At 33.9% G+C, this 72,089-nt stretch overlaps 5 protein-coding genes across 6 annotated transcripts in view; 3 read left to right on the plus strand and 2 right to left on the minus strand.

The window, feature by feature from the left end:
• LOC141695176 (DET1- and DDB1-associated protein 1-like) overlaps window positions 1-3,426 on the plus strand; it is a 4,338-nt gene extending 912 nt beyond the window's left edge. The window contains exons 2-4 of the mRNA XM_074499440.1: window positions 1,418-1,478; window positions 3,023-3,084; window positions 3,164-3,426. Of these exons, the coding sequence (XP_074355541.1) occupies window positions 1,418-1,478; window positions 3,023-3,084; window positions 3,164-3,253 (213 nt within the window). The 3' untranslated portion in view covers window positions 3,254-3,426. The remainder of the gene's footprint in view (window positions 1-1,417; window positions 1,479-3,022; window positions 3,085-3,163) is intronic.
• Window positions 3,427-7,994: 4,568 nt separating this feature from the next.
• LOC141696913 (2-C-methyl-D-erythritol 2,4-cyclodiphosphate synthase, chloroplastic) lies at window positions 7,995-10,532 on the plus strand. Its single transcript, XM_074501062.1, has 3 exons — window positions 7,995-8,402; window positions 8,588-8,718; window positions 10,125-10,532. Exons 1-3 carry the CDS (start codon window positions 8,066-8,068, stop codon window positions 10,356-10,358), a joined length of 702 nt encoding a protein of 233 aa, XP_074357163.1. The 5' UTR covers window positions 7,995-8,065; the 3' UTR covers window positions 10,359-10,532.
• A 177-nt stretch (window positions 10,533-10,709) lies between these two features.
• LOC141696912 (1-aminocyclopropane-1-carboxylate synthase-like) lies at window positions 10,710-14,037 on the plus strand. The gene is made up of 4 exons (XM_074501061.1): window positions 10,710-12,228; window positions 12,316-12,447; window positions 12,580-12,740; window positions 12,880-14,037. The coding sequence occupies exons 1-4, from the start codon at window positions 12,049-12,051 to the stop codon at window positions 13,859-13,861; spliced, it is 1,455 nt and encodes a 484-aa protein (XP_074357162.1). The 5' UTR covers window positions 10,710-12,048; the 3' UTR covers window positions 13,862-14,037.
• Window positions 14,038-14,831: 794 nt separating this feature from the next.
• LOC141696914 (heavy metal-associated isoprenylated plant protein 39-like) lies at window positions 14,832-15,940 on the minus strand. Of its 2 annotated transcripts, none has more exons than XM_074501065.1 (3): window positions 15,794-15,940; window positions 15,430-15,505; window positions 14,832-15,314 (listed from the first exon to the last, which is right to left on the minus strand). In XM_074501065.1, exons 1-3 carry the CDS (start codon window positions 15,797-15,799, stop codon window positions 15,007-15,009), a joined length of 390 nt encoding a protein of 129 aa, XP_074357166.1. In that variant the 5' UTR covers window positions 15,800-15,940; the 3' UTR covers window positions 14,832-15,006. The 2 variants fall into 2 exon arrangements, with proteins under 2 accessions (XP_074357166.1, XP_074357165.1); XM_074501064.1 differs by lacking the exon at window positions 15,794-15,940 and adding an exon at window positions 15,669-15,769.
• A 20,298-nt stretch (window positions 15,941-36,238) lies between these two features.
• LOC141697269 (monodehydroascorbate reductase, chloroplastic/mitochondrial) lies at window positions 36,239-42,110 on the minus strand. The gene is made up of 17 exons (XM_074501557.1): window positions 41,897-42,110; window positions 41,628-41,796; window positions 41,446-41,545; window positions 40,990-41,067; window positions 40,744-40,815; window positions 40,423-40,541; window positions 40,014-40,098; window positions 39,786-39,875; window positions 39,185-39,286; window positions 38,982-39,071; window positions 38,750-38,830; window positions 38,317-38,388; window positions 38,134-38,228; window positions 37,948-38,036; window positions 37,788-37,850; window positions 37,633-37,673; window positions 36,239-36,770 (listed from the first exon to the last, which is right to left on the minus strand). The coding sequence occupies exons 1-17, from the start codon at window positions 41,904-41,906 to the stop codon at window positions 36,645-36,647; spliced, it is 1,482 nt and encodes a 493-aa protein (XP_074357658.1). The 5' UTR covers window positions 41,907-42,110; the 3' UTR covers window positions 36,239-36,644.
• Window positions 42,111-72,089: the final 29,979 nt, after the last annotated feature.

Raw genomic sequence — 72,089 nt, forward strand, 5'->3', positions numbered from 1 at the left:
TTTTGACTGATCTGTCAAGTCTTTTATGGCCTAGAGGCGTGTATGCTAAGTTTTTTTAGTGGGACCATAGAGAGGTTATAAGCGATCACATGTATTTTTCACAACGGTTAACGGCTGCATCACACGTGTATTCTTGTTTTTATGTCCGACGTTAGCATATGGGTTTTTTCACACTGTTTAACGGCTGCATCACACATGGTATTCTTGTTTTTATGTCCGACGTTAGCAGTAATCTTATTATACTTGTTTTATGCACCACTAATAGACTTGAAGCATATCTTACCTCAATACAATAGTTGGAAAGCACATAGTAGCTTGTACAATGGTCACTAGCCATTTTACAAGTGTTCCAATAGTTTGTCCTATTGGCACTAGTCCAGTAGGCAAAAATAGCAAATGTATCTTCCGACATATGTTTTTTTAATCTATCATATAGTTTAAATAGGTAACAAATCTAGTCTCAACTGCTTTATGTCTTTGAGATTCCTACTTCCATTTGATTAACTATACCAACATAGAGGCTTCCTCTCATCCTATGTGCATGACTTGCATGAACTCAGTCTTGTCATTATTTTGTTAGCCAATCAAAAATGTTATTTTACGTCTTGTATAAATCCTAGTGGCTTTATGTTATGCTTTCAGGACTGGTAAGAATGGTTCTAATTTCTATCATAAATTGTATCACATAGTTTATTTTCGATAAAAATGAAAATAACAGTCCTTTATTTGTAATAAGAGTATATTAAGTACACTAATCTTTGTGCTGAAGCAGTTAATACTTGTTAATACTTATGATTATTTGTGAAGCTACAATAGCAATTGTGCAACGTGATCCATTTGTAAATTATAATTGGAAAACTTGAATTAACCACGGTTTGGTCCATCAGTTACCATTAAATGCCTTTACTTTCAAAATATCTTACCTTATGCCTAAAACTATAAATTCAGAATAAATTAATTAATTAAATCTGCAAGGGTTAACCTAGCCAAGAATTGCAGTAGTCCTTAATCTGTACCATGGCATTTTTTCTGTAGAGAACTGATACGTTTACTGTGTTTTGATTTGCCGTACTATTTGTGAACATATTCATAATAGTTGATGTCCAAAATATTTTGTGAAGTCATTAGAAGCATGTACTGATAACACATTTCTATCAACACGGACTTTATATTTCTTTTTAACAAGAAGATATTTGACCTGCCTTTGATTGATGTCTTAGCCTATTACTTCTAAAAGAAACTACTGTATGCGATTTCTTTTATGTATAAAAGAAGGGCTTCTTGCTTGATTGTTAAGTCTTCTATCACGTTATTGCTTTGTTCTCAGTAAGGACACATAAATTCCAAATATGTTTTGCTGAATCTATGTAGGCACACAAAATTTTATTACTTATTTACTTGTTTACTTTTTTCTCAGAAAATGACGCTTATTACTTACCATCCTACTCATGATCGCACACTTCCCCCACCTGACCAAGGTAATGTCGATAAAATTCCCTTTTCTTCTCCTTTGTTTTGTACTGGATATGTTATGTTAGCCGGCATAGTCTTCTTGGCACCTGAACTTTCATGTTACCAAAAATCCCGGTAAAATTTATTGTTGGTATTGATTTTGCTGTTCTCCTAGAGATTTTATCTCACACTTCTGGTAATATTATGTTGCCCCCTCTTTCTCCATGTGTGTTCAGTTGGTTTATAGTGGATTACGCTGCGTTGGAAAGATTTGAAATGTACCGGCCAACATAAAATGGTTAAGACTTTTCAAGCATGGAACTTAACATCTTAAGTTTTAACTGCTCCATAATGGCAGAATTTGAATGAATTCACAGTCAGGATAGATTTTTATTAATATTCCTTGATACGGGAACAATGTGATTTTTCAAATGAGCATCCTTAGAGCATCTCCAATAGTCTCTTAACTCACTCTTAAATATAATATAAAATATTGACTCTTAGACCTTAGTGATTTAATATGGAATCATCTCCAAAAACGTTTCTTATATTCACTCCTTATTTTGTTCTATATTATTAAAGTAAGTTGTAACCATAAAAGTACAAAGGAAAGTTGATGGATAGAAAATGCTTTCTTATAAATTATTATATAATATTAGTTAAGAGTGACTAAGAGCAACTCCAACAGTTACTTTATACATCTATTTTTGTTATAATTTGAAGAGAATGAGACAAATCTCATCTCCAACAGCAACCTTGAGCCTCCCTAAAGAGTTAGGAGCGTTAAACTCTTCCTTAATATTGAGGAGCGGCTTTCCTTTCTTCTTTTAGTTTTGTATTAGAATATATTGTGATGCAGTGAAGTCCCTGCAGCAGTCAATATAGAAGATTATAGTATTATATTCATATGCAATAGAAAATTGATAAAAAGTCAGAAAAAGATGAAAACTGAGGAGGTCTGTTGGAATGAAAATGCTGATTTGAGTCTTTATTAACTAAGAGCCTATAAAATAATATATTTTATGAGGAGAATTGTAACTTATTCTTGGAGTTGCTCTAATGGCTCTTAAAATTGAGGAGAGAGAATACAATTTTACTAAAGAGCCATTAGGAGTCTCTTGAAGCAAAAAAAGTTACCATCCTCTTCAAATTCTAGTCAAGAGCCACTATAAAGAGGCTCTTGGAGATGCTCTTATATAATTTAGTTGGAGCCTAATTAGATCAAATGTATGTCTTTGGTAGATAATTATTCTATCGTCAAAGTCCACGTTGGTGGAAGTCAATATTCATGGTGACCATGGCAAAAGTTCTACTGGATATATGATTACATGGTTTAATAATTAGTCACACCTTGGATGTGCTAATATCTAAGTTCTATTTGTCAAACAAAACCAAGTTCTAGTTTTTAAGAATTATGTAAAAGGAAAATCCATTTGTTTTAAAAAGGACGGAAGGATTGTAATTTAAGTATAAAAAGCTTACTTCTTGGAAGATAACCAAGTCATTGTACTCTTGATAGTGTTTTTTCCATCATATTATCATACTTACATCATTTGGACCCTGTTGACAGTGATCTATACTGAAGAGAAAAATATACTTCTGAGGCACTTCTATATGCGGGCTGAAGAGAAGGTTAGTCTGAATGTAGCACATCACTGCATCAAATTTATATATTATAATCTGTGAAAATTTTTGATGCTTTTTTTTGCAGCTAAAGTCAAAGAGAGCTGCTTCTGATAGTTTGACACCCGAGCAAGTCCGGAAGCATCCCAGGGCTTCTACATCTGAGGGTCGCCTATAATGTTGGTTTGATCCTTGTAAGATCAGGGCTTTCTCTCATATCCGTTGTACATATTTATCATCATAGTATAGAAGCTGGGCTTGAAAGCTAAAAGTTTACATGTATGTTTGTTATACATTTGTTCTAAACTTAAAGACATGTACATTTCGGGTAATAAAGTGACCTTAAAAATATCTTATGGGACCTGATCGTTTTCTTGAAAATAGAAATGGTACCTTAGCATTTTCTTGTAAAACTATAATTCTCTGAAAAGAAGTGCTATGTTTGTAGTCACAGAGTATAGATATGTTTAGATTGTTGAATGAGTCTTGAGTTGAGCTAATAGTATTATACTACATAATTAGAACTTGCACCGATAAAACTCTTAACTAACCTGGAATGCTGACAAAGAACTCAAATGTGTTGAGTAGGGTATTTCCACTTTAGAATCTTTAATATTTGTAAATTTTGTTGACTTGATGTGGATGCGGCAGGAACTTTGATGATACAGATTCTGCAGTCCATGCAATACATCCCAATACACAATTTTCAAACAGAACACATAAATGTTTTGTTTTCCAGTCATTCTTGTGTCAAGAAATGTTCAAAGATTTCGACACACCTGCATTTTCTTTACTAAATAATCAATAATTTCCATAATATGTTGATCGATTTAGGAAACTAAAATCAGCAAATGTTGCTTATTTCTTGAATCAGTATCCAAATTCAATATTCAGAAAGTTCACTAGATCAGTGTATCTTCGGCTAATTCATCCGAAAATGGAGGGCTTCATTTTACGGAAACTTAAATCAACGAAAGCTCGTGAATTCTTGGGGAGTGCCGGAGACAACATGTTTTAAGCATAAACCAAATTTATGATCGTCTTCATTTCAATTTCCTGCCCAGCGATTATAAATGATAAGTTGATAACAGGGTTACTAGCTGAGATTTTCTTTACATATCGATGGATATAGAGGATTTGCACATACTGATCTAAATAGGAAATTCTCAGCCTAAACATTTTTTCTTAACCATATTATCCTGCATTAAGAAAAAATATTTGTATTAGAACTTATTTTATGCACAGAATCTGCCAAAACTTTTTTATTTACATATGTAAACATTTGGGAAATTCAGTATATTCAATACAAATTGTAAACAATCCATAACAAGATTACTTTAGAATATTTTTTTTAAACAAAGTCATAATGGATGTTTTCTTCTTGTGATCCTCAATATTTTATAGACTTGTTTTGCTGTATGTAGATTTTTATATAAAGAAACCAAACTACGTCAAACCTAACATACATACTATATACAGCTTATAATAGTGTCTGTGAAGTGTAATATGTACGCACAATATGTCCATAATTAGACCTGGCAACGTTCCGTCTCGTGTACAAATGTTTTGTGTACTTTTATATTTTCGTATACCAAACCTTAAATCTGAACCTGACCCGAATTTGCATTTATGTACCAATTTGGTGACACTAACTCAAAACTAATATATTCGTATTTACCCGCTTTAGTACACTAAAATACACAGATTATATATATATATGAAAAATATTAATTTTTAAAAAATGTAATAGAATTAAATGGTTATGTGCTCTGGACCCACGTAGTTAAGCAATAAATAATTAAAGGGTGAGGTGCTCACTCATGTAGTCGATGAATAATAAAATATATTTGGGCTTTTTTGAAAAATACCCAAGGCTAAAAATATTTTTGCAAAAATATTGTCATTGTTTAAAAGAATTTGCAAAAATACTATTTTTAAATTTTTTTTTTGCAAAAATACGGTTTTTGGCAACTGGAATCAACTGGATGCAAACTTTTACGAGTTTCTTCAACTACATGCAACCTCAAATCAACCAACAGAACTTTATTCTACTAGCTGCATATCTGGTTGATTTTAGTTGATTTCGTATTTTTGCAAAAAAAAATCAGAAGATAGTAAAGTTGCAAAAAAACTTAGAAAAGTTAGTATTTTTGGTAAATTGCACATTTGATATTTAGTATATATATATGTATATTATATATTTTTAAAAATTTAATTATTTATTTATTCCGTATACTTTCATTCTGTGTCGTGTACCTGTATTGGAAACCCAAACCCGACACTATTCGTGTTTTTTCATGTTCGTGTACCAAATTTTCGAAACCAAACACTAATTATTCGTGTCGTTTCGTACTGTGTTCACGTGTCATATACCAATATTGCTAGGTATATCCATAATCCAAAAAGCAAAAAACATGTTTTTGTCAACACCCCCGTTTAGTGCAATAAATATAGAAAGTGACACATATATTTATACGAGATTGAGAATATTAATACAATAAACAGAAATTATAAAGCGTGTAAAACAATATCTGAGCTCATAATTATATTCACGTGAGAATTACTCACAAAGAGAATAATAATGAAATAAGTATATATATCGAAATATACTGAAAATCACAAAAACACACCACCCCATATCAGAACAAATAAGAAAAATTCTATAAGTGAAGCATACGTGAATCACTATAAATTGTTTCAACTACTCGAATTGGGCATTTCCAAAAAACCCTATCTAAAGTCATGTCATCTTTGAGATTTACCTATTGCTCCCGGATTTTAAAAAGAAAGGAAAGTAAGTGCATGGTAAGTAAAGTAGTTTTACTTCCCTATGTAATCGTACTCCCGAATTTTTTAAAATGAGCGAAAATAAATGTTAATAAATACAAATTTGATAATTTTTCACTCCAAGACTTTCACTCCAAAAATGGGATGAAAGTATTTTACCTTCTAATCACTTCATTCATTCCCATTAAAAAACTCGGGAGCAAGCGTTAAAGGCCCCAAATCCATACTTTATTGATCGGGCCAAGTCCTATGTATTCTACCTCTTTTTCTCCTTCCCCTTACTAATATGCTTTCAACCCTTCTAACTGTAACCGATGCACGCTGTCTTCTAACATGCCATGCCAACGTAACCGACCCTCCCTTATCTTCTGGAATAGACTCAATACCTAATGCCCGTCTAAAAATATTATTTGGGATATGATCTTCCATTGTATAATAATGAGTAAAGTGCACTTCGTGTATGCGCATTATGTGTGTCAGGCCATTTTGGATATTAAAGTTTAAAAACTCTCACTTTGTGTACTCGGACTTCCACTTTTTTTATAAATTATGTACTTCCGTTAAATATGGTCAACTCTATTAGTAAGTTTAGGGGTATTTTTGTCTATCCACTTTCAAACAAACAAAAACAAACTAATACACACTAATCGATTGTAATCATTTCAATTAACCTGACCCGATAGTATGTAGAAAGCCCAATAATACCATACAAAACCACCGGCCAATTAACTCGAGTTCGTCTCTTCGATCTCTTTCCCAAATAAAATTGGTGAAAATATCACCAAACAAATCTCTCAATAATATCTTCACAAAATCACCAACAATTTCACTAGCCTGAAATCATCCTAGTATTTTCCAACAACGAATTCGCCAACATGCAACCTCCAAATCGTCAGTCCAATCATAAACATATTGTTAATGAAACTGTTTATTATTCCCATCGTCTTGCTTGAGATCCCGATATCAGGATGAACCAGTTTGAGCACCTTGAAGATGTATATCTTGTAAGTCTCCACGCTCCTCTTCACTCTCTTCTTCTTCTTGCCTGCTGAGACGCCGCCGGCTTCTTTCCGGCCTTGGGCTTCTTCTCTGCCGGTGCTTTCTCGGCGGTCGGAATTTTCTCCGCTGGCTTCTTCTCTGCTTTGGGTGCCATTGATTAAAGCTAGGGTTTTAAATTTGGGGGCGATGTTGATGAATTTGAAATTTATTAAAATGGCGAAGTTCGAAGTGGTGGATTATTAGGTAACTTTGGGAGCGAAAAGGGGGAGAATTTAAATTAGGGTTGAATAATATGTACATATATAATTGAAGTGATGATTGAGAGTTAAGATCCGTGTGTTTAAATTAGAGATGAGTATGAATATGTGATGATGATGATGGATTGATAGTGCAATTATAATTACTATTTCGGCCTGGCCCTCTCGGGGGAGGTTTTCTGACGAGCGTGGTGATGATCAGAATTTAAATTTAAATAATGATGAAGCTAAAAAACTATTTAGCTTTAGTAAATTTTATTTATTTTAATAAAATATTATTTTATTATTTTATATCATTAAATCTGATTTAGGCTGCAATTTTAGACTGAAAAGACTGATATGCCCTTGCCAAAGTTAACGGTGTAAGCTTTATTTGACGGAAATACACTAACAATAAAAAAGTTTATACACAAAATGTTAGTTTTTAAAGTATAGTATATAAAGTGGGCTGACACATATAGTACGCATACACATAATGCATTTTACTCTATAATAACCAATAGTAATCATTTTGTTAAAATAATATATATTTTCCAATATCATTATAATGAATTCAATACATATTTATTCCCAATAAAATAATAAACTCGTTAAACTAATATTTTTTGTTAATCTCAAAAAAAGGTTTGAGTGTATGTTCGACTACTTAATAACCCAATAACAAATATGCACCTTCTAATTCCGGCATAAATTCAATTTCGGTGTACTTGAACCGTTGAACATCAAAAGAATAAAAACATAAAATAAAAATAAATTTTATAAGCAACCAAAATTCTTCATACAACATCCAGTCACACAAAAAACAGGCTAATCACATTCAACCACGTGTAAATACTGTGACATTACCCGTTTAAAACAAGCCCGTTAATATTTTCAGAATATGCCAACTCCAACTATATTCCTGTAAATAAAAACACACACACACACACTTCATTTGAGTAGACAAAATGGCTGCGAATTCAATGTTTTTTACAGCTACTAGTTCAATTCTGACAAAACCCATTATCAAAATTCAATCTTTTTCAACCCCTTCATTTGGGTTTTCGAAAAACACTAGTGTGTTAGCACATCGTGTTTGCGCCGGCAAACAGTTTCTGGCGGTGGCAGCAGCTGCTTCTAGCGCCGTTGAAGTTGAGGCGGACACGGCGGTGATAAAGGCGTCGAAAGTGCTACCTTTTCGGGTGGGTCATGGGTTTGATTTGCACCGGTTAGAACCCGGCTATCCTTTGATTATTGGTGGTATTGATATTCCTTTTGAGAAAGGTTGTGAAGCTCATTCTGATGGTATGTCTCATCATTTCATTAATTTATTAGCCTAAAAATATGAATTTTTATATTTATTTTTTTGTGATGTTCAAGTAGCTGAAACTAGTTTGAATTTGTTGTTAATTTTGTTACTTGTATTGAGTTGTAACCGATCATAATTATATTTGGGTTTGTTGATTTATTATTGTTGTTTGGTGGTGTAGGTGATGTCTTACTTCACTGTGTTGTTGATGCGATTTTGGGTGCTTTGGGCCTTCCTGATATCGGCCAGATTTTCCCCGATAATGATCCTAAATGGAAAGGGGCTCGCTCTTCGGTTTTTATCAAGGAAGCTGTGAGTTCTTTTCTTCTTTTCTTTGTCCTTGGTTCAATTTGATTTTGTTTCGGGATACTTAGATTATAGCTTAGTGAATTCGTCAAAACATTTTTAGAGGATATCAACTTAGTAAACTTGCATATTTAATTGAACTGGATTGGTAGAGAATTTTATATTAAATTGGAGCAGAGTCCAGTTTTTGATCCGGATTGGTTAGTGGAAAAAATGGTAGGCGATGGACATAATTTTAGAAGAGGAAAAAATATGAAGTAGGCTCTTTTTTATATTGAGGTAAATTGTGCATAAAGTGCTGAGCCTTCCTACATTCTCAATTGGTGTTAAGAAGAGAAAATATTGAATGCATTTTTATAGGATTGGATGGAAGGTGATGTAGTAATTTCTGTAGTTCGGGAGTCAACTCTCACCTAGCTAGAAGAATTTTGAAGTAAACGTTGATAAAAAAACATAGGTTTTACTTTGGGATGTTCATTAGATCTTTGCCATGTGTCCCTTACATGGATGTTTGTAGTGCAATATAAACAAAATACGAATGTTATGGTCCTTGTTCAGTAGGTTGAATGGAAAGTAAAAAGTGTCACTTATAAGGAGGTTTGTGCTGAAATAACAAATATTTGTATGTTTTTCCTTTTCATGAAAAGATCTGCAATTAAAAAATGGCAGTTAGTGACAAAAGTCCCTGTCTGACCACTACTGAAGCTATATCGATTGTTTTGCTACTATCCGTTCAGTTCAGCTATATAGTATTTGTCAGTTTTAACACCACTTTGATATATTTCAGTTTTTTCCACTTGTGAAGTATTTGCAAAAGTAGAACTCTTACGCCAAAATCTGTTCTCGATAGCATTTGGCTGCACTAGAACTTTTGATGTTGTGTTTGGTTGGAGTCAATGGAATGGATAAATAAAAATAATTTAATGACGATTGGAGCGAAAATTTGAAATAAAACGAGATAGTGCAAATTTTTAATGATAAGAATTGTAAAGAAAATTGATGTGATAAGGATTGGAGCATTCCCTCTCAAGTTCAGATCGGGGTGTTTAAATTACAGTAAGGTGGTTAGGAATGGAATGAGCCAAAGAATGAACATTTTGAACAATTTAATTATTTTTTACTTCAAATCTCATTCCATTCCATTCACCCCAACGAAACACAACATAAAGGTACACTTGTTTGTTTCCTTAAACTCTAAATACCCTTCGGCTGCAATAGGTTTCGACCAGGAAATAAATCTAACTCTAAACATATTGCACAATAAGATTTTTCTTTTTGTTCGTATATTTGGTGTTTAAGACGTGTGGTATCTTTCAACAAAGTTGGCTGCAATTCATATTATACTTGTGATGGCATCTGTGTTGCTTCTTATATTAATATTATTTTGCTATCTATGCGCCATATCATCTCAGGTAAGATTGATGGATGAGGCTGGTTACGAGCTAGGCAATCTAGATGCTACTTTGATTCTTCAAAGACCGAAACTAAGCCCTCACAAGGAGACTATCAGAAATAACTTGTCACTTTTGCTTGGTGCCGACCCTTCTGTTGTGAATTTGAAGGCCAAAACTCACGAGAAGGTAGACAGCCTGGGGGAGAATAGGAGCATAGCAGCTCACACTGTTGTTCTTCTCATGAAAAAGTGAGATGATGGCTGTTGAAGATCATATACTGAATCTAGTGTATCAATCCATGTAAGACTACTTAAATGCATGGAATCACATAATGGCACAATGTCATTATTCAGGTCGTACTTGTTACATTTTCTTCTTGATAGAAAAGTGAAGCTATACTTTGTATCCAACTTTTGATTGATTGAATACTCATCATCAAATACTATAAACTGAAAGTGCCGATGATTCTATAAAGTTAGGAGCCTTTTGATTCTAAGAGAACAGGTTAAGGAGATTTGATATAAGTTAATCCTTAAATGTCGATATACTTGATTGTGGATTAAGTGGGTAGGTTTCCTTCAGTTTTTCAACCTTTCTTCAAAGTATTAGCAAGTATACAGACAAGAAGGCCTTTGTTGAGCCTCAAATTTTCGTACCAAGTAAAAGAGGTATCTACTTCGGTGCTGTAAATTAGTATATGACAATGCATGAAACTGAAACAATTTGAAACATACAAGTAATAGAGCAATAAAAATTCAGCATTGCAGTTTTTTATATCTTGGTCACCAAAGGTTCATAGACAACACCTAGATTGAAGAAGACTTTTGGTTTTGGTTCCCCGACGCTATGTCTCTAACCTCCTGATGGAATAATTCGCACCCCTAGCCCCATCCTCCTGATTTCTGGTTCCGCATCTAGAATGTTAACATGTTCAACAACTTTGCCAAGCCTATAACAAACTGATGATTGCAAGTGAAAGTATAATGAGTTGTCCTCTGTCCTATATCTGGCTCGGCACTTGTATTAAGCTATTTTTTTTTCTGTGATTTATAATAGAGTTTTTCAGCGAGCTGTGTCTTGTTGATTGGAGTGTGGGGAAGCCCTAGATTCACCATGAAGCCGTTTTTTCACTACATAAAAAGCATTTACTAAACCCTAGATTTTTATTGAGGGGATGGGATATATTTTACCTACAGAGTCCTGTTAATGTTGTGTTGCAAACCGGGGGTATCCATGGAGTCATGAGTAGGAACATTGGTAAAAAATGAATGGATACATCATCTAAAATTATAGTACGAGACAGCAGCTTATAACTAACACGGTAACATGTTAGCGAAGTAAAAAAAAAAACATCAAATCACGGATTTGAAAATGTTCCAACATAATTACTCTCCAATTAATTTATGTTTGATCGCAGTGAGAGAGTGGATGTCAGTATGTCCGTTTAGAGTAATTAAGCTTGAATGTCCAGTTCTTATTAATATGGAAATGTTTTTAACATTCATTCTCTTTTCTATTTTCTTATCATGCACTACCCTCCATCCCCTAGCCTACTCACTTTTACTGTCTGCCCCCTTATCTGTACTTGTGTGGATTCAACGTAACTACCTTGTAATTACTTGCTTGTTTCATACATTTATTAACCCTATAATCCGATTACCCGAATTGTCAGGTCCATACAAAAGTAACTTTAAGCACTTACAGTAATAACAATTCATCATTTTCTAATTTTGCAGCTTCATATACTAACACACTCAACTGCGGTCCTTCAACCGAACCTTCACAATCTTCCATCTATATATACTTAACAATCTTGTTTCAAAATTCCATCAACTTATTAAACATAATCTTAGTATCATATACAGAGCATTGCCTGCTCCTTTTCTTGCATTGTCTCAAGTAAGAGCACTCGACACAATATTATTCTATATATCATCAAGACATGGTACTGATCAACAGCAGTTTAAAGGAACAAGTGCAGCTGTTGTCTAAAATAGCCACCAATGACGGCCATAGCGAAAACTCTCCTTATTTCGAGGCGTGGAAGGCTTATGATAGTGATCCCTATCATTCCATTACCAATCCTCAAGGTGTCATCCAAATGGGACTTGCTGAAAACCAGGTATGCATAATTATTGTGCATGGGGCGTAAAGATATGCGTGCAATGTAAATAGAGTGTCTTATGATTACTATCTATACATTTGGCAGCTTTCATTTGATGTGATCAAAGACTGGATTGTGCATAACCAGAGTGCATCAATCTGTACAAGTGAAGGGGTGGATAAATTCACTGATATTGCCATTTATCAAGATTATCATGGATTGCCAAAGTTTAGAAATGTACGGAACTGTACTTCAAGATAATATCTCTTCGAAACATAGTCAATTTTTTATTTGCAATCCTGTTCTACAAAGTTACAGTAATTACATACTAATTGAATGTTTTAATCATATTCATGTATAACTTTTCAGGCCACTGCAAGGTTCATGGAAAAAGTGAGAGGAGATAAGGTCACATTTGATCCGGATCGCATTGTTATGAGTGGTGGAGCTACTGGAGCTCATGAAATGATGGCATTCTGTTTAGCTGATCCTGGTGATGCCTTCTTAGTACCCACCCCATATTATCCAGGGTACCTTTCTTTAAGCTTTTGTTCAGCTGTATAACAAATTCTTGACTTTTTCTTTGGATAAAACTTTTTCTTATCTAAGCTCGATATTTAAAATAGTGCTAGTATAAATTGACCCACTTTCATGAAAATCTTTTTGTAGATTTGATCGAGATTTGAAATGGAGAACAGGAGTTCAACTTGTGCCTGTGATTTGTGAAAGCTACAACAATTTCAGAATCACAAGAACAGCCTTGGAAACTGCATATCAACAAGCTGGATCGTCTAAAACTAAAGTTAAAGGCTTGCTTATAACGAATCCATCAAATCCTTTGGGCACTATTCTAGACAGAGCTACACTTGAGGATTTAGTCAGTTTTATCAATGAGAAGAGTATTCACCTAGTATGCGATGAAATTTATGCTGGCACGGTTTTTAAAATGCCTGAATTCATTAGCATTGCTGAGATAATAGAGGAAGATATTAAATGCAATAGAGATCTTGTTCACATTGTGTACAGTCTCTCTAAAGATATGGGGTTTCCAGGTTTCAGAATTGGAATCGTATACTCATACAATGATAATGTTGTAAATTGTGCTAGAAAAATGTCGAGTTTTGGACTAGTTTCCACACAGACACAACACTTAATTGCTGCAATGTTATCTGATGAAATTTTTGTGGAAAAATTTATAATGGAGAATCGAGAAAGATTAGGTTCAAGGCATGAAATGTTCACTCAAGGTCTAGCACAAGTGGGAATTGGGAATTTGAATGGAAATGGAGGGCTGTTTTTGTGGATGGACCTGCGTAAACTGCTTAAGCAACCAACATTTGAAGCTGAAATGGAGCTCTGGAAGAGTGTAATAAACAATGTTAAACTCAGTATATCACCAGGCTCTTCATTCCATTGCTCGGAGCCTGGATGGTTTAGAGTTTGCTTGGCAAACATGGATGATGAGACGACGAAAGTTGCTTTACAGAGGATTAAGAAGTTTGCGCTTCAAACTCTGGGAGCTCTGGAGGTGAAGCCAAAAAAATTATCATGCCAAAGGAGTCTGAAATTGAGCTTATCATTTCAAACGAGGGATGGAATCATGATGTCACCTCACATGTCCCCTCATTCTCCTAGCTCTACAATCGCGTAAACATGATTATTTAGACCATGCGGATAATTTCTGAACACTGGCCCAGATCAAACCCCTATGCCATTACTGTAATCTATAGGTTATGAGAAGTAGATTTCTATTTTAATTAAACTTTCGTTTCTTATGACAGAGAGATATCAATGAAAGCTATAATACACATATTTAATTGCTTGTGCTTGCGCTGCCTGATTGAATGAATTATTTTATACTAATTCTGAGGATAGATTGTCATTATGTTTTGTTGTGTGGCTTCTCTGCAAGGCAAGAAAATTCAAAATTATGTCAGCTTCATACTGGTAACACGCTAAGTAGAACAATGCGAGGATGATGCAAGAACTGTGAATTAAAGAATGGTTGTGGGCTTAAAGAACAAAAGATTGGTCAGAATTTGGGGGTAAAACAGATTGGCATTACATATTTGACATGGTCCCTCATGTCTTATAGCAAGGCCTGCTTGTCAATGTCACATGATGTTTTAATAATCATCTAAACCATAAATAAATCAACTCTTGAGACTTATCCTTAATTTTCTTCAGACCGTTTTTGCCTTTGCGTTCCTCCTTACAGCCTAGCGGATAACAAATAAGCATTAAGAAGCTCGAGTTATGATTATCATAATTGCAAATACCACTAGGCCAGTACTCACAGCCCTTGTATCTGAATGTTTTACAATACTGCACCAGTAAGGAAAATATTGACTGGAAGAAGGTATTGCCAATTTTCATATAAAGCTCAGAAAAGAGTCCAGAGATTTTTTATCCTTGACTTTGAGTTCATCACAGTTCAACATATGAATCGAAAACATGAAGATGAATAAACTGCATACAGTAAACTGGTTTTTGTTTTCAGAAAACAGATTCTCATAACAAGATTTAGAACACCGCAGTTCTCACGGAAATCTTGATTCGAATACTATTCAAGTATCTTCATCTTTAACTTTGAAATTTACAAAATAGAGCACACTATTAAATCATCAATACAAATGTGCTATTTACCATTTCTCCTCAATTACCAAATGTTATTTATAACCAAGAGTTATCAACAATCAAAACCTATGTACTACAATCATATATCTCATTATTCCAAATTAACGTTTGGGAAATGACTTAATAATCTAATATCTCATATGATTCATAATCTTACCATTAAGATATAACACATGAACCGGGATATTCCTCAGCACTGTGATCAACATACTGGCGCATAACATAAGGATTGTAGTATGGATAGGCCATAATGAGATCTTGAATTTGTTGCTCTTTCTTCTTTTCATCATCTTTCTTATCATCTTCTTTCTTGTCATCCTTCTTCTTTTCGGGTTCTTTTGCTGGACCAACTGTCAATAATTCGGTGTGACATAACTTTTTGAGTTTATTCACCAGAGCAATTGGATCAACATCACCGATCACCGTTAATTTCTTGTCTTTCATCTCAATGGATATGGTTTCGATTCCTGTCAATAGCCATAGAACAACAAATACAATGAGGACTCAACTAGCATAAAGCCTGCTTGTTCTGTTGTGTAAATATATAATCATTGATGATACGGTATCATGCAAAGTCGAAACCTGAGAGTCTGGAAACGGCTTTCATGGCCTTCTTCTTTTCTTTGTCATCATATATCTCCAATTTTACTACCACTTTCTGCAATCGAAAAAGAAGAAAAAACATATCAATCATAGAATTTAAGTTAAAAACTAAAAATAACAAGAGATTTCAGAACAGGTGACATCAAACATAGGAAAATAAACTAAGAACTATCACAGAGACATCACTGTTCATAGAGAGATTAAAACTTGCAACTTACAAGAACATATGCAAATAAATGAAGCTTTTCAAGAAATGCATAAAAACACAGATATTTAAACATGGAAAAGCAGTGCAAGGGAGGAAAATAAAGAAGGTAGAAGAAGAATTGCATGGAAATTGTACCTTCATTTCAGTTGTTGTTAGTTGGACTTGAAAGCAGTGATGTATATAGTCTCCGAATGAGGGTAAATTTGAAAATGATTTGTTGTGCAGGTTGCGTATTTAAGTACTACTACTGTATTAAGTTTTATGGTTTGATTAAAATATTGATAAAGTGATCAACTCTCCTAGTAACGCCAAAATGTTTGAAGCACAGCTACTAAATTCTTTTTCTCTCATTTTTTAATATAATTAAAGACTTGCGTCTGAATATGGGAAACTGATTAATTATATGTATTTGTGCTTTCAAAGGCCGGTTAACAATAAAACTACATTTTCATCTACATTTCTTATTCTCCTATATTTTGAAATATCCCCATCTTGTTATCTGCCAAAAATAATTTTACTCTGAATTAATGATGAGGAATAAATACGGTTAAACTTCTTTAAAATAATATGATTGTTACCAAGAAAAAATATTACTTTAATGAGTTTATTACTTTATCGGGTGTAAATATATATTGTGTTCATTATGTTTGAATCGGAGAAAAATATTATTTTAACAAGATTATTATTTTATTAATTATTATTTCATCGAGGTTCAATAACATTTTTCGTGAATAATAATATTTTTTACGAGAATTTAGAAAAAAAATCAGAATAAAGGAGATTTTCAGCAACATATAAAAGTACAAACTTATTGTGACTATTGACATGCATTGCACATGATTATAATAAAAGTTTATCAAACTGAATCGAAATCGGAATTAAAAAAATAAAAATCGAAACCGAAATCGAATATTGATTTCAGTTATAGGTTGAAATCGAACCGAAAAAATTCAAACCGAGCTGATAATTAAAATAAAAAAAATAAATTTATATTTCTAAATAATTTATATCAATTTTAAAATAAATAAATAAAAATATTTTATAATTCATTTTAAATATATATTTTTTGGGGCCTAAGATATTTGTAACATGTTTTTCCAATTACCTTTTTTTATCGTAGGTAATCCGCAGCCGCTACCCTTCGAGTGCGCACTGGGTAAACCCTACGGGCTCACACAATAGCCTGCAAACCACGTGAACCAATTACCTTTTTTAGTATATACTAGATTAAAACCCGTACAATGCACGGACGACACAATCTTTTTTAATATTACATAATTTTACAAAAAAAACTTGAATTCAGTTCTTAATTTTGTTCATTTAAAATTTTAAATGATGTTACTTCATGATAATTATATAAGTAAACGTATATGTTCATAACTTTTTAGAACATTTAAACTTATTTAAAGTGATAACATTAGTAAGGGGAAATATTATTATAACGAAAATTTTATTTTATCGAGGGTAAAATTATAATGTCTCAATTATGTTCGTACCTTAAAAAACTATTATTTCAGCATGATGATTACTTAATCGATTAACAACAACTCTATAAAAGATATTTGAAAAATGTAATATTACTGATTGAACGATATAGTTTTATTGATAATTATAATGTCTCAATTATGTTGGTACCTTAAAAAACTATTATTTCAGCATGATGATTACTTAATCGATTAACAACAACTCTATAAAAGATATTTGAAAAATATAATATTACTGATTGAACGATATAGTTTTATTGATAATTTTAAGTGTATTTAAAAAAAATATGTTTTAAATAAAATTTGATTTTTTATTTTACATGAATAGGATACGAATTATACTTATTCTAATATTAATTTGATTTATCTTGAATCAGTTATTTATATTATTTTATTTTAACTCGATGCCCAATACACCGACCAAATCAAACTAATTATTTTTTGATTAATGTTTTTTTTTAAACTCCGGATCAATGAGATAATTTTGTCTTAGACTGAATAATTAGTATATATATTTTTTTATTGGTCGAATTGTAAATCAGAATAAAGGAGATTTTCAGCAACATATAAAAGTACAAACTTATTGTGACTATTAACATGCATTGCACATGATTATAATAAAAATTTATCAAACTGAATTTTTGATTAAAATAGAAGCTGCCCAAGACTTTCCTCGCATCATGTTATTCAACATTGGCGTATGATGTTGATTATGGGTGTAAACTGAATAAATCTGAAACTGAAATCGAAATCGCTAAAAATAGCTTAAAATTGATTTTCATAAAACTGAACCGAAATCCGAATTGAAAAAATAAAAATCGAAAACGAAATGGAATATTGATTCCGGTTATAGGTTGAAATCGAACCGAAAAATTCAAACCGAGCCAATAATTAAAATAAAAATAAATAAGTTTATATTTCTAAATAATTTATATCAAAACCAAACCAAACGTATCCAGTATATTCCGCAAAAGCAGGGTCTGGGAGGATATGATGTACGCAACCTTCCCATCATTCAAAAGAACAAAGAGGCTGTTTCCCAAAAGACCCCCGTCTTGTGTATGAACATGTGTAAATATAAAATATAACTATAAAAATATATAATACGCAATACCGGATAGTGATTGTTTGTAGTCACTTTTATCTCACATAAAAACACTTTTGATATCTCCAACCCAATCTTGATTAAGAACACTCGCAGAACTTCTAATGTATAAATCAAATGCCCCATGTTCCAAAAAGAAAAGACATTCTATCTACCAAAAAGTGATTAGTGTAAATAATGTATGAAACCCAGAATATAATAATAATAATAGAATTAAGTACCTTAACATAATGAATAAACTGACACTATATGTTAATAACACTGTATTCTACTAACCCCTCAAAATACAAGATCAATATATCTCATAAGTTAATCAACCACTCTAATTCGACGCCTCAAAGACCTTCTATCTAATGCCATCCCCTCGAAGGTTTAAACAATGCAAATCTAGTGAAAGTAGGTTATCCCACAATCTTCTCGGTCTTCCTTTCCTTCTCACACCCGGCAACACTAAACCTTCAACTCTCCGCACTTGAGCCGTTAGACTCTTCCTCCGAAAACCATCGCAGTCTACCTTCCCTTACTTTTTTTTTATTATAGATGCAACTCTTAATTGCCTTCTGAAAAAACCCATCGGCAATCTATCTAACAAGGTGCGGCCACAAATCCAACGCAACATCCTCATTTCCGCTACCTCTAGGCGTTGTTCTTGGGCCTTCATTACCGCCCAACATTCCGCCCCATACAATAAAGCTGGTCTAATCGCCCTTCGATAAAATCTTCCTTTTAATTTTAAAGGAATCTTTTTATCACACAGTACTCCAGAAGCAGCCCTCCACTTTAACCATCCAGATTGGATACCATGAGTAACATCGTCATCAATCTTACCATCGTTATAAATCATAGATCGCAAATACTTGAAACTTTCTTTCGGAACTAATAAATGCTCGCCAATTCGAATATCAACCCCCTCTTCATCCGATTCGTTACTAAAATTACACCACATGTACTCAGTTTTTGAATTGTTATTCCTAGTGGACTAACAATGAGATTTACAGAAGGGGGGTTGAATATAAATCTCAAAAGTTTTTCAAGTTTTGAGCAGTTTCAAAGGCTATGTGTTTAAGACAAACAAGTGTATGAATTGCTTTAAGCTAATACAGACAGATATATATTCAAACACTAATGTAAAGAACACAACAGTCCTTAAAAACTTTTCTGGTGGATTGTTGTTCCACCAGAGATGGTATTTCAGAAAATCTGTGATTCAAGAAGTTGATCACAGCTGCGTCCTAGTACAAACTAGATAATTTTCCTCTCAAGATTTTTCTAAACAGCTCTGGAAAAATTCTTATCTAATTACTAGCTGCTGCTTGGTTTATATATTACCAAGTTTACAAGTGAAGACAAAGATAAAAGTATAATAATAAAATAAGTTCTCCACTTATTTCTTCTCCATTTTACTCCAGTGTATTGTTGACTATTGCCTCTTTATACTAGAGTAGAGCGGCTGCTTTTTCTGATGTTCCTGAAATAGGCTACCACATCTCAGTTGTCTCTGTCAACCCATATGCCTCTGTTTGTAGGTACAACTACCACTTGTCAACTGCTATTTTAACAGAACATCCGTTGAAGCCTTCATCCGTTGATGGCTTTATCCGTTGATGTGTTAGCAGTTGAGGCTTTATCCGTTGAAGGATGTTATCCGTTGAAGCTTTAGAGACATCCGTTGAAGCTTTGTTTCTCATCCGTTGAAGGTCTTTAAGTTATCCGTTGACACCATTTCATTTATACAAAATTACAAGGCATGAAATATTTACAATTGGCCTTCCTATCTGCATATCCTCTAGTAGTCAACATGACTTATAATTTCCCTCAACATTTAAGAATTATATCTCAAATTCAGAGACTGAAATGTGCTACAACACTAGACTTATTTCTAAGTAAAGCTACACCATCAACGGATAGCCAAATGGTCTTATCCGTTGAGGCTACAAACACTAGTTTTCTACTTAAGTGTTTTGTTAAACATATCATCAAACTAATGCACATATATTCCTAACAATCTCCCCCTATTTATGTCTATAAGAATTGTAGACATAAATTCAAGGTTAACTTGATGATAACAAAACACTTAACAAATATATGAACTGAAACTAAGTAGAAATTTAAAAGTGCTGCAAAAGTGTATGTACTAGAAGGTAATTGAAGATTTATAGTATTTCCAAGGGTTCTCCTCTAGCCTGAGCGAATCATCTTTTTCTTCTTTGTTCCCTGGTTTTCTTTTCTAGCCCCTTGTCATTTTCCTCAATTTGGAGTTGGAGTTGTCTGAAGAATTCAGCTTCATATTCATCACTGATATCCAACTTAGATTGCATTTCTTTGAGAGTTTCATTGCTGGCAATCTTGAGTTGGTCTTCAAGTCTGAAAAATCTTCTGACTCCTTTATCATCTATGAATTCCATCAACCAATGAGGTGATTTGTGAATTGTAGTTCCCCTTTCTTGAATGAGTAAGGTTCTGGGCAAAGCATTGGACTCCCTCCAAGTTTTCCTTATGTTGGCAATCTTGTTGAGAATTTCAGTCTTGGCAGTTCTGGTAAAGCCAGAATCCTTTTGTATGGCTGAAAAGACTCTGATCAAGGTAGAGTAGCCTTCATTCAGAATCCTGTAGAGAGGCCATGTTCTTTCCCCAGCTCCTTTGTATCTGAACACCAATCTCTCTGGTAGCTGTCTGTAGGCAGCAATTCCCCTTACATCCTCCAGCTCATCCAGATAGAGTTCAATGTCTGAAATTTCTTTTATGTCACAGATGTGAACATAATCATCTTTAGAAATGGGTGGCTTAGGGTTAGGTTTATGTTTTTGAGTGAATTTCTTAGAGTTTAGGGGAGGTGTAGATTTGGATTTTCTTTTCTGTTTCTTTGGTAGTGGAAGAGTGGTTAAAAAGGTAGGCAAATTGATGGTGTCCCAATCAATAGGTTCCTCTTTTGGGATGATTGGTTCACCATGGATGTTTATAGTGGGATCAGCAACAAAGGGTTCAGGTATGGAAGGTAGAGATTTAGTTTCTTCAGTGTTGTCTTCACTCCTTCTATGTGCCTTGGCCTTTCTTCTGTTTCCCTTCTGCCATTCCTCTTTTTCCTCCATACTTTCACCAAATATACTCCCAAAAACCTCATCTAAGTTTGCAATCTTGTCTTCACCCCTGACTTCAATTCCTTTCTCATTTTCAACTAGACTTGACTTTAGCTTTTGTTCAAGCTTTGCTTGTGCTCTTTTGTCAGCCTTGAGTTTTTCAGCTTCTTTCTTTAACCTTTTGGTTTCTTCCCTCTTGGCTATTGAGAATTTGGGATGTCCTTGCATCACACATATGCTCTTTCCCTCTCTAAAGATAATAGCCATGTTTCTCCTTACTGCCTCATCCATGGTCTCCTTGTGTTTTATGATGCTAGCACCCAAAACTTTGTCTTCATCAGGCTTTGGAAGAGGAAAGTCCACTTCTTTCATCTGAGCAAAGTCTAGAGGGTTCTTTGTGGAGTCCTTGCTGGATCTAGTGTTGGGTTTGAGAACCATAGGTTTTAGATTCTTGAAAGAAGTCTCTCCAACCTTATTTCTCCTTTCTGGCTTGTGCTCCATATTGATTGGATCAACCTTTGTGCTATGTTTCACAGATATTGATTTATCTTGTGTAGAGCCAAACAACTGTTGCATCCTTTCATCAATTCTCCTCCTTTGCTCTTTCACTTGAATTTCAGCTGCTGCTAGCTGGATTAAATCAATTCCATCAGGCTTTCCTTTGATTTGAATGATTGGAGAAGTAGTGATGGCAGGAACTAGCACTTTAGATATTTGGATTTTTGTAGATGGCTCTCCTTCCCCTTCCCTTTTACTCTCCCCCTTTTTGTTATCATCAAGGAAAGGGGTCAAGCCCTGTGCTTTTGCCAGCTGCATAAGTAGATTTGTTTGAGATTGTTGGTTGTGAAGAATGGTGGCCACAGAATCTTCAATAACTTGAACTCTGTCTTCCAATTTGGCCAGCCTCTTTTCAGTATGCGATTCCTTTTTCAATCTCAACAAAATGTCCTGCATTGTACCATAGGGCATGACTGAATCCAATTTTTCAGAATTGTAGGATTTCAAGTCAGCAATATCCTTTCTGAGTTCATACACACTCAGATTCTGTCTTACTTGCTGCAACTTCATGAGATGCAGTGAGTCCAAGTGAGCTGTAAGGATAGGCTTTGTACCTGCATGAGAAGTTTTCTGAATGGCCTGTTGGATAGTACTGATTTGTTTGACTAAGGAGACATTGAATTGCCCTGTTGTAGACTCCTTTGTTAAGGCCCATTCAGGTAGATTTGGAATAGAACTAGGGCCTTCATCTCCCCCTAAGTTCATGCTTCCATCAGAAGAAACAAAGTCATCATCATCAGAATTTACTCCAAATTCTTCAAATGACTCACCAGCTGTTGAAGGCATCTTGTTAATAGCAGCTTTGTCCCTTTGAAGAGATGCTGTTGTATGTACTAGATGTAGTGTCTTTTCTGCCTCCACATTGCCCTGTGCAGCCAATAATTGATAGGCTGAAACAGGATGAGTAAAAGTGTCAGCATCCAAGGAAATGTTATCAATAACAGCTTTGTAATGTTGCTGAAATTGTCTTTCCTTTTCAGCATCATTCACAATCATTGACTCACTAGCAATGGCTGGATCCATCCTTATATCTGCTGTACCTGCCTTTCTCTCATGTTCTCTATGTTCTTGCATCAGGGGCTCCCCCTGGCTCACACAACTCACTCCCTCACCTTCACCTACTAAGGTGGTACTCCTCTCACTTACTTTTGCCATGCTGGAAAAAATAGCATGCATATTTGAGCTCTCAATCTCTCCTTTTTCCTTGGAGCAACCCAGCCTCTCACTCAAATTGTCACTCCCTTCCCTTAGTCCTAGAAGTGATTGTACAGTAATCAAGTCTTCTACACTTGGAATTGTTTCAGTTGTGTGTGTAGAGACTATCAACGGATGCGGAATAGCCGTTGAAGGTGAAACTGATGGTATCAATGGATAACTGCTGTTAAGCTTATCCGTTGAAGAACAACCACTTGTCAACGGATGAGTGATATCCGTTGAAGAAGGAAAAGAAGTAGAAATTGAAAGTGATATAACTGTTGAATCTGTGTAGATTGATATGAGTTTTGGTGACACAGATCCTTCAATTACATCTGAAAGAATTTACGGGTGATCCAACAAATCATCTAAAAGATGATGATCACCTGTATTTGAGTGGGGCTCCTCCCTGAGTTGTAAAGAGGGAGAATCAGGAATTGATGGGAATAACATATCCACATCTAGAGATGGTGATGAAGTGTGTGGTGATTGATGTGTGTTAATTGTGAGAGAATGGGGCTGTGACTCCACATTTGTTGGAGCCACATCAAACTGAGTTTGAGAAGGCATAGATACAGATGGATGTATCTGTGCAGTGTGTGCACCCTGTGTAGAAGATTGGGTTTTGGCTCTCTTTCTTCTAATAAAGGCTTTTGTTGGTGAGTGTTTGGCTTTAGTGTCCCTCCCTCGTTTGTTCTGTGTTCCTGGTTGGGAACTATTTTCAATAGTTACATCCTTTTGGGAGGATGCAGCTAGGGATATGCTAGTAACCCTTTCAACCACCACAGCTTTTTGAGAAACTGTGGCTTGGCTAGCTTGGGAAGCACTTATCTCTCCTTCCTTATCCTGGGGGTTTCTTTGATGTTCACCCCTCCCCTCACCACTCACACCCTGTTCACTCCCCTCAGGGTTAATGGTAGATGTTACAACTGTTGTCTTTGGAGAAACAACAAAGGTAGTTTTCTTTGTCTTTGATTTTGAAAGTTTAGTTTTGGTGACCTTGGTAGGAATTTGTTGGGGCATTGTCACAGATTCCATGGCCACACTAGAAGATAAAGAAATAGAGGGGTTGAAAGAAGTAGGAGTTGTAGAAGCAATTACCTCACTTACCTGAGGTGCATTCATGATTGGTAAATATACCAATGGCACACTGCTGTTGAGATCCATTCTCAATAAGTCTGCAAGAACTCTTTTCTCTTGTGCCCAACACTTGAGTTTATTATTCTCATTGGTTATGACCAAACCTTCAGCAACATGGTTAGCCAATAACATAAAGAATCTAGCATAATAGATGTTATTAGATCTATTAGCTTTGTTACCTAATCTAGTACCCAATTCTAGCATAACATAGTTGCTAAAATTAAAATACCTATCAGAAACAAGCATATAGAGCATATTAACAAGAGATGAAGTTATGGCATCAAAATTGCTAATTTTCCCAGAGAAAACCTTGATAAAGGCATCCCCAAGAAAACTCCATTCTTTCCTAAGGCCTTTTCTTTTAATACTCCCTAAACTAGCAGAGTTAAGAGAATAAGCTATGGAATCTAACATGCTGGATACATCATTATCAGTGTGTGGTGTCATGGCATTGTTCTCAGGTAATTTAAAACATGCTAGTAAATCATCACAGTTAACACAGTGATTTTTACCTTTGAGGGTGAAGGAGATAGTCATATCTATTGAGTTGAACTCAGCAGTTGTCCAAAGCTCCTCAACTACTTCACAGTAAATCGTTGGGGCTTCCAGCATTGCATAGCTAAGTTTACAATTTTTGATGAAGTCCATCATTTTGTGATAATCGGAGTGGGCTTCATTCTTTTCTACCAAAGCTATGAAATTGTTCTTCTCATAGATGAATCCTGATTGAGACATAATCTTTACTACTGGTGCCATTGTTGTGAGTAGAAATTGCAGAGAATAACTTGAAGGTTTTGCAGAGAGAAAATGGTAAAAACTTTGAAATTTCAAGAAAGCGTAAAGTAAAAATAAAAAATCAGAAGGGCTTATATACTTTCTCAAATTAAAAAGCATAAATAAAAGATTAAACAATAAATATATGTAAGTGAATTTCAGCCGTTTAAGAATAAACTGTAAGTATTCTAAAAACTACCTTTAAAACAAATACATACAGCTGTATGTATGAGTATCAACGGTTAAGACAATAGAATCAACGGCTGTGAAACACCTGAATCGACTGATGTGATATTTCAACGGATAAAGTAAACTGTCATCCGTTGAAGAGCACTTCAGTTTTATCCGTTGACGGATAAAAAAAAAATTCCAGAAATGTATATGTCTTTCAACGGATAATGAACATCCGTTGACAGAACAATTTTGACTTTCAACGGATAGGGAATATCCGTTGATGGAATAATCTGTGTTAAAAATCAAATTTGTTCTTGCAGCTAATACATTTCAGGCTTCAATTCAAATTGCAATAAGGACATGAATTTTAAGAGTAATTAAGCATACCTAGCTCACTTACCAATCTTGTGAATGTTGATTCATCAAGTGGCTTGGTAAATATGTCTGTAATTTGTTATTCACTTGGAACAAAATGAAGTTCCACTGTACCTTTCATCACATGTTCCCTAATGGAGTGGTACTTGATATCAATATGCTTGGTTCTTGAGTGCTGCACTGGATTTTCAGTAATGGCAATGGCACTTGTGTTGTCACAAAATATTGGAATTTTGTCAACAGTCATACCATAGTCAAATAACTGGTTCCTCATCCATAGTATTTGTGCACAGCAACTACCAGCTGCAATGTACTCAGCTTCAGCTGTTGATGTGGAAACAGAATTCTGCTTCTTGCTGAACCATGATACAAGCTTGTTCCCTAGAAATTGACATGTGCCTGTTGTGCTTTTCCTGTCTATTTTGCAACCTGCATAATCTGCATCTGAGTAGCCAATTAGATCAAAACAAGACTCTCTAGGGTACCAAATTCCTAGATTTGGAGTCCCCTTGAGATATCTGAAAATTCTTTTAATAGCCACTAAGTGAGATTCTTTAGGGTCAGCTTGAAATCTAGCACAAAGACATGTAGAAAACATTATATCAGGTCTACTAGCAGTTAAATATAAAAGTGAGCCAACCATGCCTCTATAACTTGTAATATCCACAGACTTTTCAGCCTTGTTTAATTCAAGCTTAGTGGCAGTGGCCATGGGAGTTTTTGCAGGTGAACAATCCATTAAGTCAAACTTCTTTAAAAGATCATAAATATATTTAGTTTGACTAATGAAAATTCCACCACTAACTTGTTTAACTTGTAACCCAAGAAAGTAAGTTAGCTCTCCCATCATGCTCATTTCATATTTACTTTGCATTAATTTAGCAAACTTTTTACAAAGCTTATCATCTGTAGATCCAAATATAATATCATCTACATAAATTTGTACAAGTATCTTAGAGCCATTAACATTTCTAAAGAAGAGAGTTTTGTCAACAGTACCTCTTGTGAAATGATTATCTAGAAGGAACTTTGACAAAGTCTCATACCAGGCTCTAGGTGCTTGCTTTAGTCCATAGAGTGCTTTCAACAGATAATACATATGGTCTGGAAAATTTTGATCTTCAAAACCTGGAGGTTGGCTTACATAAACTTCTTCCTCCAATTCCCCATTTAGAAATGCACTCTTGACATCCATCTGATAGACTTTGAAATTGGCATTAGCTGCATAGGCTAGAAAGATTCTGATGGCTTCAAGTCTTGCAACTGGAGCAAATGTTTCATCAAAATCTATTCCCTCTTGTTGAGAATAGCCTTTAGCAACCAATCTGGCTTTATTCCTTATGACAATGCCATTTTCATCCATCTTGTTTCTGAATACCCATTTTATGTCAATGGAATTCTTGTTCTTTGGCTTGGGTACCAGCTTCCAAACTTTGTTTCTCTCAAATTGGTTCAGCTCTTCCTGCATAGCTAATATCCAATCTGGATCCATTAAGGCTTCTTCCACTTTCTTAGGTTCCTCCTGAGATAGAAAACTACTATACAGACATTCATTTTGAGTAGCTCTTCTTGTTTGCACTTTAGATGATGCATCACCAATGATCAGTTCAAAGGGATGATTCTTGGTCCATTTCCTTTGAGGTGGAAGATGTGCTCTAGATGAGGTGGCCTCAGTATTGTCGTGATGTGAGACAGAGTGTTGATCAGTTGAAACTCCCCCTGAGTTGTTGGTCCTTTGCAGGGAACTTGGAGTTCTATCAACTGATGATGTAAATCGATTATCCGTTGATGAACTATGATCAACGGATGCTTCATTATGTACTTCAACGGATGATGCACTATGTCTTTCAACAGATACTGCATTGCCTCTATCAACGGATGCAGAATTCTGACTTTCAACGGATGCAGTATTTTGTGAATTATCCAAGGGCATATCTTGAATCCCTTTTGAAGTGTCATTTCCATCAATCTCCTCTTCACTATCATCACAATATATCTCAATGTTGTCAAATTTGAGTCTTTCATGGTGTCCCTCATCTGTTAGTCCATCAATCTTTTTATCATCAAACACAACATGCACAGATTCCATAACAATGTTGGTTCTTAGATTGTAGACCCTATAAGATTTTCCAGCTGAGTAACCAACAAATATCCCTTCATCAGCCTTTGCATCAAACTTCCCTTTATGGTCAGATTGATTTCTCAGTATAAAGCATTTACATCCAAAGACATGAAGAAAGTTTAGAGTTGGTTTTCTTCTCTTGAACAACTGATAAGGAGTCATGCCTTTAGCTTGATTGATCAAAGAAATATTCTGAGTGTAGCAAGCATAATTAACAGCTTCAGCCCAGAAATATGTTGGTAACTTTGATTCTTCAAGCATTGTTCTAGCAGCCTCAATTAAAGATCTGTTCTTTCTTTCAACTACCCCATTTTGCTGAGGTGTTCTTGGAGCTGAGAACTCATGCATGATTCCATTTTCTTCACAGAACAGCCTCATTGTCAAATTCTTGAACTCAGTTCCATTGTCACTCCTGATATTCCTAACTTTCAGGTCAGGATGATTATTGACTTGCCTGATATGATTGATAATGATTTCACTTGCTTCATCCTTTGATCCAAGAAAATAGACCCATGAAAACTTTGAGAAATCATCTACAATCACCAAGCAATATCTTTTTCTTGCAATTGACAATACATTGACTGGTCCAAACAAATCCATATGTAGCAGCTGTAATGGTTCATCAATTGTTGTTTCAAGCTTCTTTTTGAATGATGCTTTCCTTTGTTTGCCTTTCTGACAAGCATCACACAAACCATCCCTTGAGAATTCAACAAGAGGAATTCCTCTGACTAAGTCCTTTTTGACTAGATCATTCATTGTCTTGAAATTCAAATGGGATAGCTTCTTGTGCCATAGCCAACTTTCAACTGAACTTGCTTTGATGAAGAGACAAGTAATAGATTCTGCATCTGTAGAGTTGAAGTCAGCTAAGTACACATTTCCTTTTCTAACTCCAATTAGAACCACTTTGTTGTCTTTCTTACTGGTGACAACACAGACTTCTGAATTGAAGGAAATTGTATTCCCTCTATCACATAGTTGACTGATGCTCAGTAAGTTGTGCTTGAGACCATCAACTAATGCAACTTCATCAATTATGACATTCCTTGTTGAAATCAAGCCATATCCCATAGTAAACCCTTTGCTGTCATCTCCAAAGGTTATGCTAGGGCCAACTCTCTCCTTAAACTCTGTGAGCAGGGAGAAATCTCCTGTCATGTGTCTTGAACAGCCACTGTCCAAGTACCATAGATTTCTTCTTTTTCCCTGGTTGCTTGATGAACTAACTTCATTTTCCTCAGAATCTGCCATGAGAGCCAAGTTGACATATTCCACATTTTCATCCTCTTCTTCTCCATCAGCTGCCCAGTCTTTTTCTTGAGTAATGAAAGCCCTCTCCTTTTACTTGAGCAGATCAAAATATTTCTTTTTGTAATCTACTTGGTCAAATTTCTTCTTTTCAGAAGTTGGCTTTCTGCACTCACTTGTAAAGTGTCCACTTGTACCACAATTGTAACACTTGAACTTGGTTTTGTCCACCATGTTCTTATGAGGTTTAGTGGCTCTAGTGTTTTTCTTAAATTTCATCTTTGCAAATCTTCTGGACAGAAATGCAAGATGCTCATCAATACCATCAGAGTCATCTTGGCTGGAGTTGTCTTCATTCTCAGCAACTTGCTCCTTACCCTTGCTTGATTCTGATTTGCTTGTGCCATCTTTGAAGTTTGATGTAGATCTCACAGTTTCTTGTCTGCATTCTTTCTCATTTTCAGCTACCAAGGCAACTGAACCTCCTTTCTTTCTTCCCTTCTCCAATACCTCATCCTATTCCAGCTCTAGTTCATAAGTCTTCAAGATTCCATATAATCTTTCAAGAGTGAAGTCCTTATAATCTTGAGAGTTTCTCAAGGAGACAGTCATGGGTTTCCATTCATTTGGCAAGGATCTTAAAAATTTAAGATTTGAATCCTTCACCTGGTACACTCTACCATACAGCTTCAGTCCATTCAACAGCTTTTGGAATCTATTGAATGTGTCATTTAAAGATTCATTTTCTTCAAAATGAAAATACTCATACTGTTGAATGAGAAGCTGCATTTTGTTTTCTTTTACTTGTTCTGTACCTTCACACAGTAGCTGAACTGTGTCCCAAACCTCTTTGGCAGTTGTGCAATTTATCACATTATCAAACATATCCTTGTCAAGACCATTAAACAAAATGTTCATAGCCTTCTTATCCTTGTGGACTTCTTCTGTGTCTTCCATTGTCCATTCTGCTCTAGGTTTTGGAATGGATTGACCAACAACAATTGTGGCCGTAGCAACTGTGGCTACTTTGTGGGGAATGTGAGGACCATTCTCAATGCAGTTTACATAACCTTAATCTTGGGAGAGTAGATGAAGGTGCATTTTCACCTTCCAATGGTGATAACTGTCTTTGTCAAGAACTGGGATTTTTACTCCAATATCCTTCTTACTCATCTTTGTTAGTTTCCAAGATCTTTAAACTCTTTGTGTGTCAAGAGCTTGCTCTGATACCAATTGTTATTCCTAGTGGACTAACAATGAGATTTACAGAAGGGGGTTGAATGTAAATCTCAAAACTTTTTCAAGTTTTGAGCAGTTTCAAAGGCTATGTGTTTAAGATAAACAAGTGTATGAATTGCTTTAAGCTAATACAGACAGATATATATTCAAACACTAATGTAAAGAACACAACAGACCTTAAAAACTTTTCTGGTGGATTGTTGTTCCACCAGAGATGGTATTTCAGAAAATCTGTGATTCAAGAAGTTGATCACAGCTGCGTCCTAGTACAAACTAGATAATTTTTCTCTCAAGATTTTTCTAAACAGCTCTAAAAAAATTCTTATCTAATTACTAGTTGCTGCTTGGTTTATATATTACCAAGTTTACAAGTGAAGACAAAGATAAAAGTACAATAATAAAATAAGTTCTCCACTTGTTTCTTCTCCATTTTACTCCAGTGTATTGTTGACTATTGCCTCTTTATACTAGAGTAGAGCGGCTGCTTTTTCTGATGTTCCTGAAATAGGCTACCACATCTCAGTTGTCTCTGTCAACCCATGTGCCTCTGTTTGTAGGTACAACTACCACTTGTCAACTGCTATTTTAACAGAACATTCGTTGAAGCCTTCATCCGTTGATGGCTTTATCCGTTGATGTGTTAGCAGTTGAGGCTTTATCCGTTGATGCACTCATCCGTTGAAGGATGTTATCCGTTGAAGCTTTAGAGACATCCGTTGAAGCTTTGTTTCTCATCCGTTGAAGGTCTTTAAGTTATCCGTTGACACCATTTCATTTATACAAAATTACAAGGCATGAAATATTTACAATTGGCCTTCCTATCTGCATATCCTCTAGTAGTCAACATGACTTATAATTTCCCTCAACATTTAAGAATTATATCTCAAATTCAGAGACTGAAATGTGCTACAACACTAGACTTATTTCTAAGTAAAGTTACACCATCAACGGATAGCCAAATGGTCTTATCCGTTGAGGCTACAAACACTAGTTTTCTACTTAAGTGTTTTGTTAAACATATCATCAAACTAATGCACATATATTCCTAACATGAATGACTAACACGCAAGCCCGAAGTCTCCAATGTAACTCTCCACTTTTCTAACTTCTCATTAATCTCCGCATTTTTCTCATTAATAATAACTATGTCATCCGCGAAAAGCATACACCACAGTACAACATCCTGGATTCCTCTAGTGAGTACATCTATAATTATTGCGAATAAAAATGGACTTAATGATGATCCTTGATGAAGTCCTATCTTGACCGGAAAATATTGAGTGTCACCAACAGGTGTCCGGACACACGTCAATACTTGTGAATACATTTCTTAAATTGCCCTCACATATATCCATGACACACCTTTACTCTCCAAACTTGTCCAAATTACGTTGCGCGGAACACTATCATAAGCTTTTTCCAAATCTATAAACACCATGTGCAGGTCCGTCCTACGTTCCCTAAATTTATCCATTAAACGCTTAAGAAGATGAATCGCCTCCATTGTCGACCTTCCAGGCATGAAACCAAATTGATTTTCGGACACTTTAACTTGGCTTCTAAGCCTAATTTCAATCACTCGCTCCCATAATTTCATAGTATGACTTAAAAGTTTAATACCACGAAAATTACTACAATTATGCGCATCACCTTTATTCTTGTAAATTGGAATAACCATACTAAGCTTCCACTCATGTGGTATCTTACCAGTCCGAAAAATAAGATTGAAAAGTTGAGTCAACCACCGCTCACCCTCCTTACCTAAACACCACCATACCTCTATAGGGATTTTGTCTGGACCAGTGGCTTTACCTTTACCCATCTTCCTTAATGCCAACTCAATTTCTTCACCATTTATTGGTTGTATATTAGAATCGCAATGCGATTGACGAACTGATTCCCACTCAATCTCATCTCCACTCACACGAGACTCGTTAAATAACTGTCTGAAATAGTGATACCATCTACATTTAATATCATCATCCTTAACTAGCACGCGTGCATTTTCATCCTTAATAAATCTGACAAATCCCAAATCTCGTTGTCTCCGTTCTCGAGCCTTTGCTAGTTTATAAATTTCATTTGCTCCCTCATTTGTAGATAGACCTATATACATTTCTTCATAAGCCTTATCCTTCGCCTCCACCACCGCCCTTTTTGCTAGACGTTTTGCTTCCTTATAAAGAATTTTCTTTATATCAAATTTCTCTTGTTCATTGCAGCATATAAGCTCCTTAAAGCGTGCTTGTTTAACTTTTACTTGATCTTGCACATCCTCATTCCACCACTAAGCCTCTTTTAATCCTGAATTTTCCCCGAGGTGATTCCTAACATATCTTTAGCCACACCCCTAATTAAAGAAGCCAAATGATTCCATATTTGTTTACACCATCCCAACAAAGCTTCTTTGTTCCAAATCAATTCTTTCCTTGAAAATCCGTACTCTTTCACCCTTCAGATTTTTCCATAAAATACGCGGCGTCGTCTCCTGAATACCTACTGTCATCTTTCTCCTCAAACCCATTACCAACAAACGATGTTGTGTAGCACACATTTCCTCCGGAATCACTTTACAATCTTTGTAATTTTTGTTGCATCTTCTCGTTAGAAAATAATCTATTTGCGTGCTACAACCTCCACTCTTAAAAGTAATTAAATGAGCATCCCTCTTTTTGAAACAAGAATTAACTATCACTAATTCATGAGCTAATGCAAATTCTAAAAGAGTACACCCACCTTCATTCCTTATACCATATCCAAAACCCCCATGAGTACCAACATATCCATCAGAATGCTCTCAAATATGCCCATTAAAATCACCCCCGATATATAAAATTTGATCACTAGGTATTGTACTAATTAAATCATCTAAACAATCCCAGAAGAGTTTTTTCTCCTCATCTCCCAAACCAGCATGCAGAGCGTATTTAATCATCATCACCCTATCATTAAATCGAATCACCTCCATTACATTATTCCTCAGTTTTGTATTTAACATAATACCAACACCATTCCTATTATTTACAACACATGAATACCATAATTTAAATCCATTGGATTCCTTTGTCTTAGCACCCTTCCACTTAGTCTCTTACACACAAATTGCATCAACATGTCTTTTCTTTAACCCATCGACAAGTTCCAAAAACTTCCCGGTAAAAGTACCTACATTCAAAGAACCTACCTTAAAGATAGAATTAACGACCGCTCTATTCCTCCCTCTACTCTCCAAAACACCGCTACTAGAAGTTGTCATTAATGAAATTATACCACTTACAAGAAAAAAGAAAAAAACACTAAAATAAACACAATAAATGACACATACAATTAAGAACAATGAATAAATTATAAGATACAATACTGAAAGTGACTGTCGCAAGTCACTCGTTTTTCTTCAGAGATCCACCCGGACAAAATGTATATGAAGTATATATCTTCTTAAAAAGTACCCCACAACAATAAAACACCCACAACACCAACCCTTGTATCTCAAACACACGCAAAACTGGAAAATTTGAGAATAAATCACAGACTGAGAATTCGAAGGGGACTCTTCTTAGAGTTTCGATGAAGATATAGTGCGGGTACTGTAATTTAAGTTATGTGATAACTTCCACGGTAGACCATAATAACATGACATAAAATAATAGTGCTAACTGCTAGAATAACTGTCTTCTTGTATGCCTCAAATGAATCATAGACAGTAAAAGATGTAATTAAACTACAAAATCTAAAATGGCCAACAATCCAACGAACACAATCAACGGACATTAATTACAGATTGGATGCACAAACAGTAATCAAACAAAGGATTTATGCAAGTTAGACACAACCCATGGTAATAATGCAAGAACAGTGAAATAGTGTGTGTGTAGTCGTGTGTATATCACAAAAATGATGATGAATAAAACGACCCAAAACCCAAAACCCACTATACGAATGATGTAAAAAAAACCGGAATAATTATAAACGAGCAGTAATTCGTGGTATGTATGTATATGAACACGTGAATGAACAGAACTGTGATTGTTTGAAAAACGTTATAAATGATGGATAATCGGAAAAGATCGAGAAGCGGTGGTGGTAGTTCCGTGGCAAATAATTTATATCACTTTTAAAATAAATAAATAAAAATATTTTATAATTCATTTTAAATATATATTTTTTGGGGCCTAAGATATTTGTAACATATTTTTGCCAATTACCTGTTTTAGTATAAATTGATTTGCTTGTTTTGATACCTTATACTCTCTTCGTCTCATTATTCTTTATATTGAAGGACGGGAGATCAACATGTATTTTAAGATAATTTTAAATATTTTTTTAAAAATAAAAATATAATATTTAAATTTTTATAAAAAAAATAAAATTTTAAAAATAAATTATAGAAGTATATTTTATAATAGCCCTTTTATGTACAGAACCACCGATACGGAGGGGGTAGTGTATATTGATTGCGAAGCATGCGGTGAGTAGTTTTGAGTAGTTTTTTAGCAAATTATAATATAGCAAACGCCACTCTATTCACTCTTCACACGTCTAGTTTCTGTATCTTATATCTGTCCTATGCTTTTTTCGGAAGTAAGGGAGGTTATATGATTTCTAATAATAAGGGAAATTGTACAATGAAATAAACTTCAACTAATTATATGCTATCTTTTGGAGATAAAATTAGTTTTATGCTTAAAATTTTTAAAAATTATATTTATTTTTATTATTTATATTTTACGCGGTTTTATAATCAAAACTGAACCGATTATAACCGATTCAGTAATTTTATAATCGAAATCGAATCAACGGATGTGATTGCGGTTTCAGTTTTCAATTTTAAAAATTCTGATTTTAACCTAAAATCGATCCATCCCGCTTTCACCAGTTGACCCGTTGATGTACTGTTGAAAGTTGACTGGGTGACCATTTGCATACATGTTTTTTTTTTGTAAACTATTTGTAGATCTGCTGAATTTAATGAAATTTAAATTATACTTCATTTTTGTTCATATTTTTTTGTCAGACCCTCCGTTTCATTCCTAATACCCAACTGTTCAAGCACCCCTTTTTTTAAAAAGAAATGTTCCACTTTTAAGCCTATTTATTTTCTTCATAACTTCTATCCTAACAAATTTGTACACCTGCTTATCTTTTTCTGAAACCATCCTTCCAATTTCTATTACTTCTCTTAATTTCATTAATGTTATTCATTACATGCTTCTCAACCAAATAATTACTGAATTTACCATTTTCTTTTCCCGCTTAAAATTATTTTAATACCTAACCATTAACATAGTTGTTTTCCGAATTTGTGGAATATATTGATTATTTATTTATTTTGATGTTAGAATTCAACAGGGATGAAAGAAAAATGTTATGGGTACATAATTGGTTCCCAAAATAATTATAAAATATCATCAGATTTTTGTATACTTTTTTTTTGCCTCAAGTATCACTCTATAAAAAAATATATTTGAAATTTGTTATAAATTTTATTATCATTTTTATATTTATTTAATCTTGGATTTATATTATAAATTTTATTTTTTAAGAGATTTTCTAAAGCAAATTAGTTTGCTCCTTCAAATAAGAAAAAATAAATCAGCAAATTATGGTGTTTTTTTGGAGAAACAAATCATGGTGTTTTAGTAAAACGGAGAAAATGTAATACACTGGATAGGAATGTAATACATAAAACTGATTAAATGACTGAAAGCGAAGCTAGCGGAGACACTTACGTCGTCTTATTGCCATGTGAAATTGACGTGTAGTGTTTTATTTGACCATTTCCTCGACAGTACAATTGTTGCCAGTTTTTTTAATTTCAGCCGCGGGCCCTTGAACCTGAACAACATGATTTTTTCACAAATATGTCTTGTAATTTTACAAATATGGGTTTGAGCCCACGGGCCTTGAACCTGAACCACTTGGTTAGTTATTTCTCCTATAGCATTTCTCATTAATTCTCAAATCCGCAATATGTTATACCTACTAAACAAAATCATGGATTGGCTAATTTTCTCATTGTTCAATTTCAACGAAGCTCTCCTGCAAGACTACGACCTGCTCAAGTAAAGAACTTAAAACAAATGAGGATTAACACATTACCCAAATCAGACTCATTTTCCGATTCATTGCCAAAACCAGACTTATGTGTCAATCCAAAATTGAAATCTTCGAAAGACCTTACCATACACAACTTTGCATTCATACATCCCGTGAATATGTGATGCAAACCGCAAATTGACAACCTTGATCAGTCTAGTGGTACATGATTCTCAAATTTTATTCTTCTCTTCTAGAAAAACAAAAATAAAATAATACTGTAATTCTATCAGGAACTAAATTCTCGGGATACCGTATAAATATTTAGTTCTTCACAGAAGATTATTAATCTAAAGACACTAAATGAAGATATGATCTATACGGGAAAGGCATTATTGTCAAACGACTAGTACTCATCTGATTGTTAGCTGTGTACAAAGCACAGTTGTAGACCGAACTAAGCTTCCACCAGCAAGGCAGCACGAGCAATCTCTAGTGCCTCCTCAACCGAAGATGCATTTTGAAGCTTAACTTTGTCAACAGTAGGCTGGTTCCTAGCTAGTTTAGGAAGGAGTTGAAATTCCTAAGAAATAACAAGAAATATATCAGTTTTTACTTGCAAGGATAATCTGCAAATTGCTTCAAAGATTTTTTACCATAAGAGTAAAATTAGCTACAATGAATGAGACTGTTCAATCACTTCAAGATGGACCACGTGATCAAACTATGATTGTTGCTCTGGTTAACAAACAGTTTGATTTCAGCAATAACCAGTACAGCCAGACCTTTATTTTTTGTTTATTGTCTCCTTTCTCAGATTTCACCTTTCTAATAAATTCAAATATCATATTCACTAGAAATTGGAGACACAATTTGACGGCATATTGTGCACAATCCTGAAGACTAGCAAGTGAAGTTTGATGTGTGTGATAAAGCTAAAAAGTATGCATGTTGATGTGCCGTAGTAATTGTTTTCCCTTTTGTCGGATTAGTGTGCCTTGGTTTGCCTCATCAGATTCAATGGGTAATTAAATACCGGTTATCGTAGAAGATACTCAAAGTTTTATATCATTAATTCATCATGATAATGTCAACCTCCTGGGGGGTAAGTGAACAATACATCAGACAAAGATGAATACATGACAACGAAACTATCCATGTACAGTCACAACACAAACCCGCCCATAACAATTTAACTACAGAAAATGTAAGAATATCAGGATTCTTACTTAGGCAATTGGCGACACAAAATCTACAGTTTTTACTTATAAAAGAAAAAGCATAAATCAATTTTTTGACTTTGCCTACATCCATATCTCTTCAATCACTAGCTGAGATATCTATTAATTTCTCCATATGGCGATCTTTCTTCATGCATATATCTAATTTTCTTATGACAGCATCTTTCAGTATTATAAACACAAACATTTCAAAATAAAGTATACCTCAGGACTTCCACTTTCGAGTAGAACCCCTTTAAGTTTACCTGAATCACAGGCAAGTAAAAATAAGCATTAGTCCAGATATGAGAAATAATAGGTATCTTTCTGTCGCCCAAAACTCGCATAACGCACTCGGAGTGTTCAACAGATAATATTACCAGAGTCTATCCAGAAAGTTGCTATCTTTGGATCAAAGTTTCCAACCTCAACAGCCTCTCCAACTGTGCATGGATAGATATTTTAGTGTCAGCTAAAAGATACATATAAAGCTGGTTAAAATCATCCGGTAATTGTTAGCATGCAAGTATATATTCTTACCGTTGTCACCAAAAAACTGCCACCATACTTTCCTTGAGCTCCCTTCATACTCAAAAACTCTAGAGTAAAAGTAAGGAAGATAGTCGTAGCTGCATTGAATACGGTAAGCAAATTATAAACAAGATTGTGTCTGAAGTTTGCACTGAGATAGAAAATTTTTAGTAAGAAAAAACAAAGTTGACATACTTTTGAGTTTGCGCACTTAATAATGATTTAATGCAGTGTTGTGCTGATCGGCGAGCATGATCAACATGTTCAACCCGAGCAATGCGGTCATACATCTGCTCAAGTACAAATTACATTTAGTTACAGATTCACAGAAAAACATTGATTGATAGAACAAATTGATTAGTAGAAAAGAAAACACACCTTTAGTGGGAAGGCTGCTACATCGCCAATAGCAAAAATTCCAGGTATGCTTGTTCGGAACTGACCATCAACCTGCAAAAAAGAATCATAATATTTAACACAATAATAGTAGCACATAACACTAGTTTAAGTTTGTTCGAATGATTAATTTTTATCTACGTAATTCTAATATGAGTCAACGTTGTTGAGAAACAATAAAATTTAACTTATTACGGTATAAATATGGTCATTTCTACTATTCAGCTACATTAACTGTCTGCTCTCACTTCAGTAATTAAGTAGCGATGTAAATGTATACTCTCATGCAAAAAAATTTATGACTTCGCGAATTTTTTATCACTTCCCTTTAGCTTACTTCTATAAATTTTTCCATAAATTGCATCAGAACTTTGAAATTGAAAAGCAAATACAATGCCTATGCAGAAATGATAACCTGTATTCCGCCAACAGTGCTATTCAAGCCAACACCTTCGAAGAGACTGACAGCAGGTTTTGCTCCTATGCCAATAACAATCTGGCAAGGGGACGACAAAAAGTTTACACACAAGTCTCCAACCATGTAATCTACCATATGAAAGAATCACCCGATACATAACTTACAAACTAAAAGATCCCCCCCCCCTAATACCAAAATAAAACAGTCCGGGAATTTGAATCTACATTACCGTGTCTGCTTCAATTAGAGAACCATCTCCAAGCTTAACAGCAGAAACGCGTCCATCAGTACCAGCTTCTAAAGTCTTTATGGAAGCCCCCTGTAGGTAGATAAAGTGATCACTGAAATACATGAATATATTTTCTAAAACACCACCCGAAACTACACACAAACACATTGAGAGAAGGGGGGGGGGAGGAAGAGAGATAGAACCTTGACAAATTTGACACCATTGTTTTGGAAGAGTTCTTCGTATTTTCTTGCAAGTGAAGGAGTAAATAACCTTGGTAAAAGATGATTTTCTGGAAATACAACCTAAAATGAGAAGTGTGTAAGCACAATTTATAATCAAAGGCTGATACATGGCCGGACAAATAAATTTACCAAAATATAGGAAAAATTTAGTGCCAAATAAAAGTGCATTTCAATGCATTAGGGGTAGCATGGCAAAACCTTTTAGTGATCCTGATTCTAATGTTTTCCTTCTACACACCGAAGTCCGAAACAATTTTATTGGCTTCTGGTGTGGTGTCGAGTCTTAAATAAAAAAAATAGATATGCGTGTGATTATAAAATATTGTGAGAAGATCGTTTAAGAGTATAATGTGCAGACACATCCTATACATATACCAGATGAGTTGAAGTAACTGTGTCATATTTTACACATTGTGCCCTTAGTAACTAATGTTGGATATTTATAGTGACACAACCTAAATGAATATTAACTAATTCGGAGGGAATGCACAGCATGTTGCTGTTAAGATGCATTATCGATTCATATACTGGGAGAAATTATTAATTATCATTTTCTTACCGTTGTATCAAGATTCCAGGCCACAGCAGCAGCTGCAACTTCCATACCAATGTAACCACCACCGACCACAACCATCTTTTTTGATTTTTCCTACAAATCAAAGCAGATATTTTCTTACAACCCCATCGAGGTCATGTGAGTCCAATAAACCACCAATTTAAATCAAATTTACAAGATTTAGTTTATCAGTTTTATGCAGAGCTGAGTAATAAAATAAAGAGAACTAACCAGTGAAGAAATCAAAGAATCAGCATCAGAAACATCACGGATATAGTGAACCCCGGATAAATTTCCTCCGATCTTCTCTGGGAACCTGAATGGAAAGGAATATATCTCCATTCATTTATGCAGGTCATAGTCAGTAGTAATTTATATTTTGTTACTTATTTTGAAAATATTGGTGTACTGTAGTATAAGCTATACAAGTGAGGTGATAGCTATGATATTTATGCAAATTGGTGCCTACTGTGAGATAGGATAACAAACATATATATGTACCAATTGTCAATAAAATTGTTTTTCAAGCATAGCCATTTCTAACCATCCGTTGTTCACAAAGGAAGAATATAAACTGCGGTAATTACATATATGAGGCTGTTGTATGTTAATTGTATAGTAAATACTGATAAAATACTACCTTGATGCTGTACATCCAGTACTAATTATCAAAGATCCGTATTTTAGAAGTTTTCCTGAGTTCGTTGTCAGAGTTTGCTTTTCAATATCAATACTTGTCACCGGATCTTCATACAACATCTACATAAGATTCAGATTTATAAGTATAACCTACTACTAAAGAAAAAATGGACACGCAATTGCACTGCAAGAAAATTGTTACGTATTCAGAAAAATGTCAGATGCATTTCAACACTATCCCATGCACACGGTTATCTAGTGATAAGAGTGAACATAAAAAAATAAAATGCATATATCTGTACGATTAATTATAATTTAATACCTCTATGCCTTGGTCTTTATACCAATCAGGAGTCTGTCGTTCCCCGCCTCCGCCAACACAAGTATGGAAACCCTAACAAAATATAAGCATTAAAATTAATGACAAGGCTTGGTGCTGAAATTATATATAAAATGTATAGTTTGTATAAATTGGTCTCAAGAAGTCAATTATCAACCAATCCACTTAAAGGATGATAAAAAATAGAGCTCACAAACCAAGTGCACTGAAAGAAAAAATTGAACTTACAGGTAGACGTGCTGGCTTTTTATCATGGGGAAAGAGATAAGCTTTTGTCAATGCCGGCCTTTCATAGGGTGCATACGCCTGAAATTAGTATATCAGCATATTAAACAACATAACTTGTGCAATCTTAAAAATCAAAATTTACAAAACATAAACACTTAACCATCAACCCCCTGATTGGCTAAAAGATATGATAATAAAAGGGAAGAGAAAGAAATTAGTATTATATTGTAAATAAATATTAATTATATTATTTCCTTCTACACAAATTTAATCTACAGCTGAATTTCAAGTTTAAGTGGTCATTCCAACTTCCTAATCATTTTCTCTTCGAAGCACTGTATAAAACTTGAATTCTAAATCTTCCATTACAATTTTGCATTCCATTATCGGGTTATTTGTTCTTAGTCCTCACACCTAAACCAAGCATAAATTCGCACAAACACATTAAAAGATTACTTCTTTAGACACAATACAAAGCTTCCCATTAGCCATCCCGTGTTCGACAAAAGTCTTGGCCGCGTATCCAGCAGCATTTCCACCTCCAACAATGACAAACCTGCAACAAATCATAACACAATTAAGCAACACACATATTCATAAAATAATCACAAAAATTTAAAAATAGAAAATTGACTAACTCTCGATTCTCATTGGCGAAAGAGGTCGAAGCCACAACGAAACTCCTGCGAGTGCTGGGCAAAGGAACAAAACAAGTGGGGCGAGAAATACGATTAGTGGTGAGAGATTGAGGGCACCAGAGTGAAAGGCCGTGCTTTATTGATAAAGAATTCGCCATTCTTTTACAAGCTGCAAGTTTTCAAAAGATTTATTTATATTTGTAGATTACAAGGAAGATAGAGAGTAATTGAAGAGAGAAAAGGAGGGTTGTAATAGAAATGAAACGGACCTGATAACATTATGGAGATGAATAGGTATAGATGATGAAGGGAAATTTCAATAATATTAAAATAATATTATTAAGTTAGATTGGCTTTTGCAGGTGGTCAAGGGACAATGGCAGTGATAAAACAGGGGGCATCTACTGGCGCCGGTGTCCTAACATTCCGCTGGATGTGAATGTGATGCTGTGAGTGGTGATCGCCTATTTCAGTTCAACTTCAGAATATTCAAGAGACAAACCACACCAAAAAAATACGGGTAAAATGACTATTAGGCCACTCTAGTCGTTAGTAACTTGCAAGTAAGTCATCATGTTAGGGAATTTAACTGAACTAACGGCAATGATAAATTTGTAAGTTTTAATATATTTCATGATTTGACTGAAAATTTTTTTAACTTGGTGATTCAGTTGCAAGTTGCTACTGACTACAATTACAGTGACCAAATAGCCATTTTACCCAAAAAAATACACGAAACAATCTTTAACGAGTACTCCTTAAATAAAACTATTAATATGTCCCGGGCGCTAGTTACTACGCTTATATTTTATCTTTTTATTGGATGGTGTTAAATGCAATAAAAATTTATTCCGTGTAGTAACTGCAAATACAAATTACTCCTAAGACCTCATAGGTGTTAAATGCATAACCTCGTGAATCTAATATGCACAGAATTCAACTCGCTGCTTTTATTACTTTACTGGTACTATATTTTGAACATTTTAAATTTAGCTCACAAATTACTCAATATACATTTTTTTCATTTAAACATAATTTTTATTTATCTTTTCAATATAATTTTTTTATATTTTAAAATTATACTAAAATATCTATTTATTTTTTCAATATCCTTTTTATTCCATATATGATTACATATATTTCGGACGAATATCGAAATTTTCTACCAATTTAATATATCCAACACTACTTATTATGTACTTCATCCGTTCCATACGAAATATACATTGATAACGAGGATAACGCTCATTTATAACATATTTGCATAAATTATTTTAATTTATTTTTTCTTCTAAATAAAATTTTGATATTTGAAGTTTAATACACAAAAAGAAAATTTTAAAGTGAGTTATGAAAATGTGTTTTTTATTCACCTTAAAATGCGTGTCGAACATTAAAAAAAACCTTATACAATTGAACATGACGGAGTGAGTATTTGATATTCAAGATTTTATTAAGATTGTTAAAATTTCGCTTTTATAAAAAAGAATGTTTTTTTTCAACTAATAATTTATAAAAAATATTTTGAATCAATTTAAAAACTTCCAAAATAGATATCAAAATTTTAAATTAATAAAATTTTAATTTGACGACTCTTACTATCTAAGCATAACAATTACAAACGGATCGGAACAAGTTTAGAAAACAAAAAAAATTAATCAGAGAAACAATGTACATATTTATTTATCCCAGATTTACACTGAAAAAAGTAAATGTATAACATTAAACATGCACGGTTATTTTTGTTGCACAGAAAATGAGGAAGGCTATTATAGTAATTACCTACTACTGTGTGAAGCCATTATTTACTGCATTTAGCAATTATGTTTTTATTTTAGCAAATTTAATCATAAAATTTGACATTTTTCTTTTTAGCAAGAATTTAAATTACATTGTTCACATTAATCTTTTTATCTAATAATTTTCATTTTCAACATCAATCAAACATCCAAATTCACCTCTAATTTTTTATACTAATTTTATCAATTCAAACACTGAATTTAAATCACCAAATATGATTATGATTATAATAAGCTTGCATATATTCATCATTAAAAAATAATTAAAAATTAATTATTTATAGTGATGGTTAATACACTATTTTCCAGAAATTTGTTTAACGTTTTTTTACCAAAAAAGGAAAGCAATTTTCATTAAATAGAAGATAACAACATAACACAACTGCTTTAAATCCTAATTGCCCGGAAAAAAAATACTCATATGTTCTTTTTTAGTTATCACATATACAAAGAATAAATATATTAAGCAAAAATAAATTTTATATCTTGTTTACATGTATATCCCTAATTATCGTATTAAGTATTGAGTTGACTATGTGTATATTAGTGTTAGGTCCACTAGGTACATACATAGGAGGTGTGAATGTATGTTCTTCGAATCTAATCAATTAAATACAAAAAAAGATAAATCAAACGAACAAACACACACAATTTGAGATAAATATGCATTTATTCAAAGTATAAATACTCGAAAGTTTGCTTACAACACAAAATTCCAAATATATCATATGCTACAAACGACTCTAACAAGATAAAGTTTTATCAAATGATAAGCAACACAAACTATAATGATAATTATAGTTAGTGCTATCAATATGTAAGACTTTAATATGCGTCCGCTCCCAGGTCTTCGTAACACACAATCAACTTAACTTATAATCTTTTAGGTCTTCACATTGATCTTAATAATTTTTTTGAATGACTTCAACTTATATCTCTATTACCTAAATATATTGATGAACTTCATATGAACTTCTATTGACGTCTTTTTCACCGCAGCTACCCAGACCATTATGTATATACCCAATAATCAATCTGTATTGATTCTAGTGGAACATAGATTATTTTCAAGTGCTTTATTCTATGTTGAGTTATCCAAACCAGCATTGTTGAGTTATACATACAACTGCAATCTTACTCAATAATCCCCCTATTTGACTACACCTGACAGTCAAATAATAATGGATAAGCTACAGTTTGGAGGATAACTCAACTAACTCCAAAAATAGATTTTTAGTTAGCTTTCAACATTTAGCTCTGAACTTGTAAATAATACTATCTTATATATTCTGTATAATGACCCAAACTTTTCAAAATTTGTTTATTATTATAAATGTGATTTTTAAAAAAAGAAAGGAGTAAAATTTAATATTTTATTCCAGCTTAAATAGTTTTCAAAATTTTATATTTAAATTCCGGGTTATTGTGTTATCGATGTTAAATTTTTTTTCTAAACTAAATTTCATATATTGTCTCTAAAATCCAGATTTATTGGTTATGTGATTAAGCGGTATGTGTGGTTATGAACGTATGAGTAGTAAAGAGAAATTATGAATATTATATGTGAATTTTCTGTAAAGTTATGTGTGAATAATTTTCCATAATTTCAGTTTATAGGTGCCAGAATTGTGGATTTTGATTTTTAATATTCTCAGAATGAGTTAAATATTATTTAGATATTTTTCAAGTGAAATATTGATTGTTATATGATTTTATAAATAAGTTGCATATTTATTTGATGATTTTTCTAATTACTTATTAATTATTTGTGATTATTCGAAAACCCGCAACTTCAACGATTTAGGAAATCTACAAACCGAAACATTTTAGAAAAATTATTTCTAGACTAATTTGGTAATTCCGAGCACTTTTCATGTTTTGACTCTTGCGATCCGAAGTACGGATTTGTCTGTATGAATTTCGGTGTAATTTTATAATTTTACGAATATTATTTAATCGTCTCGATATACTTGCAAGCTAGATATTTTCGCTATACGAGCTATTTTGATTTAAATACTATATTTACAAATCACGTCTGTCTGTGATACATGATAAATTATTCGTGCTCTTAATTGTTGTTTCGGTTGAATATTTAAATCGTGATTTAGTAAATATATCAAAGTTTAATGAATATTATTAGTAAAATTATTTTTATGGATTTAAAATTTCAATAACTATTTATAGGAATTTATATAATTTAGGAAATAATATTTCGTCAAATATTCAGTCCTGAATTATTTTCTGATTGTAGTTATTTGTTGATTCAATGTTAAATTCAAAGATCTTTTAAAAAGTATTAAAATTTTATTCTACTAGTTTTCAAATATTCCGGGAATTTTAAAATTATTTTGGTAATTTTTCGATTTATTTTCACCCACAAATTCTATCGTCAAAAAGTAATTTGTGAGTCAAAAATCAGCTTGCAATAAGAGAGGGACATGTGTCAATACAGCCTGTTGCTTGACCATGCACGTATTATTTTAAAAAAGAAGAAAAAAAAATACAGAATCATAAAACAAACACACACCAAATCTCAATCTCTCCCTGTACCTCCCTCTCTATCACCCTCTCTATTCCTTCTCTCACTCTCTTCTCTGTCTCTCTCCTTTTTCTTTCAATCGCTGTATATGAAAATGATCAGCGATTCGATATGTACACATAGATATATATATATTTCAAGGTTTTGGGAAGAAAATTTTCGGACATAATTTCGTTTTAATTTATTTTTGGGGCGTACGAAAAGGGGTTTGGTGATGTTGATTACTCTGCGTGGCGTTTCAGCGTGTGTATGCCTATGACTATTAATTTCGGATTTTTCTTGAGATATTTTTCGGACATTATATAACCTTCTGGGGTGATCATAATTTATTTTAAGGTAAAATTTTGAGTTTTCACTTTTGTATTTGGGTATATTATAACATGTTAGTGTATACATATTTATTTCATAATTTTTAGAAGTTAATGTAGAAGTCACTTTTCGCCTTGTTTTTAATTTATGGCGTGTTTATACGTGCAAATATAAATTATTTTGTGTTTTAAATTTATTGATTTTATTAGAGTATAGTGGGGAGGTATTGTTAGGGATTGATTTCGAGGGGTTTTGACCCCAGGGAAAAGTCCGTTTTACAAAGACGTTATTTCAAATTTTAAAAAAATATTTATTTCAATCTCAAATTATTATCTTTTATTATTTTCAAAAATCATTATTTGATTTAATTATTTATAATTTATTTTGAGTAATTATTTATGATTTAATTAATTGATTAATTCATTTAAACAATTAATTTTATTCATTAATAGTTAAATGAAACATAATTATTTATAATTAAGACAAATAATATTCTAAATTTATTTTGAGCTTTTAAAAAATATATAGAGTTATTGAATATTCAATTAATAATATTATTAATTGAATTATTCTATTTTATTCATAATAAATAGACCGTTTGTCCATTTAATACGAAACGAACACGTCTAAACTCAGAAAATTATTCTGCTTCTGCTAAAAATACTTTCGAGACATAAAATCTTTCGTTTCGAAATGTCGCTTGATTTTGTAAACATTTCTGAGTCGCATAAATATCAAAAAGTTATATTTTGAATCGATTTCAGTTTTAAATGCACTGAGTCATATGTTATATGAATTATGTGATTACATGAAATATGTGTTTACATGTTATATAAATTATGTGCTCATAAAAATGTCAGATAACTAGTTTAATCACATCTTTTGATCCGTAATTCGGATTCAGACGAAACGAAAAGTGGTTAGAATTTTATATTGTCTATTTTAAGATTTTGTAATAAAATGATTGAGTCGAAAATATGAGTACATATCATTGGATATGCATAATATGATTATATGTGATTTGATTATGTATTAATTGACGATTATGTGAAGTATTTGTTTATTTCTTGTGTTAAGAACGTGATAAGTGAATTGAGTAACATAATGTAGTGTCCAAATTGATATTGGAATTCAGTTTTATTAATGATTGTTGATTGAAATAGAATAACAGGGGTAGTCTAATAAATAGACGAGATAACGTCAGATTTTTGATATGACTCGTATTGATTTGTAGAATAGTTGTGATAAAGTCAAAGCTTGATTACGTGATAAGTGATATCTAATAAGTTTAAAGAAGTTATATGAGTTGAATTCTGATTATATGATAAGGGTTTATTGGTATACGTGGCATGTATATGTGAAGGGTTATAGATACGGGATTTGATAGTTATAAGTTAAAGTCGATAGACTGTTTAGTGATTATAATATTGTGTTATTCTCGTAAAAGATCTGGGCGAGACGTGCAATATCGAAGACGTATAAAAGGTCAAATAGTGTCGCAAAGCGAATAAGGAATAAGTCGAGAAAGCAACGATGTGTTGTAGATAGAGTATAGTTAGAGGTTATATGTGAGTTGATATGCATAGATTGTGGAGTATGAAGCATGAGACTGAGCTGTGAGTTTGAATTGAATTTAAGGCAAGTATTCCTAAACTCTCTTGATATATTTCAAGTTCCTAAATCCTTTTGTATATATGTTGCAAAGATTCGATATTTCTTTAATGATTATGGTATTATGTTTTATGCGGTGAACCACACCTGGTAAACCTTTACTTCTGAGAATGAAACTTATGATTTCTTTCCACCTTCAAGTTCTAAAAGGCCTAACACTTTATCATATCCTATGAACACATACCCTACAATACCACTTCAAAATCACCAAATACCTTTCATTCAATGAATATATAACCTTGTATACTTGATTTCATTTCATGAATACCAAACCTTTGTTATTACAAGGTTGAAACTCTTGTCGCATATAATTTGATTATCAAATGCAATTGTTATTTTTAGTTAAATGTTTTATAACTGTTGATTATGATTCTGTTTATGGAAATGAAAGTTTTATTGAATTGAATTATTAGAATTGGATTATTTTAATAAAATATGTGGACCAGATTCGTGGTCAGACCAGATTTGTGGTCAAATGTAGGCCAATATGTGCGTTGAATCCAGTATAGAGAACATGGCTGTGTGCCATGTTCGGGGTTAGTGCGTGACTGATCAGCAGCCTAACCTTTGGTTTTTAGTCAAAATGAGATAAGTCCAATTCAATAATTACTTTTAATGATTGAATTTCCTAGTTTTCAATTGATACAAAGATTGATGAATCTTTTTATAGACTACTGTGAGATTGTGAACTCTTGATAAACTTTTTCAGATTGTTGTTGTTATATTAGTACTTGCTGAGCATTGTTGCTCACCCTTGATTTTTCTTTAACCATTTCAGAAAGGCGTAAAGATGAGTTGCTTGAGTACAATAGCATTTAAGGCTAAGGCTAGGCGAAGAGTATGAGTGGTTAAGTTATCCAGAGGTCAAAGAAGATATCCAAGAATTTTGACGAAGAAGGTTCAACTTAGAGTTGTTTATTGAGATTCAGTGTAAATCGGGTTTGTAAATAAAGCAGTAGTGATTCTTTTTATCGAAGATGACTTTGATATTGTAAAGATGTTGTTTATTAATAATAGTGGTTGATTCTAATTTAAATGATGTAACTTGTATCCATCCTATTTTTAAGGGGGTTAAACTGTTTCCTTTTAAATTCTTTTCAAATGTTCATATTTTTAAATTCTTTGATTTTATTATCTTTTAAAAAATACAAGTTTTCAAAAGTTTTTTAAAAAAGTGGTTTTCGTGTGATGATGTCAAATCCATACCCCCGGATTTGAGGGATGTCACAATCTGCATCTTCTATAAACCTTCAGTGTGACGCCCTCCAAACCCGGGTCAGAAGTTTGGGGTTCACAACATACACACACTATATATATAAACCTGTTTATGAAAATAATATATGTAATGACCCTACTTACCATAACCACGGATCGCAACAGGTTAAAGTATGCACAGAAGCCACAACCTTAATTACATTACAAATGTACCAAATCCCAACTAGTTTAACTTACATCTGAAAATAAAATATTCTTACAAACTTTCAAACTCAAAACTAAAACAAAAGTCTTCAGCTAGCTAATTTTGTCTCAACTTGGAATCCTAGCTCGCACACTTGACCAGGGATCCTCGCTACCAACAATTTCCTTCTTAACTGGAAAAGAACATAAACAGATTCGCAAGAGTGACCTAACTAGCTCATCAAGTCACAGTAACAATATTGAGATTAAACAATGATCAAATGAAATGATTTAGGGAATCAAGTTTCTTGTTAAGCAATGATTAGAAATGGATATTCACTTTTATTTTAAAAACCAAGGTTAGGTTGCTGATCAGTCACGTACTAACCCCGAGTAAGGCACATAACTCTGCTCTATATACTAGATCTAAGGCACACATTGGCCTAATATGACTGCGAATCTGGTCCATATTTAGAAAAAAATCTAATTATATAATAACAACATAATAAACAATGTAAATCAATAAAAAGAATTATTAATAACATTCGTCTCAAAGCATAGGGTGATTCGTAAACACCATAAAGGTATAACAAGGTAAGTATAAAGATTGGCTTCCAACCGGTAAGAGAATCAGATAAAAGAAGAACAAGGGTTTAATGGTTACAAGGATTTGTCTTCTGATGTATAGGATATGAAGGTTTGTATGTTAAGCAAATTCAGTTCAGTGATCTGTATATAGTATGTATATATTTGTAGAGTAGTAGCGTATATCTGTGGTTCGTATCTGGGAATTCAACAATCTATGGTTTACAAAGAATAAGGCTTACAGCTCAAAGATCAGTAAGTAGAATCAGGGTTTAGGGTTAAGGACTTCAAAGCACTTGCAATATAAAACATGAACTAATTGGAATACTAAGCAACATATTTCAAAAAAGGTTCAGAACACTTGCCTTATCTCAACTGGCTTTCACTTCACTTGCGCTCGTCTATCGACTCTTACTCACTGACTACTTGCTTTCCTTTTCTACGCCTCGCTTCCTCGATTTAGACATTACAAGTATCTATCAATACTTATTCTCATTTTATTCTATTCGTTTTAAGCTTCTATCTATCCTTCGTTTCACCCAAATCCGACATATGGATTGAAAGTTACGATAAAAACCATCAAAAAATATAAACATAAGCATATTATACATCAATCAGATCACATATAGCACATAGCACGTAAGATATTTGAAAAAAATAACTTTTCAAAGAAGATTCGGGGTTAGAATGATTTTCCGGGTATTTAATATGAATTTTTGAACATTTTTCGGGATTAAAACGGATCAACGAATCATTTTATAAATAAATAATAGGATTCGAATACTCGAATCTAACTTTAAAATCATTTAATAATAATTATCGAGCCTTGAATATAATTTAAAATAATATTTTAAAGCTCGAAACAATTTTTCGGAATTTTTAAATCAAAAGAAACAATTAAATCTAATTAAATAATCAATTAAAAATAATTAATAACTAATTAAATCAATTAATCAATTAACATTTAAATTAATTGACCAATTAAATAATTAATTATTAACTAAAATTAATTAATTAAATAATTCAGATTTATTTTTCAATTAAAAATAAGTTCAGAATTAAAAATAATAATTTATGGGATTTTTAAATAATAAAATCATTTTCTGAAATTAAAATAAACAAAAAATATAATTTTTAAATGATTTAAAAATGGGAATCCTATTTTTGCAATTTCCAGAAACCACAGGGACCTAACTGCATCCTTTTCAAAAGTATAGGGACTAAACTGCAAATTGTACAAGGTTTGCCGGAAGAACGTCGGGTTTCGCCGGATTTGGCGATCCCGGAATCCTCCGGCCACCACAAGCTCCAGATATGATCTTTAGGACACCAGGAATCTATTCGTACAATCAAAATAAACTAATAACCCCTGAGTTGGCCGGAATAACCCGAAAAAAACTCGTTGGACAACGAGTTCTTCTTTTCTCCGGCCACCTCGATTCCGGTATCGTCTGTACTTCAAACCACCACCAATCGATTCCTCTTTTCAAGCTCTACATGTTGGTATCAATCAATCTCACTAATAACCTCTAGATCAAAACCCCCCAATTTTTAATTGAAAACATTCATACGGGTTATGAACTCTAATTCTTGAATTCGAGAATCAAACACAAATTTGGACATGTTATTAAACTCCAAGTTTAACATATGATATATCAAAATGATCAAAATCAAATTCTCTACAACATGCAATCATCAAATCATACAAACAACATCAAAATCAAAAGTTCATATTTAAACCCAAATTAATTCGAAATTAATTAAAGATATAGAAAAATACCTATTGATATTGCAGTGAAACATGTTGTAGAATCTGATAGTACTCTTCACAAGCTTCGATTTGGTTACTCGCATGAGCGATTCGAGTTCGCTAAAGCCTTCGTTTTTAGGTTTGATTTTGAAGAACACTTTGAATATCAGGGTTTTTCTCTGTAAATTATATAATTTTACTGTTTGTTTATGATTATCTGTACAAAATAAAATACGGTAAGGGCTATTTATATTTACGGAATATTGGTACCCCGTTGGATCATATCGTATATAAAAATAAATACTTAATTGTTAAGTATAAATAAAACAGATCCAATTCGGTACCGGTTTTGGGATAATTATCAAAACCAGGCTTTTTTGTAAATACAGTCTTGGTCTCAGCGCTTTGGTTATACGAATTACGAGAAGATAATATAATAGTTTAATCAAAACATCCCGTTTCTCGAGAATACAAGTTTTATCGATTTACTGAAACAAATATTGTATCGTAAAATTTATGCCGGGAACTGTACGGGTAAAACCGTACTTTGGATCGAAAAAGTCAAAACATGGAAAATGCTCGGAATAATTAAATTGGTTTAGAAAAGAGTTTTTCCGAGACTTCCAGGTTGTAAAAACGTAAAAAACATTGAAGTTGGACGATTCCCGATTATACAGAATAATTTATAATTAATCAGAAAATAATTTATTAAATCCATATATCCTTTATAAAATCATATAACAACATATAAATTAATAGAAAATATCAAAATTATCTATACTTTATTTTGGATATATAAAAATTAAAATACTCAAATTTTACCACATATAAACATCCAAACACATATACTAATTAACAGATAATTCACTAAAATTCACATAATAATCATATAATAATTATTTATTGATAAAATAATTACACGATATATCTCGGATATTACATCCTCCCCCCTTAAAAAGATTCCGTCCTCAGAATCTTCTAAGTAAACAAATGGGGGTACTTTTCTCGTATATCACTTTCTAACTCCCAAGTTGACTCTTCAACCTTTGGGTTTCTCCAGAATACTCTTACTAAATTCACAACTTTATTCCTTAACACCTTCTCCCTCTTCTCTAGAATCTCTATTGGATTCTCAATATACGACAAATCCACCTGAAGTTCTATCGGCTCGTACTCGATTACATACCTAGAATCTGAATTGTACTTCTTAAGCATTGACACGTGAAAGACATTATGAATATGCTCCATATGCGGAGGTAATACCAATTCGTAAACTACCTTGCCGACACGCTTTAAAATTTCAAAAGGTCCAATGTATCTAGGACTCAGCTTCCCTTTCTTTCCAAATCTAGACAATCCCTTCCACGGTGACACATTTAACAATACTAAATCTCTATTTAAAAAAAAAATAATACTAAATCTCCGTCTTTAAATTCCATATCCTTTCTGGTTTGATCTGCATATTTCCTTTAACGATCTTGTGCTGTAATTAACCTTTTCTGAATAGCTTCGACTACTTCTTTTGTTTGTTGCACAAATTCTGGACCAAGTATCTTGCATTCTCCAACTTCATCCCAATATACCGGTGATTGACATTTGTGTCCATAAAGAGCTTCGTAGGGAGGCATTCTGATACTGGCGTGATAACTGTTGTTGTAAGCAAATTCTACTAAGGGAAAATGCTCATCCCAATTTTCTTTAAACTCAATAGCATAAACACGTAACCTATCTTCAATGATCTGGATTGTTCTTTCACTTTGGCCGTCAGTCTGTGGATGATAAGCTGTACTCATATTCAACTTGGTTCCCAAACAATCCTGAGAACTTCTCCAAAATATTAAATTGAATCATGGATCTCGGTCCGATACAATAGACACGAAAACCCCATGATAAACTACTATTTCCTTCAAATACATGTGAACCAACTTGTCCAGTGAAAATCTTTCATTAATAGGCAGAAAATGAGCTGATTTGGTTAGTCTGTCCACTATAACCCAAATGGCGTTGTGGTTCTCTTTCCTTTTTGGTAAGCCGACTATAAAATCCATAGAAATGTGCTCCCACTTCCACTCTGGAATCTCCAATGGTTGCAACAATCTATTTGGTCTTTGATGTTTCGCCTTAACTCTTTGACATGTATAACATTTGCTAACCCATTCCGCAATTTCTTTTTTCATGTATGGCCACCAATAATTCTCCTTTAAATCTCTATACATCTTGGTACTCCCTGGATGGATCGAATACTTTGAATTATGAGCTTCCTGTAGAATTTCATCTTTCAACTCTGCCACTAATGGAATCCAAATTTTGAAAGAAAATCTGAGAATACCTTGATCATCTTTCTGAGTGCATAACTCTTCTCCTACCAAACGATTGATATCCATATCCATTATTTCTTCTTAACATTTTGCTATCTTTTCTAATAACTCTGGCTGAAAAATCATACTATACATCTTTGCTTTATAAGGCTTGCAGATTCTGACCTCCAATTCCAACTTCTAAAATTCCTAATATAGCTCTTCTGGTACTGTCATCACATTCAATCTCTCCTTTCTGCTGAACGCGTCTGCCACTACATTTGCTTTTCCTAGGTGATAGTTAATCGTGTAATCATAGTCTTTGATCAACTCCAACCATCTTCGTTGTCTCATATTAAGTTCCTTTTACGTGAATATGTACTTTAAACTCTTATTGTCTGTATAAATTTCACACCTTTCTCCATATAGATAATGTCTCCAAATCTTCAAATTGAATACTATTGCTGCTAGTTCCAAGTCATGAGTATGATACTTCTCCTCATGAGGTTTTAGTTGTCTAGACGCATATGCAATAACTTTATCGTGCTGCATTAAAACACGACCTAATCCCCTATGAGAAACATCACTATAGATTACAAACTTTCCTTGATCGTCTGGAAGTGACAAAACAGGTGCCGTGATTAATCTCTTCTTCAATTCTTGGAAACGTTCTTCGCACTTCTCGTTCCATATAAACTTCTAATTTTTCCTGGTAAGCTTCGTCAAAGGTGTCGCAATCTTTGAGAAATCTTGAACAAATCTTTGATAATATCCTGCTAATCCAAAGAAACTTCTCACTTCTCTTGGTGTTTTTGGCCTCTCCCAATTCATAATAGCTTCAATCTTCGTTAGGTCCACTTTGATCCCTTCATTACTGACTATGTGCCCTAAGAATTGAACTTCTTGTAACCAAAACTCACACTTTGGAAACTTGGCACACAACTTTTCTTTTCTCAAAATTCCCAAAGATATCCTTAGATGCTCCGTATGGTCTTCTGTTGACTTCGAGTAGATCAAAATATCATCTATAAATACAATGACAAACTTTTCCAAATATTCTTTAAAAATTTTGTTCATCAAGTCCATAAATGCTGCTAGAGCATTGGTCAATCCAAAAGATATCACTAAGAATTTATAATGACCGTACCTTGTTCTGAAAGCTATCTTTGGTATTTCTTCAGGTTTAATCTTCAATCGGTGATATTCGTATCTCAGATCAATCTTAGAGAAATACTTGGCTCCTTTCAGCTGGTTAAACAAATCGTCGATTCGAGGTAATGGATACTTGTTCTTTATAGTAAGCTTGTCGAGTTCTCGATAATTGATGCATAATCTCATGCTTCCATCCTTCTTCTTAACAAATTGTACCGGTGCACCCCATGGAGACACACTGGATCTAATCACTCCTTTCTCCAATAACTCTTGTAACTGTTTTGCTAACTCCTTCATTTCAACTGGCGCCACCATGTACGAAGGTTTTAGATATTGATTCCGTTTCAGGTGCTAAATTGATCACAAACTCAATATCTTTATCTGGAGGAAGTCCTGGTAACTCGTATGGGAACACGTCTGGAAACTCATTGACTACTGGAATACCTTCAAGTTTTGCTGGCTTCTGATTTCTATCTATCACATAAGTAATATAATGCTCGCATCCTTGTAGTAGTAACTTCTTGGCTTGGATCATTGTTAAGAACTTCTTTGCTTGCCTCTGACCTCAAAATATCACCACTTTCTCGCCCGACGTATTCAAAATTACCTTCATGTTACAACAATATATATGAACATCGTGCTTAGATAGACAGTCCATTCTAAGAATGATGTCAAATCCCCCTAACTTAAATGGTATCAAATCAGCATATAACTTATTGCCAGAAATCTCAATCTCACAGTTCGCACACACTTGGTTAACATATATACGCTCTTGATTTGCTAATTCTACAGTTATAATCTCATTTAACAATTCAACTGGACAATTTAACTTATCAATAAAAATACTAAGAAATAAATGATGGAGTTGCTTCCGAATCTACTAACACTTTGGCACATAAAAAATTCACAGTAAGCGTACCTGCCACAACATCAGTGTCCTGAATAACATCCTTCACAGAAATATCATAAACTCTAGCTCTGGGAGGTTCATTCACTACTGAAGTAGATCTCATAATTCTTAGCGCATTACAGACCGGGGCTGGGGTTTTACAATCTCTTGCTATGTGTCCTGGCTTTCCACACGTAAATCCAATTGCTGGAACCTTGCCTGCTTGATTCCTGGTAGGTTGATCCTTAATTGTCGGCTCTCTGTTTGGTTGATTATGACACTCCCTTGAATAGTGCCCCTTCTGGTTGCATCTATAACAAACCATATTTAACTTATTGTAAAATCCTCCATGTTTCTTTCCGCATACATGACATTCTGGTAAAGCTAGCCTCTGCTGATTGGGATGGTTCCCAATGGCCGAACGGTTGCCTTATCCTCCGTCTCCTGCATTTTACTTTCTGAAATTAAAATTTCTTCCTGGATGAAACTTGCCTTTCTTCTGATTAAAATTTGGAAACTTCCCTGCTTGTGACTATCCTTCATTTCCCTCAAACTACCTTTTCTTACTCTCTTTCTCCTTCTGTTGGATATATTTGAGATGTCATGTCTAATATGTTTCATGTTTAGTTTTCAGATCTTAACTAACAGGAAATATCAGTTCTTACTGGAATCAGGACTTACTGGAAGTCAGGACTTAAGGATATCAGGACTTAGATTATCAAAAGATAATATCAGAAGATGGATATCAGAACTTAAGTACTGGAGGACTAACAGTTAAGGAAGGAAGCTGATTTACAAGAAAGAAGATCGAGACTAATACAAGAAGAAGATATGCATGGAAAGAGTTAGAGGACTAGAAGAATTATATAAGATATCTGATTGATATATTTTAGGAGACAAAATTATATTCCATATCAATTAGAAGTTATCTTGTAACTGTGTGTCTATATAAACACAGACATAGGTTTACACTATATGTGTTACGATCATCGAGAAGATCATACATTGTAACCTAGTAGCTCTCGTGATATTTGTTCATCACTGAGAGAGAACAGTTCCATTATAACAGAGTTTATTATATCGAATACATCTGTTTTCTGTTACTTGTGTTTTAAATCGATTTGATTGTATTCTACACTGTATTCAACCCCCTTCTACAATGTTGTGTGACCTAACAAGTGGTATCAGAGCCTATCTGTTAACACATATACAGTAAAGATCTAAAACAATTATGTCCGAAGAAGCAGAAAATCCAACCAAGACCGCCAAAACTGAAGAAACTCCAAAGACTCAAACCCACAGTCGATATGAGACTATCAGGGTTCCCATACTGAGACCTTCTGAGTATCCCATATGGAAAGTGAAGATGGCTATGTTTCTGGAAGCTACAGATCCAGAATACCTTGACAAAATTTATGAAGGACCACATAAGCCAACCAAGCTCTCTATTGTGGTTGCAGATCATCTAGCAAAGACCATACCAAAGGAGAAAAGTGAATACACAACTGAAGATATCTCATCTATTGCCAAGGATGCAAAGGTAAGGCATTTGCTGCATAGTGCCATTGATAATGTCATGTCAAACAGGGTAATTCAATGCAAGACTGCAATGGGATGCTTTAGAAACAAGGTGTCAGGGAACTGATGCAATCAAAAAGAACAGGAGGACTATACTCACTCAAGAGTATGAGCACTTTGACTCAAAAGCTGACGAATCATTAACTAGTTTATATGACAGATTTGTCAAACTCTTGAATGATCTGTCACTGGTGGATAAGGAATATGATCTTGAAGATTCAGATCTTAAATTCCTTTTAGCTCTTCCTGAAAGTTGGGATTTGAAGTCAACTACTATAAGAGACAACTATGCTCTTGATGAAACTACTCTTGATGAAATTAATGGTATGCTCAAGACTCATGAACTTGAGATGGATCAAAGAAGAAAGAGGCATGGAAGAAAGTCAAGGATAATTGCTCTTAAATTTGAGGAGGAATCCCCTAAAGTGGCTGCCTCAAAGAAAGGCAAAGGAAAGGCTCTCATCATTAAGTCTAATTCAGATTCATCAAGTTCTGATGATGATGATGACTCAGAAACTAAAAGTTTACCTGAAGTAGATGCTGATGAAGAGATGATGAAATTGTGTGCTCTTATGGTGAAAGATATCACAAAGATAGCCTATAGGAAATTCAGAAGGGAAAGAAGTTTTCCAGGAAAGGAAGAAGTTCTGATAAGAAGGGCTTCAGAAAATCTGAAGGCAAAGTAGGAAAGTCTGACAGAGGAGATTACTCAAATGTCAAATGCTACAACTGTGACGAGAAATGCCACATATCTCCTGACTGCAAGAAAGGAAAGAGTGACAAAGTCAAGACTCTTGTCACAAAGAAAAAAAACTCGACAGACACTTCAGATTCTGAAGATGAGGAAAACTATGCCTTGATGGCAAATGGTGATAGCAGTTCTGATACTGCTGAGTTAAAGGTACCTCAAACAACTTATGCCTTTCATACTGATGACATTACTGAGTTGAGATTCTATCTTAAAACCATGTTTATTAGTTACAGAGATCAAACTTTAACATGTGAGAGATTAACTTCTAAAAATCTTGCTTTTAAAAAGAGGATTGATTATTTAGAAAAAGAGTTAGTCATGTTCCATCAAACTCAGAAAGAAAGAGATGATGCCTTTTATGTTAGAGATGAAGTGCTAAAAATGAATAAATCTCTAAAAACTGAGTTAGAAAAGGAGAGAGAGATTATCAGGACTTGGACTAACTCTGGAAGAGCAACTCAGGATATACTAAGTAGTGGAAACTGGAAAGAGGGCTTAGGTTATGGAGATGAGAAAAGTGAAAAAGGAACTGAACAAGTTAAGCCAATTATTGTTAAACAGACTACTAAGCCAAAGGTAAATCCTGTTAAGTTTGTAGCCAAAACTGTAAAGTCTGATTCTGAAAAGATAAAAGATATTGAGACAGAAGTGATAACAGAGACAACTTCTGACAAATTAGAATAGGATAAACCAACTGAAGTTAACATAGGCTTAATGACTAAGAAGCAGCTTAAACATAAGCTGAAAGAGATTACCAGTGTAAACAAGGTAAAGGTAGCTAGGAAAAATAGGAATGGAAAGGAAGGTGTGAATAAAAGCAACAATTATATGCCTGTTCCTAATGCTCCTAGAAAGAAATGCTATAACTGTGGAAACTCTAACCATCTGGCTTCTTTTTGCAGGAAGAATAAGAATATAAACTCCTTACCTTCTAAGTCAGGAGTTAAGAGTCAGTCTGTTAGGTTTAAGCCACAAAATCCTTGTTTTTATTGTGGTAGTATATGGCATTCCATTTATACTTGTAAGGAATATCATAGTTTGTACTATGATTATTATCAGATAAAACCTTCTTTGAAGAAAGTTGCTTTAATTCCTTCTAGTGTAAAGTATGATGCAAAGTTTGATACTGTTAATACTGATAAGAAAAATGTTAGCATAAACTCTGATGTTAAATCCACTGCAAATGTTAACAAACTTAAAAAGGCCAAAGGATCCAAGCAAGTCTGGGTCCTTAAAACTAACCATTAGTGGTCTTTGTGATTGCAGGGCAACATGAAGAACATCCTAGTTATGGATAGTGGATGTTCAGGACATATGACTGGAAATAAAGCTCTGCTATCAGATTTTATGGAGAAAGCTGGCCCAAGAGTTTCTTATGGAGATGACAATATTGGAAAAACTCTGGGATATGACAAGATCAATCTTGAGAATGTCATCATTGAAATAGTAGCTCTAGTCTCAGGACTTAAACACAATCTGTTGAGTATAAGTCAAATCTGTGACATAGGTTATCATGTGGATTTCTTTGAAGAACACTGTGAAGTTATAAGTAATTCTACAGGCAAAGTGGTTCTGAAAGGATACATGCATGGTAACATTTATGAAGCCATACTTTCAACAAGTACTGATGGTTCTGCAATCTGTCTGTTGAGTAGAGCATCAATTGAAGAAAGCTGGAATTGGCACAAGAAACTCTCTCATTTAAATTTCAACAATATAAATGAGCTTGTAAAGAAAGATCTTGTGAGAGGACTACCAAAAATAATAATTGCTCCTGATGGCCTTTGTGATTCATGTCAGAAGGCAAAACAAAGAAAATCTTCTTTCAAGAGCAAAACTGAGTCATCAATTCTTGAGCTTTATCACCTACTGCATGTTGATCTCTTTGGTCCAATCAATGTCATGTCTATTGCAAAGAAGAAATATGCTATGGTTATAGTGGATGAGTTCACAAGATACACTTGGGTGTATTTCTTGCACAAGAAGACTGAAACATCATCTACTCTAACTGATCATGTCAAACAGTTGGATAAATTGATCAAAGATTCTGTTAAAATCATAAGGGGTGATAATGGCACTGAGTTCAAGAATTCAATCATGGAAGAGTTCTGCAAAGATCATGGAATGAAACAGGAATTTTTTGCACCTGGAACTCCACAACAAAATGGAGTTGTAGAAAAAAAGAACATGACTCTTATTGAAGCTGCACGGACAATACTTGATGAAGCAAAGCTACCAACCTATTTTTGGGCTGAAGCTGTGCAGACTGCTTGTTTTACACAAGATGCTACACTCATAAACAAGCATGGAAAAACACCATATGAAATGGTAAAGAAAAAGAAGCCAAATCTGAAATACTTTCATGTATTTGGTTGCAAGTGTTTTGTTCTTAAGACTCATCCTGAGCAGCTGTCAAAATTTGATCTAAAAGCTGATGAAGGGATTTTTGTTGGATATCCACTTTCCACAAAAGCCTTCGGAGACTACAATTTAAGAACAAGGGTTGTCATGGAATCTATCAATGTCTCTTTTGATGATTAGAAGATTACTGGACTTAAAGATTTCAATGATCATGATCAGCTGAGATTTGAGAATGAAGATTTAAATTCTGATTCTGGAAATTCTGATGACTTATATCCTTATCCTGTAAGTTCTGATGGATTAAGTTCTGATATCACTGAAACTGTGGTAACAACTCCAAAGGAGAATACACCTGTCCAGGGGGAGCAAGCTGAAGATCCTACCACATCCCAAGACTCTCGAGAAGCATCATAACCTGTCACTGGCTCTTCAAGTTCTGATGAGCCAAATTCTGATAATTTTGGAAGCTCTGATTCTTCAAATCCTGAAAAATCAAACTCAAATTCTGAAGTCTCAGAGAGCATAACTACAGGGGGAGCATCAGAAAATGCGGATGGAGACAACATGGATCATGGGGGAGGATCCAGTTCTAGAGATCAACTTCCATCTGCAAGGAAGTGGACTAAAGCACATACACCTGATTTAATTATTGGAGATCCTGAAGCAGGTGTCAGAACTAGAACTGCAGCTTCAAATGAATGTCTCTATCATTCTTTTCTATCTCAGACCGAACCAAAGAAAGTGGAAGAAGCTCTTCAAGATGCTGATTGGGTGCAAGCAATGCAGGAAGACTTAAATGAATTTGAAAGAAATAAAGTCTGGACCCTAGTGCCAAGACCAAAGAACAAATCAGTTATTGGTACAAAATGGGTCTTTAGAAACAAAACTGACAGTGATGACATAATTACAAGGAATAAAGCAAGACTAGTTGCTAAAGACTACTCTCAACAGGAGTGTATTGATTATGATGAAACATTTGCACCAGTTGCTAGATTAGAAGCCATAAGGATCTTTTTGGCTTATGCTGCTCATAAGAAGTTTAAAGTTTTTTAAATGGATGTGAAAAGTGCTATTCTCAATGGAGAATTGGAAGAAGAGGTATATGTTGAACAACCTCCAGGATTTGTAGATCCTAAATTTCCGAATCATGTCTACAGGCTTGACAAAGCACTTTATGGCCTTAAGCAAGCTCCAAGAGCATGGTATGAGACTTTAGATCAATTCATTCTCGAAAGTGGATTTCACAGAGGCACAATTGACAAGACTTTATTCTACCTCAACCATGGAAAGGACTTACTTTTGGTACAGATATATGTTGATGATATCATATTTGGTTCTACTAATTCCACAGTTTGCAAAGCTAATGCAGTCAAGATATCAAATGAGTATGATGGGAGAACTCAGCTATTTTCTGGGCCTTCAAGTCAAGCAAACTGAAGAAGGCACTTTTATCTGTCAATCCAAGTACATCAGAAATTTACTGAAGAAATTTGGAATGCAAGATTGTTCAACTGCATCCACTCCCATGGCCACTGCAACCAAGTTAGATAAGGATACTGGTTAATCAGTAGATATTACTAACTACAGAGGTATGATTGGCTCCTTACTCTATCTAACTGCAAGTAGACTTAATATCATGTATGCTACCTGTCTTTGTGCAAGATTTCAGGCTGATCCAAGAGAACCTCACTTAATAGATGTGAAAAGAATTTTCAAGTACCTTAAGGGTACAGCTGATCTAGGATTGTGGTATCCTAGGGAATCAGATTTTAAGCTAATTGGTTACTCAGATGCAGATTTTGCAGGATGCAAAATAGACAGAAAAAGCACTAGTGGAAGCTGCCAATTTCTTGGAGGCAGATTGGTTTTTTGGTTTAGCAAGAAACAAAAGTCATTTTCCACATCAACTACAGAAGCAGAATATATTGCTGCAGGAAGCTGTTGTGCACAGATTCTTTGGATGAAGAATCAGTTACTGGATTATGGGTTAGAATGTTCTAAAATCCCTATTTACTGTGATAATCAAAGTGCTATTGCTATGACAGGTAATCCAGTTCAACACTCAATGACAAAGTACATCAGCATTAGGCACCATTTCATAAGGGAACATGTGGATAAAGGTACAATGGAATTGCATTTTGTTCCAACAGATCAACAGCTAGCAGATATCTTCACAAAACCACTATGTGAAGCTACTTTTATAAGATTGGTAAATGAACTTGGAATGGTTTTAGGTTCTTTCTCTAAATCTGCTTAGTTTTTGTTCTCATGCATCAGACTTTATGATCAGTGTTTACATATTGTATTATCTCTATGTCATCTGTGCTTAATTTGAAAATTCATTAAATGCTGATTGTTATCTGATGTGGATTTATATACTCTGATAAGTGTTTTGAATGTTCTGTGACTATTCAATCCAATGAGGATAACTGTGCTAGATGCTGACTTAGTAGTCTTTAACATACTAGAAATCTCATGTTTGAATTAGTTGTTTATGTGGAAACTCATTAACACAAGCAGATTCTGATATTGAGCTTAGTCAAGTTTACTTTGTGTATCTTATTACAAAGTCACAAACTAGATTCTTGTTTCTTATCTGTCAAATTCTGATGTCAGTAAATCTTAAGAATGAACTAAGTGCTGATAAGCCTCACTTATCAAAAGAAAAGAAAAGAAATGAAAAGAATAAAAGTCAGGTACTCCTTTGAGATCTAGAGTAAAAATGTGGAAGGGAAGACCCAAGTGCACTGCTGGTATTAAGTTATATACATCAGAAAAGCAAAAATTTTTCTTGGTGATTTTTCACACTCTATGATTACTGGAGAAATACTCTGATAACAACATAAATTCTGATAAGCAGTCGTGACTCACTTACACTGAGAAGCCACTGTAAAAAGGAATTTCAAAAGATGCATAAAATGAGCACAAACAGTTGAGGTGGACTCTTGCATAAATTTGTTCTATAGTAGACATCATGACTGATGACAGATTTTAAGCATTTTTCTGAGTTATGCCTTATTTCTAAGATGTACTGAAGTTTATCAGACTTTAATCTTTATCTGATATTTTGCTGAATGCACACACTTTCACTCCATATGAATGATGAAAATTACTGTGGTGATTAAGTTGTTTTTGACAAACAGTTAAGTGTTATTTGCATAAATTCCGAGGACAAGTTCTGATGGAAGTTCTGATGATTAAACTCTGAAGAAAATAAGTCAGTATTTGTATGAAGAATCACAGAAAAAGATAATCACTTTTTGAGTACAGAAGCCATGTTCTGATGACTGTTAAAAATCTGATATAAGTTAAGTCCTGATATTAAATCCTGATGGAATCTTTGATGCTTACATGGCATTTTTCTTTACTTGACTTATTTGTGGTAAAATCTGAAACAGTCATATTTAAATCAGAATAAATTTGGGTGAGATAAAAATAGTCATAATCATTATGGGTTAGTGGTTAACGTGTATGTCTTGAAAAACTGCATGTGCACAGTAATTGTTAATTATTTCCCGTGCCCATTAACTCTTGCTTTAGATATTTTATTGAGTGTTATTATTATACATCAGTCTAGGGAGTCGAGGGATCATTATTTTTACTTGTAATTGTTAAACAGTCCTCGCGTCCCTTGGTATTCTATTGGCTATTTAAACCGACTATTCATCCCAGCAAAAACATCTTTCATTTTCTCACAAACTCACTCTCTTTTTATTCTCATCAACAAAATGGTTCGTTTCAACTTGTTCCTGAACTATGAAACTTTCAATATCGAGTTGAGTTGTGATGATTGGTAATATGAGTGGCATGTCACCGCCATTCCTGAAGCGCCCTGGAACTCAGTTCCACAAGAGGTTTACACATACCTCTTGTTCTTTTCGATGGACTACAACCTCTATCTTGATCGTTTGGAAGAGGAGATGAGAGAAGCTCTCCGTCAGCAAGAACGAATCATCCGTCTTGCAGTGCTCTTCGTCAGCAGCAGAAGGAGCTAGTCGATAGGTTTTCTTAGACTAGGACTAAGGCTGTTGATGTTAAGAATCTTAGAATAGGACTATCTTGTAATTTTTGCATGTAATTGATAAATTTCATGAAATGTACTCATCTGATATATTAATGAAATTTCCTTTAAATTACAAGATTTGGTCTTTGTTTCTCAAATTATGTGACTGTGCATGTTTTAATTGCAATTTGTTAATCTTTACTTCATCGATTTTTAACTTTATCCTGTGATGAATGTTTTGATTCAATTATGGTCAATAATAAATTTTGATGATTTGAGAAAACAATTGAAGCACGGGTTCGTGCATCTGAACCTGTGACAATTGAAGCTGAGAATGTTACTTCTCCGAAAGAGAAAGCAGCTCAAAGTTATGATACTTTGAAAAAGAAATCTGTAAATTCTGATGCTGCTGAAGCAACTCCTTCATTGGCAAGGAGATTGAAGAAAATGAAGGCTAGGAGGTATTTGGCTAAGGCTATATCAGAAGAGACTGAAGAAGCTGAGGAAGGGGATCAGGAATCTCTGATCTCACAAAAACCAATTATCATTGAAGCCCTTCCAGCTCAAGCCAAAGACACTACTAATGACATAGTTGTTACCCCTCCTGTCTCTCCTATTAAAGCTACAGATGATTCTAAAGAATAAACTGATAATTCTTGTAAGTCATATGTCATAGCCTATTTGTATATTCGAGGATTCAACTCAACTCAAATAAGAATGTAATAAGTAAATAGTGGATCTACCGTCAGAGAGATCTCGCAAAGTAACATCTGTCAGAGGATTCAGAAACAAGGTTCATCTACAGACTTGAGGAGTTAATTCACTGGAAGAAGTTCAAGAAATTGATCAAGCCTCAGTGATATAAATCAAGATCGTAGATTTAATCAAGTGACAAAGATCTCGTCAGAGTATCATTAATTACAAGGATTTAATCTGAAGAAAATCAAAGTGTCAAAGTCAAGACATGAAGAAACGTCACGAAAGTTAGTCACTCATGAACCAGACAGTACATCGAGTGTCAACATTGAAGTGGTGGAATTGATTCATATATTTCAGTGATTTTCAGAAGATATACAGAAGAATAGATGCTGCTCAAGATTAGTATTAATTCTCTATTAATTAATTAAGTCATATAATTTAATTAAGAAAATAAATTATATCTGCAAAAGATTAATTTATTTGATTAATTAAATTAATTGATTAATTAATTCTGAATTAATATTAAGAATTTTCAGAATTTAAATTGGTTTAAAAATCTTTTTTAATTCAACAAGACAACTGATTGTATTAGTATGACAATCGGTATGACAATCAATAGTCATACCGAAAGTCATGCTAATTCAAAAGGATTGTCTTACCAGAATTTTTATAGGATTTAAATCTATTTATTTTCAGCAAAAACAATCTGTTTGAACTACTATGACAATCGGTATGACAATTGATTGTCATACCGAAAGTCTTGCTAGTTCATTCTGATTATCTTGCTAGTTCTAAGGATAGTCCTACCGATTGTCTTGGTGAGCTCAGGATTATCTTGCCAGTTCAATTCTATTCGGTTGATTGATTAAAAGAAGCAGAAGCAGTTCATTCAATTATTATTAAATCAACAATACAGAACCCGAGAACAAAAGAAAAAGAAGCAGAACAATATTTCATCTTCTCTGCAAAACTTCAAGATCAATTTCTAGATTGTAAAGTTAAATCCAATCAACTAGAAATCTTTATCTTGTTCTTGTGTAACAATCTAGCGGATCAAAATCCCTAGAACTTAATCTCAAATCGCGTTTAACATTTGATTCTAATTATTACAAAAATAGAAAAAGTTCATGTCGAATTTATTCTAAATTTGTGATAATTAATTTGAGATTAATTCCTTGTAATCGATACAGTTGTTGTAACACCTTTCAAGTTTAATAATATTTTTATTTAACTTGAATTTTGTTTCATTTTTTTATTCCGCATTTAATTCGATTATTTGGTATTGTTTGTATTCAACCCCCATTCTACAAACACATTGGGACCTAACAATTGGTATCAGAGCCTTCTGATTAACGAACAAATCAAGATCCTAGACTTTTGTGATTTTTCAACTCCTTGAATTTTTATTTATTCAAAAATTCATAATGACTTCACAAAAAGTTGGAACCGTTAAAATTCCACTATTTGATAAAGAAAATTATATCATGTGAAAGAAGAAGATGCTATTATTTTTACAAGTTGCAAATCCCAAATATCTGAACTTGTTAAAGAAGGGTCTAAAAACTCCGATGGTTATTGAACCAGAGGTGATAGTAGATGATGTTGTGATTACCAAAGCTAGAACCTATCCAAAAGAGCCTGAAGATTTTACTCCTGCTGAGAAGGAAGAAGCCTCCTTGGATGCCAGCTTTCAATTAATATTAATTGATTCCCTTGATCCCTTGATGAACAGACATGTGATGAACTGTAAAAATTCCAAACACATGTGGGAAACTATTGAGGTGATTAATGAAGGCACAGAGGAAGTTAGGGATAACAAGTTGGAGATCCTAACCTCTGAGTATGAATATTTTAAATCAAATCCAGGAGAAGGAATTACTGAAGTGTTTGAGAGGTACAATGCGTTGATCAACAACCTGAACATAAATGGAAAATTTTATTCAATCAGGGAGGTCAACAAAAAGTTCCTTTTAACACTGCCAACTCATCTTGAACATAGAATCACTGCCATTAGAGAAGCTAGAGATCTGAGTGAGATTTCTTTGGATAGACTCTATGGTGTGTTAAAAACCTATGAGTTGGAGCAGATTCAGCAAAAGGAAGTCTACGGGAAAGATAGAATGGTTAGCACATCTACTGCTCTTATAGCTGAAGGTCAACAACAACAACAATCTCAACAGTTGGAGAGAATGGTACAGTTTTCCAAGGCTGAGGAAAATATGTTAGTAGCAGAATATGATCCTCCTACTATAAATCAATCAAGTGATGATTTTTATTCCTTGGAAGAGCTGGAGCAATTGGAAGATGAGTCAATGGCCCAAATTGTCAAAAGATTCTCCAATGTCAGATTCAAGAGGAATCCCAAGCTTAAGTACAAGTCCAACGACAACAAATTCCAGAAAGGTGGATCTTCATCCTCTAACACCAGCAGTGGTGGATACAAAACATGGATGGTTGATCGGAGCACCATCAGATGCTATAACTGCAATGAGTTGGGACACTTTGCCACAGAATGTAGGAAGCCAAAGCAAGTAAGGAAGAACTCTTATGATTCAAATCAGAAGAGTAACTCTGAAAAGGCTTATCTGGCAAAGGGAAGAAGCTGGGATGATAATGATAGTGAAGATGAAGAAGAAGGGAATCTTGCTCTTATGGCTATTGATGGAAAAGCTTCATCGTCAAGAAAAGAGGTAAAATATACTGATGCTGAATTGGTTTATCATCTAGGAGGTAACTTAGATAATGCACGTCGTGATAATGAACTGTTAAGTTTACAAATCAAAGACCTTGAGAAAGAGGTCAATGAATTAAGACTTGTGCATATTAATCAAGACAACATAAAAGAACAAGTATCTTTTCTAGAGAATAGAGTTAACTGTTATAGAAAACTCGAAACTATTCTCAAAGACAAGATCACCGGTCTTGAGACTAAGGTTAGAGCCTACTTCAATTCTTGTTCGAAGGCTAAAGAGTTCTACAGTAAGCAATCTGTTAATAAACATCTAGAATAGGTTATGATTACAATGCTGCTATTGGAGAATTAGGCATAAACTCCCCTCCTCATGTCTGTGCTAAAGGGAGGGAAGTACCACATGTGCTTAAGGGTGTTGATGAACCCCTCTATAAACCATCAATTGCTGAACCATTTGATGCGACCTCTTCTGTTATTCAAGAAGAAATGCGTGCTGAAGATCTTGCTAATGAGAAGGTGGTTTCCAAGTCAAGTGTGTCGAAAGTTCCAGTCAAAGTTGTGAAAGCAACTAAGACTAACTCAGACACACATGAGTTGGAAAACAAAAATGCCATGACTACCATGCATAAATTGCCTGCTGTTAATCACTCTCATAAAGCATGTGGTGTTTCTAATTGTATGTCTTGTGCTTTTAATATGATGTATGCTTATTTTAATGGTAAGCATGTTTCTAAAGATAAGACTACTCCTCGTTAGCATATGAATAACAAGAAGCATGATAGGTCTAAGACTGCTAGTCCTTCTAAGGCTAGAAAGGAGACATTTGTGCCTAAGCTTAAACAGAAATTTGTTAAGGCTGTCTACAAGGTCAAATGTTCAGTCATTGAGAAAGTTGAGACCATTAAAATTAAAAATGTTGTTTTGCCTGACAAAAGACAGTTCTACAAGAATGCCAGGCCCAACCAAGTTTGGGTTCCAAAGAAGGGTTAATCCATTTGTGTTGCAGGGCATTAAAACAGGTGAAACCGGGAGTGTGGATTCCTGACAGTGGATCATCAAGACATATGACCGGAGATAGAGCCCTGCTATCAAATGTGGATTGAGAAAGCTGGCCCCCTGGTTACCTTTGGAGATAACAACAAAGGTTTATCCGAGGGATATGGCTATTTGCAAGCTGGTAATGTTATTATTGAACTTGTAAATAGTTTCTATATTTTTGCTATATTTATATAAGTTTTTATTTGTATTTTCTGTAATTGTAAATATTGTATGATATATGAAATTGAATGTTGATATCTTGTTGATAGATATTAGGTATTTAATTCATTGATATTTGTTTTTATTATTATTATTTGTATTGTATTATTTTTTTTATTTTTTTTTTATTTTTTTTAAATTTTATGCAACATAACAATTAGTATCTAAAGTACTTGACAAGTATCGGTCAATGATATGTTGTTAACATTATGTTACAGATATTTGTAAGCTTTTGACATGAATGAGAATTACTTAGACTTTACCCTAAGTGATCAATGTTTTATCAAAAACTCATTCATATTAAAAAACAAAATCAAACTTCTTTCTACATTAGTGATTTCTTATTTCATGTAAAATCCTTTGAAATCATTATTGTACATCATTACTCTCAAAAGATTAAATATATAATTTTCATTCATTATAAATCTTAAATACATTTTATCTCTATAGTGCCATATATTCTGTGTTACAGGTTCAGTCTCCAATGACTTTCTTTCATTGACAGTCATGAGGTTGAAAACCCACAACGTCTATCCCAGACTGTAAAGACAAACACAAAAACATAACCAACCAACACTCTCTTACCACTAAATGTAGTATGAATAAGCGTGAGGGAGATAGTGCCTTAGTGCACCACATAAGGAAGGTTCTGTAGTCAACCCAGTAGCTCTGTCTCCTACAAAGATGAGTAGTATTTAAACTGAGACAACTGCTAACCCCCATACATCTTCTCAAAAAGATGTAATGGTTGAAAAGGCACAAAAACAGTTACTAGATTCATTCTCTCAACAGGGTGCGTCTATTGAAATTTGCCTGTCGGCCAAGGTATCCTATGTAGTGTCACCACCTCAAATATAAACAATTCTTAATGCACAAGGAAAGGTTACACACACAAAGGATGAGTTGACGGAAACAAGAGTTTCGACCATTTTAAGGTCAGATTCGATTGTTCAAGGTTCGTTAATGGACCAATTGCCTTTACAGGTGTTAGGAGAGGATACTGATCCAAAAGCCATATGTCAGTGGTCAGTGTCTACCTCCCCAGGCTTAAATCCCCTGGATGCATCTACGGATAGTGGATCTGACATAGGCGCAGATCGGCAACTTGTTGATAATGATTCAGATATTACCAGATGAGTCACAAGGAAATGTCTTCACAGACATTAGAAGGGAACTTTGATCTTTATGCTAAATTCGTTGGATCATTGTTTACCTTCCCAGAATTCAAATCTGGAACCCTAAAAGGGAAACTAGCAACTTGTAGATTATGACTCAGATTCATCCGACGAGTTTAACAAGGATGGGGATTTGCGAACTCCCATTGCACCACCTGTGACCTTCTTAAGGATGGCTAAGGTGATTTTCCTTGCAGGTACAGCTGGATTATGGAGCTATGAGAGAAGAGTGATACACTTGTGAGAATGAGTGTGAACACGAGTGGAGAGAAGAGTGAAACACATGTGAGGTACACTAAACAGAATCACACACTCACAGTGAGGAAGAAAGAGAAACTGTAAGTCATATGTCATAGCCTATTTGTATATTCGAGGATTCAACTCAACTCAAATAAGAATGTAATAAGTAAATAGTGGATCTACCGTCAGAAAGATCTCGCAAAATAACATCTGTCAGAGGATTCAGAAAAAAGGTTCATCTACAGACTTGAGGAGTTAATTCACTGGAAGAAGTTCAAGAAATTGATCAATCCTCAGTGATATAAATCAAGATCGTGGATTTAATCAAGTGACAGAGATCTCGTCAGAGTATCATTAATTACAAGGATTTAATCTGAAGAAAATCAAAGTATCAAAGTCAAGACATGAAGAAACGTCACGGAAGTTAGTCACTCATGAACCAGACAGTACATCGAGTGTCAACGTTAAAGTGGTGGAATTGATTCATAATTCTCAGTGATTTTCAGAAGATATTCAGAAGATTGGTTGCTGCTCAGGGTTAGTATTAATTCTCTATTAATTAATTAAGTCGTATAATTTAATTAAGAAAATAAATTATATCTGCAAAGATTAATTTATTGATTAATTGAATTAATTGATTAATTAATTCAGAATTAATATTAAGGTTTTTCAGAATTTTAATTGATTTAAAATCTGTTATTAATTCAACAAAACAACTGATTGTATTAGTATGACAATCGGTATGACAGTCAATAGTCATACCGAAAGTCATGCTAATTCAGTTGATTGTCTTATCAGAATTATTATTAGATTAAAATCTGTTATTAATTCAGTAAGACAATCTGATTTGAACTAATATGACAATCGGTATGACAATCAATAGTCATACCGAAAGTCTTTCTAGTTCATTCTGATTGTCTTGCTAGTTCTAAAGATAGTCCTATCGAAAGTCTTGCTGAGAAAAAGAGATTGTCATTCCAGTTCTTTTCTCTCGGTTGGATTGTTTAAAAAGAAGCAGAAGCAGCAATTCAAAAACACACACATAAAACAGAAGTTAAGAACAAAAAGAAAAAGAAGCAGCCGCCTCTGAAATATTTCATTTTCTTCTCTGCTTACTTCAAGATTAAATTTCTAGTTTGTAAAGTTAAATTAAAACCACTAGAATTATTTATCTTGTTCTTGTGTAACAATCTAGCGGATCAAAATCCCTAGAACTTAATCTCAAATCGCGTTTAGCATTTGATTCTAGTTATTACAAAAATAGAAAAAGTTCATGTCGAATTTATTCTAAATTTGTGATAATTAATTTGAGATTAA

This window comes from Apium graveolens, chromosome 11, assembly GCF_009905375.1.
Source record: "Apium graveolens cultivar Ventura chromosome 11, ASM990537v1, whole genome shotgun sequence".
Classification (NCBI taxonomy): Eukaryota; Viridiplantae; Streptophyta; class Magnoliopsida; order Apiales; family Apiaceae; genus Apium; species Apium graveolens.

Coding starts and splice junctions, on each gene's coding strand:
- LOC141696914 (XM_074501064.1), bottom strand. CDS start 15,731: ATGTTTAAATATCTGTGTTTTTATGCATTTCTTGAAAAGCTTCATTTA. Junction 15,506..15,668: donor ATTTATTTGCATATGTTCTT/GTAAGTTGCAAG, acceptor TTTCGATTGCAG/AAAGTGGTAGTAAAATTGGA. Junction 15,315..15,429: donor AGCCGTTTCCAGACTCTCAG/GTTTCGACTTTG, acceptor GGCTATTGACAG/GAATCGAAACCATATCCATT.
- LOC141697269 (XM_074501557.1), bottom strand. Junction 40,099..40,422: donor ACTGGATGTACAGCATCAAG/GTAGTATTTTAT, acceptor CTTTCCATTCAG/GTTCCCAGAGAAGATCGGAG. Junction 38,389..38,749: donor GCACTGTTGGCGGAATACAG/GTTATCATTTCT, acceptor TCTTTTTTGCAG/GTTGATGGTCAGTTCCGAAC.
- LOC141696913 (XM_074501062.1), top strand. CDS start 8,066: ATGGCTGCGAATTCAATGTTTTTTACAGCTACTAGTTCAATTCTGACA. Junction 8,403..8,587: donor TTGTGAAGCTCATTCTGATG/GTATGTCTCATC, acceptor TTGGTGGTGTAG/GTGATGTCTTACTTCACTGT. Junction 8,719..10,124: donor CGGTTTTTATCAAGGAAGCT/GTGAGTTCTTTT, acceptor ATATCATCTCAG/GTAAGATTGATGGATGAGGC.
- LOC141696912 (XM_074501061.1), top strand. CDS start 12,049: ATGGTACTGATCAACAGCAGTTTAAAGGAACAAGTGCAGCTGTTGTCT. Junction 12,229..12,315: donor TGGGACTTGCTGAAAACCAG/GTATGCATAATT, acceptor TACATTTGGCAG/CTTTCATTTGATGTGATCAA. Junction 12,448..12,579: donor GATTGCCAAAGTTTAGAAAT/GTACGGAACTGT, acceptor ATAACTTTTCAG/GCCACTGCAAGGTTCATGGA.